Source organism: Loxodonta africana, chromosome 12 (genome assembly GCF_030014295.1).
Source record: "Loxodonta africana isolate mLoxAfr1 chromosome 12, mLoxAfr1.hap2, whole genome shotgun sequence".
In the NCBI taxonomy this organism is placed as follows: domain Eukaryota; kingdom Metazoa; phylum Chordata; class Mammalia; order Proboscidea; family Elephantidae; genus Loxodonta; species Loxodonta africana.
The window spans coordinates 59,982,729-60,054,817 of NC_087353.1; positions in this window are offsets into that span (position 1 = coordinate 59,982,729).

The window sequence follows — 72,089 nt, forward strand, 5'->3', positions numbered from 1 at the left end:
CACTACCTGACACAACACTGTTTGCTCTGAAGAGGTGACGGGACCTACCCGTCTCCTTCACTGGTGTGTCACGCTGCTTGAGCCCTGAATTCCAAAGAGTCTCTCATAAAACAAGACTATTCCTCTCCTATGTGACACTCCTGTCTCTGTATTTCTATAGCCCTAGATCCAGAGCGAAAAAGAGGACGTGCTGTCCTCTTTCTTGAGGATAAATATCCAAGTAAAAATATTTTTTCTCCAGTCTCTGCTCCTCCCATGCAAATAAATACCCTGGGTTGGAGATCCACCCACGTACCAGGAAATCCCCAAACCACCAGACTCCAAATCCTGTTTTAGGTTCAGCCAAGGACACTTCCTTTCCTGTACTTCCTCCCTACTTTGTAATCCAGCCTGGATCCATTCCCGTGTGGGATATATGTGGCGTGTTTGTGCGTGTGTGTGTGTGTGTGTGTGTGTGTGTTGGGAGTAGGTGCATCTAGGAGTAGCCACATTCCTATTACTGTAATTAAACAGGAATAGGGGCATCTTGGTTGGGTCTTTGGAATCCATATCCTTCCATCCTACCCTTGCTCCCTCACATTTCTTTTTAAACTAAGCCTCCTAACTAGCAGGAACTGATGGATGATATCCCATTCACCAATATCCCATTTGTGGTTGAAGTTTCAGGTATTTTAATTTTTATAGAGCCTGGCACGGGGTAGGTAATAGATAACTGTCTTTCGAGTGAGTAAGAGAGTAAGAAATTAATGAAAGAACCAGTGAGTCGGCCAAAAATCTCGCAGTGTGAGGAGGAGAAGCCCTAAAGGATGTTTGACAGGACGGCAAGCCCCCAAGTCCCTCAGGGAAGAAGCCAGACTGGAGAGGAGAGAACAAAGAGGAGGGAGTTCACCATGGTGGGCTGGAGGTCACAAGCAGGAGCCAGTCGATGATGGGCCTTGAAGGCTGTGTTAAGATTCTCTGTCATTATCCGGACAGCAGCGAGATTGTTGAAGGGTTTTAATCAGGGGAGGGGAGTGATGCATGACGGTAGTAAATACTCTTCATCATCATCCCAGTCAATACCACAGCAAATCATCGGAGTCATCACCACTATGAGCATTGCTACCAATTATTGAGCTCCTGCTGAGCCAGGCCTTGTGTTGTGTGGTTTCCATATCTGACTCAGTGCCCTTCCTGGTGATCTGTACCGTCATCATTTTGCAGATGGGGAAACTGAAGCTCAGAGAGGGGAATTGACTTACCCATATGGTGGAGCCTGGGTTTCACCCTAAGTCACACCCTGTGTTGTGGATTGAATTGTGTCTCCCAAAAATATGTGGGGTAAATTCTAAGCCCTATACCTGTGGTTATGGCCCTATTTGGGAATGGGTTTTCTTTGTTATATTAATGAGGCAGTATTACTTTGGGTGTGTCTTAAATCAATCTCTCTTGAGATATAAAAAGAGCAGATTAAGCAAGCAAGCAAGGAACCACAGATGGAGGAAGATAGATGCCATACCGCATGAGAGCTCCAAGGAACCGAGAAATAGAAGCTGAAAAGAGACAGGGATTTCCCCAGAGCCGACAAAGAAAGAAAGCCTTTCCCTAGAGCTGTTGCCTTGAATTGTGACTTCTAGCCTCCTAAATTGTGAGAAAACAAATATCTGTTTGTTAAAGCCACCCACTTGTGGTATTTCTGTTATAGCAGCACTAGATAACCAAGATACCCCACAAGGCTGTGTATTATATGGCTCTCAGATTCCACAAGTAAGTGGCCACTATAGGATGCTATTTCCTGCTCTTGTGGATCTGTAACCAAGGTTTACCTTCCTTGATTCAATCAACAAATCCGTGGAGCACCAACTGTGTGCCAGGCACTGTGTTAAGCACGTCTTCTGAAATCCTTCCTTTGCATTGGAGGTGGTAAAAATCCACCAGCAGGCATTTCTCGAACAACTTTCTACTCTGCTGGCTTTTGGGCAGGAGCAGAAAAATAAGACAGGACCTCTGTTTGCAAGGAGCTGTTGTATGGTTGGGAAGAAAATGAAGAATCTGTACCATGGAGGGCATTGTCAATGTAACTAGGAGTGTGGCTGGTGCTGCCACCCGCAGCTCAATCTTCCCCCTGAATGTTGGATCCCTGTACCCAACAACTCCAAGACATATCCCTTTTTATGTCCCTCATGCACCTCACACTCAACAGGGCTGCAGCTGAGATGACTCATCATTTCCCCAGTCTCAGTAAATGGCCCCACCACCCACTAAATGTGTTATTAGCTGCCATTGAGTTGGCCCCCAACTCAAGGCAACCCCATGCACAACAGAGCATGGACGATTGTGATCCATAGGGTTTTCATTGGTTGATTTTTTGAAGTAGATCACCAGGCCTTCTTCCTAGTCCATCTTAGTCTGGAAGCTCCACTGAAAACTGTTCAGCATCGTAGCCTCCACTGACATGCAAGCTTCTACTGACAGGTAAGTGGTGGCTCCACATGAGGTGTATTGGACAGGGATTGAACTCGGGTCTCCCTCGAGGAAGGCAAGAATTCTGCAACTGAACCACTGTACCCTCATCCACCAAATACACCCCATTTAACTCATCTTCCTCCCTCATCTCAACCATACCATGAGGAAGCTGAGCATTCCATCAATTCCGTGTCATATTTCACTCTTGAACCTCCACAAGATTCCCTGCCCCATCCTCTCCTTCTCTCCTCCTTTTCTTTCCTCTCCTATGCTTTTACGCCATCCATCCACCCATCCATCCACCCACCCATCCACCCACCCATCCATCATTCAACCATCTAACCATTTACCCACCCATCCATTCGTCCATCCATCCATCTGTCCACCCACCCGCCCGCCCACCCATCCCTCCACCCACTCCTCCACCCACCCACCCATCCACCCATCCACCTGTCTATCCATTCAGCCACCTAACCATTTATCCATCCATCTACCTGTCTGTCTGTCCATCCATCTGTCTATCCATCCACCCACCCTCCTTCCCTTGAAATTTAGCCATAGCTTCCGATCACGGTCTCTGCCTCTAGCCACACTCTGCCCCTACCCCAGCCCCAGGGTGGTCTGTCAAATAAACCATTTCTTTGGACCACTCCTCTGATGAAAAACCTACAGAGGTTCTGCTGTGCTTCTAGAAGCAGCGTGAACTCTACATATTGGAGAACAGGACTTTCTGTGGGCTGGATCCGGGAGATCTGCTGGCCTTATCTTCTGCCATCTACCCGTTGAGAACCTTAGGTTCCAGTAAGGCCGAACAACTTGACACTTCTTATCGGCGTGAAGCCTTTGCACATGCTGTTCCCTCTTCTCGTCTGCCATATCTACCTAGTGAACTACCACTCATCCTTTAGGATTTGGCTTCACTTTCTTCCAACAGATATCTGTTGGAAACTTCCTGTGTGCAAACCCTGGGTGTGCATGACTCAGGGTCTGGGGTGATAGGCCACCTTATACCCCCGTTTGTTTTGGAAAAGCCAGGGCACGTTCCCGGGGCCCTTTATGCTCTCCCCCGTGCAGGGGGAAGCAGTCTGGGGTGACTTCTGTCTGGTCGGCTGCTTTCTGGGGTGATTGACATGCAATTTCTCTCCTCCTGTCTGGCTGAGGTGTGAAGGGAAAATTGGATGTTGTTGAATAATTGAAAATGAAAATCCCTCCAAATTGATTCCTATGAAAACAAAATTGAGTTCCACAATTAGGCTCCCTGCCTTCGCAGGGTATCTGAGGCCTCCGTCTTCCCAGCCGTGAGCTCAGATGTGGCTTTTCACATGAGAGCCACATGTGTGGAGCCCAGTGTCTTCAGAAGTCTTAGAGCAGCAAGGCAGTTGCTAGAATCCAAACGAGACACTTGCTGAAGGAGCCCTGGGGGCCTGCCCTCCAGCCCTAGTTCCTGAGGTGGGTGGAAGATTTGGCCTTTCTCACACATGTAGAGGGAGGACCCCAAGAGCATAACCACACTCTCGACCTGCTTGTGTGCTTTGGGGGGCTCAGGAGTGGGCTCTGCCCCTCTGCTTCCCTCATGATACATGAGAGATCCCCATGCCCCCCACCGTGAGCATCAGCCCTTGGCCATCCCACTGCTGTGCTCCACCAGAATGAAAGAGGTCCCCCTGTGCCATGGTTTCTTTACAAGTTTTCCAATCTATGGCCGGGAATGTTTCTCTAGGAACTTAGATTCTTGGACTATCAAGGTTGGAGGAAAGCTTACAGATAATCTACCATGTTACTACCTGGGGTCCTTGAATGGAATCCAGAGAGCCCACGAATTTGGATGGGGGAAAAGTTACATCACTGTTTTAACTAACCTTTACCTGAAATTTAGTATGCCTGTCAGATGTGAGAGTAGAAACAAACCACAGTAGTGTTCGTAGCAGCTGTGACTCTGTCACCAACAGGAATCCTGGATAGTTGTGTACTGCATTGCAGTTACAGGTATCGTGTAAATCCTTCATGCCAGAAGTTGCCAAACTTTTTTTTGAAGGGCCAGTGTGTAAATATTTTTGGTGTATTGGGCCACAGGGTCTCTGTCTCAGCTACTCAACTCTGCCGTTGTAATGTAAACGTAGCCATAAACAATATGTAAACAAATTGGCATGTCTGTGTTCTGATAAAACTTTATTTTCAAAAACAGATTGTGGGCCGGATTTGCCTGAGAGTCATACTATGCTGACCCCTACTTTGAAGTTACTGTACTTATGTGACCTGCCACTGGATATTGTTATTTAATGTGTTAATTAAAAAGCGCATAATACTGCTTTATTACAGATTTTTTTTATACCTGTATTTTAACCTAAGGTCCCTTTCTAATTCTGTGCATATTATTTAGGTATTCACAAATGTTATTCTGAGAAGTGGCCTATAGGTTTTACCTGCCTTCCAAAGGGGTTCATGGCACAAACAAGTTAAGGAGCCCTGGATCCTTGACCAATCTCTAGGCAATGCTCTAATATCCTTGCAATGTTCCAGAAAGTGGTTTTCTAGCCTCTCCTTGCATACCTCCAATGACACAGTGCTCAGCACCCCACAGAGATGCTTGCTTCATCAGAACGAACAAGCTAGAAAGAGTGAGAGAGAGAGAGAGGAAAGGAGCAAGAGAGTGAGGAAAGGAAAGAGAGAGAGAGGAAAAGAGCAAAAGAGAGAGAGAGGAAAGGAGCAAGAGAGAGGAAAAGAGCAAGAGAGAGAAAGTCTTTCGTAAACCAAATCTTGGGAAGGACATGCCACCACCTTTGTTGTATTTATTCTGTTAATTAGAAGTAAGTCACAAGGTCTAGCAATTGACTTGAACGTGCTGGAGATTGTGAGGATGATGCAAGGCCTGGCAGAATTTTCATTCTATTGTACATAAGGTCGTCATGAGTCAGAGTCGATATGACAGCTATATGTCTGTCTGTCTATCTGTCTATCTAGCTGTCATCTATCATCCACCTATCATTTATCTACCGCTATCTAGCTATCATCTATCCATCCATCCATCCATCCGTCCGTCCGTCCGTCCATCCATCCATCCATATATCTATTTATCTTATCTATCACAAGGTCCAGCCCACACTCAAGAGGAGGGATTGACACAAACACATGGATGCTGAAAGAGGGGCTCATTGGGACCATCTTAGAAGCCCACCACCCTGCAGCATAGAAGGTGATGGGGACAGTGAGTCAGAGACTGAAACTGCAGAGACTTCCAGGTCATGGCCAGGCAGTCAGAAGTTATCCCCACAGCCATGGGAATCTATAGAAGAGTTTTGAGCAAAGCAGCCACATGATAAGATGCATGTTTTAGAAATATCATTTTGGCAGCTGTGTGGAGCATGGATAGAGAAGGACAAAGGGGAATAAGTAGGGAAGGGTACCAGAAGAGGCTGTCGAAGTCATCTGGGGAGGAAATAAGGGTGGCTTAGACAAGAACGGTGGCACAGGAGATGGAGGGAAGAGGACAGTGTCACTCATATTTTGGAGGCAGGGCCCAGAGCATGAGCAGGCGAGCTGCACCGAAGACTCAGTGGTCTTCTAGCTCCTATCCCTGCCGCGCACCCCCTACTCCTCTTCCTCCCTGCAGTTGCACTCCCTGCCCTGGCTCTCGCTCCCGTGGGCTGTTTGGACCAGCCATCCCTGAGCTGGACATTGACGCATGAGAACAAAGGCATTACTAATGCTGTAAATCCTGGATCCAATTGATTTGTTATTTCCACTCATTTGAAATGCACCTGTTACCCCAAAAGCCTTTGAATGCCATCAACAGCAACTACAAAATCAAAGTGAAATTGGAACCTTTCAGAAAAAAACCTCAGTTGTTCAAATGGGAAACAAACAGGGGAAAAAGAAGTTTTCTTTTTTTTCCTTATTGGCATAGAAAACTGGGCTCATGGAAGACCCCTAGGAACAACAATCCGAAGCTGTTTGGTTTTCCTCTGCTCTGACTTCCGTTCCTTCATTTGCTTGGTATATTCAAATGGCACTGACGTCTCCTTGTAGGATTTTAAAATCATCACACTGCCACTTTCCTTTAGGCTAAGACTGTCCGGCACCCATCTTCTGGGCTGCAAAATTCATTTGCCAATCATCTGCAATATGGTGGCGGCCCTCGGTCTGATATCGCCAGGCTAATCGAGTCTTGGGTTAGAGACCATTTGCCTAGCGCTTGGATGGAGTCAGTTAAACCTTCATTATCCACTTTGCATGTCCCGCCTTACTGTGCATTTTATGATGATATTGGGGATGGATGCCATTTCAGCCCAGTGGAGGCCATCCAGTTGTCTAACAGGCACTCAGGAGCAAAACAGGATCATTGAGTTTCCAATTATTTGTTCTTCCTTTTTTGTTTCCTTATAAAAATAATAGGACTCAATGAAAGTTCAGTGCCTCGCATAGATTGGCAGTCAATCGAGAGATAGTTATATATGGGGGCCAGGACTGGGAGGGGCTGACTAAGCTGTAAGCATGACCCTCAGGACGGGGTGACCAAGTCTCAGCAAAAAAAAAAAAAAAAACCTTGCCATCAAATTGACTCCAACTCATGGCGACCCCAGTGTGTCAGAGTAGAACTGTGCTCCACAGGGTTTTCAACAGTTGATTTTTCCTAAGTAGGTCACCAGGCCTTTCTCCTGGCCTCTGTGTGGATTTGAACTGCCAACATTTCGGTCAGTAGTCGAGTACAAACCATTTGTGCCACCCAGGGACTCCATAAGTCCCAGGAAGAGGGTGACTTTCAGCTCCATTTGTGTGGGTGTCTGGTCTGGGAGGGGAGATGAGCTGCCAGGGAAGATGAAATGCTGCATCTAGAATGGTCTTTTTGAACCCATTTCAAATCAAATCACGTTGCTGTCTTTTCTAAAGCTCTTCAGTGCATCCTCGCTGCCCTTAGAACAACATTCACACTTCTCACCATGGCTCCTTATAAATGCTAAGGATCAAATAGTGTCCCCCAAAAAGATAGGCTGAAGTCCTAACCTCTGCTACCTGTGAATGTGACCTTGTTTGGAAATAGTGTCTTTGAAAATGTTATTAAATAAGTTTAAGAGATATTGGAGTAGGATTTAAATTGTATCTCCCCAGTATATGTGTTGGAGTCCTGACCCCAATACCTGTGGCTGTAATTTGGTTTGGAAATAGGCTTTTATTTGTTACATTAGTTAGATCACACCCATGTAGGGTCATTATGAATGAGCAATGGGTTTTGCTGGAGCCCTGCTGGTGCAGTGGATAAGAGCTCAGCTGCTAAGCAAAAGGTCGGCAGTTCGAATCCATCAGCTGCTCCTTGAAAACCCTACAGGGCAGTTCTGTTGTGTCCTATAGGGTCACTACGAGTCGACAGCAACGGGTTTGGCTTTTTGTTTAAGTAGGATGGGTTCTAAATCTAATCATATCTGAGTTTTAAAAGGGGCAGATTAGACACACAGGTATACACACATATGGGGAAGACAGACACCATGTGAGAATCGTTTGCAAGACAAGAAACCAAGGAATGCCCAGAATACTGATAAGGAAGGAATCGACAAAGGTGTGAGACCTGATTTGGGCTTTCAGCCTCCAGAACTTTGAGGAAATAAACTTCTGTTCTTTAAAGCCACCCACTTGTGGTATTTGTGTTACACCAGCACTCGGTAACTAAGACAGGTGGGTCCTGATCCTGTAAGGTTGGTGTCCTTGTAAAGGAGGAGAACAGACAGATACCAGGTGATGCTGCAGCTGCAAGCCAAGGAATGCCTGGAGCCACCAGAAGCCAAGAGAGAGGCATGGAGCAGATTCTCCCTCAGAGCCTCAGAAGGAACCAACATGGCTGACATCCTGCTCTCTGATTCCCAGCCTCCAGAACTGTGAGACAATAAATGCCTCTTCTTATAAGCTACCCAGTTTGTAGTATTTTGTTACACCTGTCCAAGGAAGCTAATATGCCATACGATCCAGCAAGCACTCTCCTGGATATTTACTAAAATGAATTGAAAACTTACGTCCACGCAGACACCTGCTCATGAATGTTTATAGAAGCTTTACTCACAATTGCCAAAAATTGGAAGCAACCAAGATGTCCTTAAGTAGATGAGTAGATTTTTAAAAAACTGGTTGCTGTTGTTGTCGTTAGGTGTTATTGAGTTGATTTTGACTTATAGAGACCCCATGTGATAGAGTAGGACTATCCCATACGGTTATCTAGGCCATAATCTAAACCCCTGGTGGCATAGTGATTGAGAGGTCAGCAGTTCGAATCCACCAGGCGCTCCTTGGAAACCCTATAGGGCAGTTCTACTCTGTCCTATAGGGTCCCTTTGAGTCGGAATTGACTCAACAACAATGGGTTTGGTTTTTGGTTAATCTTTACGGGAGCAGATTTCCAGGTCTTTTCTCCCATGGAGCTGCTGAGTGAGTCTGAACTGCTAGCCTTTTGGTTAGCAGTGAAACACTTAACTGTTGCACCACCAGGACTCCTTAAACAGACTGGTACATCCATACAATGGAGTATTATTCAGCAGTAAAAAGAAATGAGCTGTCAAGTTATGAAAAGGCATGGAGGAACCTTAAGTGCATACTGCTAAGTGAAAGAAGGCAGTCTGAAAAGGCTACATACTGTACAACTACAACTATGACGTTCTGGAAAAGGCAAAACTATACGGACAGTAAGAAGTTCAATGGTTGCTGGGAGTTGGTGGTGGTGGGGTGAAAATGTGGAGCATAGTATTTTAAGGGCAGTGAAACTATTCGCGTGATAACTGTAATAGTGAACACGACATCACGCATTTGTCGAAGCCCATAGGACGGTACAACACTAAGAGTTGAGTCCAATGTAAACTATGAACTTTAATAACAATGTATCAATATTGGTTCGCCCCTTGTAACAAATGTACCACAAGAATGCAAGATGTTAGTAATAGGAGAGACAGTGCACAGGAGGAGAGGAAGCCTACAGGAACTCTCTGTACTTTCTGGGCAATTTTTCTATAAATAAGACTGCTTTAAAATATAAAGTCTATTAAATAATGGGTATCAACTGATTGAGCAACTGGGGAAGTGGAAGTGCCTTAATCCTAAGAGAATTTGGCTCAAAGAAGATGCCAGCCAGTACCATGAGATGGTCCATGATGCAGCAAGGGAGGAGGCAGGACCCTCTGAAGGATTATGGGAGAGGGCAGACAGAACTGGCTGGGCAGGAAGCCACATCACCTGGATCAGCGGTAAGCTGGGGGTCTAACAGGGAGGCTGAAGCTCAGTAGATAAGGGGGAGCTCAGATCCTGCCCTAGACCCTTCTAAAACTAATGCTAAGGCAGTGAAGCTAGCTCCTGACCCCATACTCCCTATTCTTGTTGGCTAATGGGCCGGAGTTGCCATGAGTTGGAATTGACTCAATGGCAACCAACAACAACAGGCTGGGAACAAGTGAATCCATAGATGCAAGGCCAAGGAGAGCATAGGCACACGATTCTGCCACTTGGTAGCTGTGTGACCTTGGGCTAGCTACTTGGCATCTCTGAGCCTCAATTTCTTCAATGCAAAATGGAGATTAGTAACAGTCCCCGCTTTGGGGGCTGCTGTGAGGATGAGATGCTTAGGCTACAGCCTGGCACATAGTCAGCATACAGTACACATTAGCTGTCACCGCTGTGTTTCTGATCCTACTGCCATTACATTTGATCGATAGGTCTTGCCCACGAGCTTGGAAGTGTAGGAGGGCAGGTGCATATTCATGGAGGATTTAGCCAAGCCTGTGAAATGTCCTGAGTCCTGGTTGTGCAAACAGCAGACAGGCTCCACTGCTAACTGAAAGGTTGGAGGTTCAAGTGCACCCAGAGGTGCCTTGGTTGACCCAAACCTCCTTCCAATGTACATTAAGCAGGGGCCATGCGAGACTGTGAGTGCTTCCCCACCAGAATCTCTGTCCCACCCAGGTCTCACTCTGGGGCGTGTTTGCTAGCTGGAGGTGTGGGTGAATCCTCTGTCTTGAGAAAGGAGATGGGATGGCTCAACCTGCCGCATCTGTGTCCTTACATGGGATAATGTGCAGAAGTCTAAGTGGGGAGCCTGACCAGCCTGGGACTTCCCAGAAGAGAGGGCAGCTGAGCTGAGGGCAGAGGATGAGGGCACCATAGCATAGCAACAGGACGCAGGAGAGACATTCCAGACAGGGCAGCTGTGCTGGGAGCTGCGTCAGGACAACCACACAGCTTTGAGGAACCCCTGACCGTATCAACCAGCATTGTGGAAAATGGCCCTACACTTCCTGTTCTGATTGGTTCTGATGAGGAGGATGGGGGAAGCTTAGTGGAGGTACAGGGACTCCAGTTCATCATCCCAGTACTGTCAGACTTTGTGGGTATTCTAAACCTGGCCTCCTTCTTTCAAAGGGTCTAGATTCCTGGGCCCCTCTTGGACCTACTGGGTCAACATCTTCAGGGGCCAGGGACCAGGAATCCACCCCAGGACTCTGAGGAGGTGGTCCCTGGACCACACTTTGGGAAACATTGGATCAGATGCTCTCCAAGGCCCCTTCTTCTCAAGGTCTTGTGAGGAGAAGATCCCCTCTGCCGCCCCCATAAAACTTGTTTCCTGTCTCTTCCTCTTTAGTTCTTGATTAAACTCAATTTGGCATGTCGTTATGTCTGATTACATATTCATCTTCTTCTCTAGTCTTTCTAGGGGGACAATTGATTACAACTGTCTCAAGGAGCCATGCCCGTGTGTCTCCGTTCCCCCTCACCCCAACAGAGCAGTCCCAGAAAGGTGACACTTGACCAGCCCTCTTATCCCCTTTGGGGGTGGGGACCCTTGGATCCTGGGGAAGGCGAAGGGACATTGAGAGGCTGCTGGAAGAAGGCCCTGGGCTTTCATCTGAGAATGGAGATTAGGCCCTGCCAAAAGTGAGAGTGTGAGCCAATTTAGCAAATTGTAGCTTGCAGCAGATGTTTAATTAGTTGTGAGGCTGTGCAGAGACTGAAGGCTGAGAACTGGGAGGGCAGCTCTGTCTGCTGCCACCACTGGCTACCGCCAGCAAAGGAACGTGGGCTCTGCAGCTGGGGAGCAAGGCTAGTCCCGTGAGCCTGGGCGATGGGACCCAGAGATGCTCAGCACGGGGCATGGGGAGCTGCTGAAGACTTTGTCCAGATACCTATGAGCTCTGGGGCAGGGCTTCCCTCTGAAAGTCCGAGGACTCAAACACAACATGCCTCAGTTGAGTTGCTTATCCTCAACCTCTTACTTGCTCCTCCTCCTCTGTGTTCCCCAGTTCAGTAAATGGAACCACCTTCCATCCTGTTACTTAAGAGTCATCCTTTGCTGTTGTTAGGTGCTGTCATAGCAACCCTATGTACCACAGAACGAAACACTGCCCCGTTCTGCGCCATGCTCACAATCTTTGTCATGCTTGAGCCCATTGTTGCAGCCACTGTATCAATCTGTCTCGTTGAGGATCTTCCTCTTTTTCTCTGACCTTCTACTTTACCAAGCATGATGTCCTTCTCCAGGGACTAGTCCCTCCTGATAACATGTCCAAAGTACGTGAGATGAAGTATCACCATCCTCACTTCTAAGAAGCATTCTGGCTTTACTTCCTCCAAAACAGATTTGTTCATTCTTCTATCAGTCCATGGCATATTTAATATTCTTCACCAACACCATAATTCAGATGCATCAATTCTTCTTCAGCCTTCCTTATTCATCGCCCAGTTTTCCCAGTGCAAATGAAGCAATTGAAAACACTATGGCTTGGACCAGGTGCACCTTAATCCTCAGAGTGACACCTTTGGTTCCTCCTTGCTCTTCACTCTTCACATCCAATCCATCATCACATCCTGTCAATTCTACCATCTGAACACAGCTCAAACCCGCTTCTCGATCTCTTCTCTAAACCAGACAGCCTCAACCTTGAACCAAGTTCCTTCGGCACTTTGGGCGGGGAGTTCTCTGTCGTGAGAGCTGTCCTGTGCATTGTAGGGTGTTTAGCAGCATGCCTGGCCTGGACGCACGAGATACCTGTAGCAATTTCGCCACCACTCCCCAGTTGTAATAACCAAAAATATCCCCAGACTTTGCTAAATATCCTCTGGGGAGCAAAGGTGTCATGGCTGAGAACCTCTACTCTAGCCCAGCCAGTTGCTGTTGAGTTGATTCCTACTCATGACAACTCCATGTGTGTCAGAGTAGAATTCTGCTCCATAGGGTTATCAGTGGTTGATTTTTTGGAAGTAGATCATTGGGCCTTTCTTCCAAGGTGCCTCTGGGTGGACTCAAACCTTCAACCTTTTGTTCAGCAGCCAATCGCATTAACTGTTTGTGCCACCCAGGGACCCAAAGGCCTGGGTAAGCCGTACTTAGCTCGTTGATCACTGTACCCCATGTTGCAAATGTGCCTGGCATGTTCCCAGTAAATACTGTTGGATTGACTGGAGTTGAAGATGGTGTGGAAGGACAGGTAAGGTACTCAGAGAAGAGTGGCTCAGATTTCTGCCTCAGAAAGAGGCAACACAGGTCCAGCATTTGAGATACCTGGACTCTGGTTCTGGTACTTGTTGCTTATTTATTATGTGACGTTGGCCAGGCCATGTTCACTCTCTGAACCTCTGTTTACTTATCTGTAAAATAGGAGCTTGGAATGATGAATGTCTAACACTTTTTTTTTTCAGGTCTAGCATTGGGGAGAGCCAAATCACAAGGCAACACAGTAAAACAAAAACAGCAACAGATGATAGTTAACATTTACTGAGCACTCTGCAGATTGCCTTAATGAACTCTCATTCCAGTCCTATGAAATAGTTCTCTTAATATTCCCATTTTATAGATGAGGAAAAGAAAGTCCAGAGGAGTTAGTTTCCTTACTCAGGATCACTTAGAACAATGTTTCTCAACTGGGGGCACTCCCCCCTCCCCTGCCCAGGGGACATTTGCCAATGTCTGGAAACATTTTGGTTCTCATACCCACTGGGGGAGCAGGTGCTGCTACTAGAATCTAGAGGATAGAAATGCTGCTAAACACCCCACAATGCACAAGACAACACTCACAGCAAAGAACTATGTTAACAGTTGTGAGTTTGCAAAACCCTGGCTTAGAGCTAGAATTTGACCCGGATCAGCTAACTTCAGAGTGTATGCTCTACACCACTACTTTTAGATGAGCTGAGACCCCAGATAAATTTCTTCATCTTCGGTTCTATACTTACCAGGGAGAAAAAGTCTTACAATCACAGGAAATCAGAACCACAAATCTGATTTTTCCACTACTCTCTAACTAGGAGGGAGGTAACACTGTTTTTTCAGAACCCACTTTCTGCCAAAAGCTGTTTTCTCAGTTTATGATCCTAATTCTTTTAGCCTAGCCCCAACCATTAAGGGTCCTGTTGGCATTATCTGGTTCTGATTCACCAGGTGAGGACTTCCCTGAAGCCCTGCCATTACAACTCAGGAAACATTTATCAAGTGCGACAACAACCCGGAGTGTTTTCAGCTGCAGACAACACACCTGGCCTACAGAGGCTTATACGTACAGGCACTATCTCCCTAAATAAGAAGACTGAAGTCAGGTGGATACAGGGCCAGTTCAACAGCTCAAACGCACCATCAAGGATCCAAACTTTGTTCCACAATTTTGACTCGCCACCCTCAGCACGGTCAGTTTCATCCTCATATTTATGGTCTCATGGTCTCAAAATGGCTGCCAGAGCTCCAAGCATCACAACCTCATGCTATGTTTCAAGGCAGGAAGTAGACATATGGAAGCTTTTTCTTCTTGAGACTCTTTTTACCTGCAAAATTGACTTTTGAGAAGATGCCCACTCACTGAGGACAAATGCCCTCCTCCTGAAATTCATTGTCTAGAATTAGTCATGTGGTAATCCCTGGTGCAATCAAGTCTGAAAAAGTTAAGGTAGAAAAGGGATAGATGGTTGAGGATGGCTATTGGGTAAAGAAGCAACAGCACCTTCCACAAGCACCTACTGTGTGCCAGACATTGTGCTGTTGTTGTTAGCTGCCATCTAGTTGATTCCAACTAATTGTGACCTCATGTGTGCAGAGTAGAACAGCGGCTTAGGGTTTTCCAGGCTGTGACCTTTTGGAAGCAGGTCTCCAGGCCTGTCTTCTGAGGTGCCTCTGGTGGGTTTGAACCTCCAACCTTTCAGCTGGTAGTCAAGCGCTTAACCATTTGCACCATCCAGGGACTCATTAGACTGTGCTAGACGCTGGTAATACAGTAGAGGCCAAGGCACTTACACTCCTTTGCTTACAGTCCATTTAACATCCAACTCAGTGCCACTTCCCCCGCCCTCAGTTCCCCCACATCCAAAGTCAGTAAAGAGTCATTAGGTGCCCACTGTGTTTTAGAAACCAGGCCTTCAAACTGGTTCATTTTTGTTCAATCCCCTACTGAGAATTTGCATTTCCACCCAGATATACTGAATCAGAATCCACATGTTAACAAGACCCCCAGCAGATTCTTAAGGATCCCCATGTATATATAAGACTCATTTTGGGGTCTTGTTAACATGTGGATTCTGATTCAGTATATCTGGGGTGGAAATACAAATCCTCAGCAGGGGGTTGTACCAAACCTGTTCAAAGCCCTGTTAGAGACTGACCAGGGCACTGTGACATGGACTGGGTGACAAATACAGGACAGTTCCTTGGTATCTCAGTCCTAGCCTCATCACTCCCGTCTCCCCCGCATTCCTGCAGCTCTGTCCTCGTGTGAACCAGAGGCAGCACATCTGCACAGCAGTGAATCAGACAGTGCTGCTAAAGCGTCTGGAAGAACAAAGACTCTCCCAGAGATGCCGCCCCTCTCCTGGCGCCATCTGACTGTGCCCAGGGCCAGGGTGCCCCATCAAGTACTGAGCTCTGCTGGGGAGAGAGTCATCCTGTACTGATGGCCTGGGGGTGACTTGGTTTGCACCCCCTCTCCTGGGCCTTCAGAATGCCTAGAACCCAGCTGCCCATATGTGATCATGGTTTTTACATAAACACTGAGCTCTAGAAGACAAAATATGGGTGGAGGAAGGAGCTGCTGGGATGAGAATGTGGGCCTCACACATATGAAGGGTCCAAGGAATGAGGAATTAGGTTAGCTAGGAGTGGTGCCAGTGAGTCAAGGGTGTTGGTGTTAACCCACCCCCGACTCAAGATGACCCCATGCACAGTGAAGCAAACCCTACCCAGTCTTGTGCCATCCCACTGTTGGTTGCAGATGGTACCATTGTGATCCATGGGGTTTTCATTGAATGATTTTTTAGAAGTAGATTGCCAGGCCTTTCTTCCTAGTGTGTCTTAGTCTGGAAGCTCCACTGAAACCTGTTTAGCATCCTAGCAACACAAAAGCCTCCACTGACAGGTGGGTGGTAGCTGCTCATGAAGTGCATTGGCTGGGAGTCGAGCCTGGGTCTCCTGCATGAAAGGTGGGAATTCTACCACTGAACCACCGCTGCCCTTTATTTGGAGCATACTTTTACTAAAAATATATATGTTTATCTGAAATTCAGATTTAAGTTGGTGTATTTTACCTGGTAACCCTACTCACACAGCCTCTGAGCCTCAGTGATTTGACCCTGGCCCAACTGAACAGGTCTGATGCAGCCAAGTGGCCATTTCAGCATCTAGGGCCTCCATTCTACCCACAGCCTAAACCAAGCAGAAAGAGATGTGTCTGCTTTGAAATATACATCTGCATTCCCTAGCCTGTCTCTGGAAACCCTGGTGGCATAGTGGTTAAGAGCTATGGCTGCTAACCAAAAGGCTGGCAGTTTGAATCCACCAGGTGCTCCTTGGAAACCCTGTGGTGCAGTTCTCTGTCCTTTAGGGTCGCTGTGAGTCGGAATCAACTCAACGACGGTGGTTTCATTGGTTTGGTTTTAAACTGTCTCTGCTAAAAGGCAAGAGTCTCAGGTCTGCCCTGGAATTAAACACAACCAGGGCTTTGCTCTGGGCGCACCTGAGTTGCCCCAGCTTTGCACCCAGGCCCACCCTCCTCTCAGTCGCCCCGTGCTGATACCACTAAGGCTTCTCCTGCCTGCAGGTAGATGGAGAACCTACCCCCTCAATCGTGACTTTTGGGCGTCAGGCTCCTGGAGAGAGCTCTCCAAAGTGACAAGGAAATGAAGCCACTGAAATCAAGTCCGGACTTGTTAGAGGGAATTGCGTTGAGAGTGGGCCCCAAACGTGTTAACTGCAGCTGTTCCCGGCACAGAAAGAATGGCGAAGATGATTTTCCTGGTGAGAAGCAGGGGATCATACTACAAGAGGCAGTTAAGCAATAATTTAACATTGTTGTTCGGCCATAAGCTGATGTGAGCTGTGTCTGGCAGGAGGGTTTGGGCAGTTTTGTTCTCTCTGTGGGAAATCACGAAACTCTTCCATTTGATTTTCGTGGAAGTCCCTGAATGTTTAGTTGTAGGTGTTCATTCATCTATTCATTCACTCATTCATTCCTGAGTTTATAAACATTTATTAAACACCTCGTACATGCCAGGAGCTGTTGAATTTCAGCTGCTAAGTGCTGTTTTGCTAGACAAGGATATCATGTTTTGTAAAGCCGAGGGTAAACAAGGGAAACCTTCCGTGAGATAGACTGACACAATAGTGTTAACAATGGACTCAAACACATGAGCGACTGTGAGGATTGGGCAGGACCGGGCAACATTTTGTACTGTCGTGCATAAGGTCACCACGAGGCAGAGCCGACGCCACAGCAACAAATAGTAAGTGTTGTTGTAGGTATTCATTTATTCATTCATTAATGTATTAAGCGAACATTTTTTAAGCCCACTGTTTGTCAGGAAACCCTGGTGGTGTAGTGGTTAAGAACTATGGCTGCTAACCAAAAGGTCAGCAGTTTGAATCCACCAGGCACGCCTTGGAAACCCTATGAGCAGTTCTACTTTGTCCTGTAGGATCACTATGAGTTGGAATCAACCCAGCGGCCACGAGTTTGGTTTTTTTGGTATGTCAGACCGAAGTTTGCAAGTGGTACAAATGGTTAACATGTTTGACTGCTAACCAGAATGTTAGAGGTTTGAGTCTACCCAGAGGTGCCTTGGAAGAAACACCTGGCAATCTACTTCTGAAAAATCAGCCATTAAAAACCCTATGGAGCACAGTCCTACTCTGACACACATGCGGGTCACTGTAAGTTGGAGTTGACTCAATGGCAACTGATTGGTCTGGCATGCCAGGCACTGTGATGGGCCCTGGGGATATTCAAATATAGGAAATGATGAGGTCTGTGACTCCTTCAAAGAGTCAATTGTCCAGTGAGGAAAGTGGACATCTCAGCAAATAATAAAAATAAAATGGGTTAGTCCTGTAGTAATAAGGTTGGCCTCTATGTATTGAGCACCTACTTCACACCAGTCCTTTTATTCACATTATTTTTTGCACATTATACACAAGCCAGTTCTTAAAGCAAGGTATGCATTATCACCCATGTTTGGTAGATGAGAAAATAGTGGTTCTAAGGGTGAAAGACCTTGCCCCAAGCCAGCAGCCAGTAAGTAACAGAGCCAAGATTCAAGCCAAGGTCTGTACTTCTCTAACTATCCCAAGTCTTCCACTTTACTGAGTTGCCCCCACCACAGACGAGAGGGCGAAATGCAATGGGATCAAATAGAAGTGAACACCAAGCTAGTAAGGCTGTTTGAGTTGGGTTCTGCAGGAGGAATTTCCAAGCTCTGCAGTCAGACCACCACTTGTCTATCAGTGTGTCACACTGTGGTGGCTTGCGTGTTGCTGTGATGCTGGAAGCTATGCCACCAGTATTTCAAATACCAGCAGGGTCACCCATGGTGGACAGGTTTCAATGGAGCTTCCAGACTAAGACAGACTAGGAAGAAAGGCCTGGCGATCTATGTCCAATAATTGGCCAATGAAAGCCCTATGGATCACAACAGAACATTGCCCAGTATAGTGTTGGAAGGTGAGCCCCCTGTCATCTTGGACTCGAACAATGGACTCAAACCTGCCAACGATCATGAAGATTGCACAGGACCCAGAAATCATTTGTTGTACATAAGTTCGCCAGGAATTGGAGCCGACTCAATGGCAGCTAACAAGAAGCAGCAGTCAGAGCGGAGTCTGAAGAACTTTCCTGGTTGGGAGAACACAATGTCTTGAAAGAGTGAGATGTTTGTGTGCTGAGGGTGGTGAGTGGGAAGATTTGAAAGGAGTAATACGAGAATCCAGTTATTGGGCTGTGTGGATGGCTTAGAGTTGTTTTCTTCTGCTAGAGCTAAGGGACAATAGTTTATGGCCCTTCCTAAGAGTAAAAAACTACTCTGACTCATGGTGACCCTAGAGTAGAACTGTGCTGCGTAGGGTTTTCAGTGGCTGATTTTTCAGAAATAGATCACCAGGCCTTTCTTGTAGGTGCCTCTGGGTGGACTTGACCCTTCAGACTTTCAGTTAGCCACAGACTTCAGCCACCATCTGCCCCTGAAACCTCATGTGTGTGCAAGGAACAGTTACTATCAGTGTTGTTTTTTCCCATCTACCTTACTTAGAAATCTCAAACTTGGAACTTCAGCCCACGGACCAGAGCAGAATTGCCAGCAAGAAATGATGTGTGCTGCATTTTAAAATCCGGTTGGTGTGGCTAATTATAGATGCCTCTCTAAAATGCCCTGGAATAAAGTTTCCCATCCCACAAGAGTAAAGGCTGGTCCCCAAAGTAATTGGCTTTACATTATTGATAAAGGTGGTGGGCAGCAAGAGAACAATAGCATCTGTCTTCCTCCTAGATGCCTGATAAGACCACGCAAAGCCCTCCTGGGCAGCAGCTCCTGTGTACATCTTGGGCATGCGTGCAGCTCCGGCTGCAAAGAAGATTCCTGCCTTAATCGGCAACTTGGAGATGGGCTGTGTGGAAGGGAAAAGAAAGGGGAAAATAAAATCAGCGCTGCGCCCATTTCTGAATATTGGTCTGGATCTAAAAAAAGTGGACTTCTGTTCTCTTGTCCTTTCTCTGCTGCCTTATAAATTGGATTAGTCGTTATTAAGCATTTTGAAGTGGAATAAAAAGAGGGACAAGATTCCAAGGGCACACTGCGACTTTGATCTTAACAGAGCCGTGATCGTCAGGAGCCGCACAAAGGCGGTTCGCATTACACATTGAGCTGCTGGTAATTAGGACCTTATAATGACCCATTCCAAAAAGGAACAGCTCTCTTCCGTCTTTGCCATTAAGAGCACCAAGAGTTTATTTGCAGAGAATTGGGTTTAATTCAATTAGCAGGCATTGTGAGACATTCACAACACAAGGTATATTAGCCTCACACTTTGTTTGTAATGAGACCCAGAAAGCATTTAGGGAAAGAAAAGCTAATTATCCGAGATTCTTTTTTTCAATAACATGGAGGGTTTAGTTCAAATTTCCGAGGCCTGTATTCCCCAAATCCCTTAATCTTTAATTAATGATTAGCAGAACGGCGGGACATAGACAGGGATGGGGGGCTTTGCCTTGGTATCCGAGCCAACGAGGATTATTCATACCCCCGCCCTTCACGGCACTTCACAGTTTATGAAGAATCTTTGCAGCCATTATCAGCCTTGAATATTCATTTCCTTCTCCTTCTGGGCCCATTCCCCAGCCCTGGGAGTATTTCTGCTCAGCCTGACTTGAATCTCAGATAGTACTTTGCTTGTTGGAGTAAGTCCTCAGCCTGCTGGCCGTTTGCCATAGCAGAGGTCTTGTCTCAGCTCTCACCTACACCTTTTGCAGACTTATGGCCTGAAGTGGCTGAAGTTCAAGCTTCAGTTTTTATCTTATTATGACACGGTGGGGCTCTCCAACCTGGTGGCCACTACTGCCCGTTGCCATGGAGTCTATTCCAACTCATAACGACCCTAAAGGACAGATTAGAACTGGCCCATATGGTTTCCAAGGCTGTCATCTTTAGGGAAGCAGACCACCACATCTTTTTCCCACAGAGTAGCTGGTGGGTTTGAAGCACTGACATTCAGTTAGCAGCCAGGTGCTTAACCACTGTACCACCAGTGCTCCTTGGCCACTACTACATGTGGTGTAGTAATTAATTTAAATGCAAACTAATTAAAATGAAATGAAATTAAAAATGCAGCTCTTCAGTCCCACTACTACCCTTCACTTGCTGAGTGACCACACAGGACTGGTGGATGCCATGCGTGTAGAATATGCCCATCGTCTCAGAACATTGCTGGGCAGTGCTGGTCTACGAAGCAGAAGGGTAATGGGGTGAGAATTTACTGAGAAGGTGTGTGGGAAGCATGTGACTCGTGATGGGTGCTCAGTAAGAGCATCAGTGATGAGGGAGAGAAAGAAGAGTAGGAGGAGGAAGAGGAAGATGAATCATTTCCTTCGCTTTCTGGGCCATTTCCCTGGTCTTGGAATATTTCACCCCAGGCAGAGGAGGAGAAGGGAGATGAAGAGGAGGAAGAGAGTAAGAGGAGGCAGAGTAGGAAGAGAAGAAGGAAGATGAGGAGGAGAGGGAGGAGGAAGAGGAGGAGAGAAAGGAGAAAGAAGAGGAAGAGAAAGAAGAAGAAGAGGAAGAGGAAGAGAAGAAGGAGGAGGGGGAGGAGGAGGAAGAGGGGGGAGGGGGGGAGGGGGAGGGGGAGGGGGGCTCCCCATCCTCACATCCCTTGGTACCTTCCCCCCACCTGCCATGATGAGGAAGAACAGTGGGGGAAAGAGATACAGAAAGGAAGGGAACTTTTATGGAGCGTGCCTTTTTGTGCTCTATCATCTCTGTAATTCAGCAAACGTTTACTCAGTGCCGACTGCCTGATTTACTGCCCACGACAGCCGAGTGAGGAGGACCCCACCCCCCCGCCGGTAGGTGAGACCTGAGGCTCGGGCAGGTGAAGAACTTCAGACCGTCCAGAGGTTGAACAGTAAGTCCCTGTTCTCACCTCCATCAGCACCGAGTTCCAGCTGGCTCTTACAAACATAAGGATTCGGCACGGGACACCACATGGCCAGCGAGGTCCCCTTCCCAGTCCCTGTACAGTGAGTGGATCAGAGGTCCCCAGAGGTTCCCGCAAGGGCCCCAGCAACCTCCTACATACTTCACAGGGACTAGGCCTTTTTTCAGAGCAGCTGTAGAAAATGAATACTTCCACAAACAGCCCAGCCATTTTTAGCTGATAAATCAATTGGGGTATGCAAAGGGGAGGGGGGTGGCCACACCAGGCAGGCTGGACAGATGGCAGTCAGTCTATCTCCATCCCTTAGCTGGCACCTGCAGACTCCAGAGAAGGGAGGCCATAGCCTCCAGGAGATCATTGAACCCAGGAACCCCCCTATTGCATGGAATAGGGAATCCCAAAATGTCTGGCCAAGGGCCAAATTGTTCTCTCAAAACCATTTGAGAAATGACATTGAACTTGATGACCGACTCAGGGAACCTTGTTGGAGTGAGAAGCACGTGGCTTTCAGGTAGGAGACTCATTAGTATTATCATGGTGAATGTGCAGCCATTGGGGCACGTAGGAGAGCTGTTAACTGGGTATCAGCAAGACCTGGGTTCCACTTTCAGCTTTGCAACCGATTCAGCCATCTTGGGCAAGCCTTTTGGGCCTCAATTTTCTTATTTGTACAAAGAAGAAAAAAAAGACACAGACTAGGTCTTGCGAGCCCCCAGGGTTATTGGAAGACCATCCATCAGCAAAGAGAAATGAACTTGTAGAATCTCCGCTGCATAGGTCAGAGCAAAGCAGGCCCATTTGTCTGTTCTGTGTTGGAAAGTGTATTCAATAGATGGCAATGATTTTGTGTGTGTGTTCGGTGCCATTCAGCTAGTTCTGACTTATAGCGACACTACGTATAACAGAACAAAACACTGCCTAGTTCCACACCATCCTCACAGTGGTTGCTATGTTTGAGCCCATTGTTGCAGCCACTGTGTCAATCCATTTCATTGGGGGTCTTCCTTCTTTTTGCTGACCCTCTACCAGCCATGATGTCCTTCCCCAGGGACTGGACCCTCCTGATAACATGTCCAAATTATGTGAGACGAAATCTCTCCATCCTTGCTTTTAAGGAGCATTCTGGCTGTATTTCTTTTTTCATTCTTCTGGCAGTCAATGGTATATTCGATATTTTTCACCAACGTTGTACTTCAAAGGCATCAATTCTTCTTCAGCCGTCCTTATTCATTGTCCAGCTTTCACATGCGTATGAGATGATTGAAAATACCATGGCTTGGGTCAGGTGCACCTTAGCCCTCAAAGTGGCATCTTTGCTGCTTTTTAACACTTTAAAGAGGTATTTTGCAGTAGATTTGCCCCGTGCAATATGCTCAACCATGTTTGTTCCTACTCCTAGTGACCCTATAGGACAGAGTAGAACTGCCTCATAGGGTTTCCAAGGAGTGGCTAGTGTATTTGAGTTGCCAACCTTTCGGTTAGCAGCCTGAGCTCTTAACCACTTCACCACCAGGGCCCCAAAACCATATTAGCTGTTAGTATTGCCAACAGTAGCCAGAATGGGCTCAAGGATACCAACAATCGTGAATATGGCATATGGGCACCCCTGTCTTAGCTCTCTAGTGCTGCAGTAACAGAAATACCAAAAGTGGATGGCTTTAAGGAACAGAAATTGGTTAGGACGCTAAAATTCTGAACTCAGGGCACTGGCTCTAGGGGAAGGCTTTCTCCCTGTGTAGGCTCTCGGGGAAGGTCCTTGTCCATTTTTAGCTTCTCTTCCTCAGTTCCTTGGCCATCTCCATGAGATGTGGCCTGTATCTCCCTCATCTCTGCTTTCTTGCTTCTATGCCTCATCCGCTCCTTTTATAGCTCAAAAGTGATTGGTTTAAAATACACCCTCATTAACATAACAAAGAAAACCCTAATCCCAAATGGGATTACATCCACAAGTATAGGGGTTAGGATTTACAACGCATATATTTTGGGGACATAATTCAGTCCGTAGCATTTCTGATATTACATAAGGGTTGACATGAGTCGGATTCAACTCTACGGCAACTAAGACCGAATTTGCTCAAGTCCCCTCCTCCAGGCCTCCAGCTTTTCCCGGGAACACACCCCACGTCTGTGTCCCAGGGCCCATCTCTGGGACCAGGACCCTTCTCTTTTCCATCTGACACAGTTCTTGCCTTGGTGCTTCTGGGCCCTGCAGCAGCCATCACCCATAATGGTCTGGATGGCAGATGTGGGGGACAGGCGGGAAACTCCAGCCCCCACTGCCTCAGGAGGCTCTTCTCGGGATGCACTCGCCTGTGATCATGTGCAAGTCCCTCCCCTCCCGCGTCTTTGGAACTTGGAGATGCACTGTCATTTGTTCCCAAGAAGCAAACACGGAGGCTTTTTGTTCCCCTCTGAGCGTTTCCCATATACCCAGCAGGTCCCTGTTCCAAGCTCAAACGGAATGCTAGGTGTCAGGTTTGTTTGCAGAACGTCTGCTCACAGATGCCTGTCCTTTGGCTTGTTTCTTTTTCTAATTAATTTTTGATTAAGTTTTGAAACACCTTCTGTCTCCACCAGTTCCCGCCACCCCAGGTAATCCTATTTACTCTGAACCTAGTGTGGGAATCTAGACTCTTGATGGCTCTGTGATCCCAGTGGTGAAGAGGACACAGGGGCTTTCAATTGTTTAGGTAGTCTTACACCCTTTATCCGGACAGGAGTGGAGAAAAGAGGATGAACCTGAGCTAGCTCTTGGAGGGAATGGGCGGATAGGAGGAAGGGGAAGAGTCAAGTGCTGGAAATTACCTGCCAGAAAGAAAATGGTTCCGATAGCATGATGCTTATTAAGAACATGTGTGCACACACAATTATACACACACAGTCATATATATACACAATCATACACACATAATCACACACACACACTCGCCCATAAAGCAAGATCAGTAACTCCATTCTTTGGAATCGTTTAGAGAAGAGTGCTGTAAGAAGAAATTAACAACAGAAATATCACTTGTATCTCGGGCACCCAGCGCTGTGCTGGATTCTTTTACAAAGCAGCCGTAGTAGTACTGGTAACGGTAGCAACAGTAATAGACATAATGACAGCAGGCAACTGTTAATGCGTGTTTGCTCTGCTCGAGAGCTGTTTTTCATGCTTTATGTGCATTATTGCATTTACTTCTTTTAAAAAAAGCAAAAACAAAACAGTTGCCATCAAGTTGATTCTAACTTGTGGTGACCCCACGTGTTAGCGTAGAACTGTGCTCCACAGGATTTTCTTGGCTGTAATCTTAACAGAAGCAGATTGCCAGGCCTTTCTTCCACGGTTTCACTGGATGGGTTCCAACCTGCAACCTTTAGGTCAGTGGTCGAGCACAAACTGTTTGTATCACCTTTACTCCTTAAAGAACCCTGTAAAAAACCAGTTCCCGTACAATTGACTCCAACTCACGTGTGTCAAAGTAGGGCTGTGTTCTCCACGGAGCTTTCAATGGCTGATTTTTTGGAAGTAGATCACCAGGCCTTTGTTTTGTGGCACCTCTGGGTGGACTTGAACTTCTCAACCTTTTGGTTAGCTGCTGAGTGTGTTCATCGTTTATACCACACAGGGACTTCCTATGGCCCCCATTTAACAGATGAGGAAACTGAGGCACAGAGAGATGGAACAACTTGCCTCAGATCACACAGATAGTATGTGACAGAGCGGTGATTGAATCCAAGTGGGTGACTCCAAAGCCTGGTATCTCTTCTCCTCCATGCATTGCCCTTACAAGGGTACCAGGCCCAGTGTGAGGAGCTCAGATGTGAGCCACCAGCTGGGAGGATGGGATTGGACAGGGCACAATGCTGTCCAGAGGCTCCTGTGATTTTCCGAGCTGAGCAGAGCTATGGCCACCTGGACACTCCCCTGTTGATGGATCCTTGCTTTCCCAGGCAGCATGCATCTTCCAAGCCCACTTCCCCAAACTTCCTGGTGGGCTCACTCTGTTTCTGGATTTATCCTCAGAAGTCAGCCCCAGAGCACAAACAGAAACCTGTCCACCAATGTTCACCGCAGCACTTTCACTGAGATGCCCGTCAACAGGTGAATGAATAAACAAAACGTGCTGCCTACATACAATGGAACACTAGTCAGCCATAGAGGGAAAGGAAGGCCCAATGCATGCCACAGCAGGCATGAACCCTGAAAACTTGCTGAGCGAAGTAAGTCATTTGCAAAAGGGCAAATACTGATGATCTCACTTATACGAAATAAGCAAATGTGTAGAACCCATTGCTGTTGAGTCAGTTCTGACTCATAGTGGCCCTATAGGACAGAGTAGAACTGCCCCATAGTGTTTCCTAGGCTGTAGTCTTTACGGGTGCAGATGGGCAGGTCTTTTCTCTCACGGAGTGGCTGTTGGGTTCGAACTGCCAACCTTGGGTTAGCAACCGAGCACTTAACTACTGTGCCACCAGGGCTCCTTAAGTATATGAAAACCAAGCTTGTTAGTGGCTACCAAGGGAGGGGGGAAGGGGAAGGGGAGTCATTGCTTAGGGCACGCTGAGTTTGTGTTAATGGGGGTGGAATGATCTGGAAGAGGAGAGCGGAGCGGTGCACAACTTGAAGAGTGTAATCACTGTCACCGAGTTGTATGTGTGGAGGCTGTTGAGATGGCACATGTTGGTCAGGTATATTTTCCCCACAATAAAATTAAAGGAAAAAAAAAAACAGCCCAACAGCCCTGGACTGCCGTGCCAGAATCTGTTATACTAATAAGTCTCCTGGTAGTCATCATAACGACCCTAACTTGTCTTCCACATGAGGAAGAGGATCTTGAGTGTCTGCTCCGATCAGGACTGTTGATCACGTCCTAACTGGAGACAAACCGCTCTCCCCGTGCTCTGTGGGGGCTTTGCACTTAACCTTCAAACGCCGACAGACAGACGGGTCTGTCCAGCAAGTTCAGTTCACCCTTCTTGTGCATTTGCCTTTGGACCTTTCTCTAACATAGCCTCTTCTCACCCCCTCCTGCTGAATTTTCCTCCGTGTGGTTTCAGAGGCGGGCTCCACTCTGCAGGCACGTCCTCAAACTTGCCAGCCCTGCCAAAGAAGATGAAATGCTCAAGGGTCACCAGGCAGGACGCAGTAATAAGAAAAGCAAGCAGTCAACAGCAGGCCCAGCCTAGCCGAAGCAATTACCAAGTTTCTCCTCAATTTAGAGATTGCGGCGGTGGCACATAAATTATGTCATCTCTGCTGTCCGAGATCCTGGGCGTTCCTCCCTGCTGTCCTTTCCCTCCTGGCTTCATAAATAAACTGTATCCTTTAAAAAGAGTCATTGAACATGTCCCCTGGAAAGTGGCAGGGGAACATATGGTTAGGGTTTCGTGTGCATGTGTTTTAGGGGAACAATCCATTGCTGGGACATAGGCGAGTAACGAGGTTGGATGTCTTGTTCAGGTGGAGAGTTTGTATACTTAGAGCATTGTGTCTGGAGATCAGGGGCACTCTGTAACCTGACACACCTGAATTCAAATCTCCACTTAACAGTCATACCATTTGGAGCTACTTACTTCAGTTCTCCACCACCCGTCTGGGTCATACTGTGCTGGCTTGCATGTTGCTGTGATGCTGGAAGCTATGCCACCAGTATTTCAAATACCAGCAGGGTCACCCATGGTAGGTAGGTTTCAGTGGAGCTTCCAGGCTAAGACTAGGAAAAAAGGCCTGGCAATCTGCATCTGAACATCAGTCAGTGAAAACCTTTTGGATCATAGCAGAACATTGTCTGACTCACTTGCTTTGGACGCATTGGTAGGAGGGATCAGTTGACTTCATGTTTGGTGAAGCAGAGGGCCAAGGAGGGCTGGGGAGATGGATTGGCCCCATAGTCACAATGACGGACTCAAACATGCTGTGATCGTGAGGATGATGCTGCACTGGGCTATGTTTCATTCTCTTGTACATAGGGTCCCCATGAGTCAGAGCTGAGGGTGGAAGTCGGCTCCCTGGGAAGATGGAGCCCCAGACTTCCCATTTCACCAAGACCCATTTTGCGTCTTGGAGTTGAACAGCTCCACATCTTCCAGCAAGGCATCTCCATCTTCAGGAGATAGCCAGTGAGGAGTTACGGAAAGTCAGGTGCCCAGTTAAATTTCCGGGGGTGGGGATGGGGAGGAAGCAAAATCTATTCATGTTCTAACATAATTTAGATTGCGTAGTATAAAAACCAAAAACCCATTGCCATTGAGAGTAGAACTCCCCCATAAGGTTTCCAAGGCCACAAATCTTTCCAGAACCAGACTGCCACATCTTTCTCTTGAAGAGCAGCTAGTGGGTTTGAACCACTGACCTTTTGGTTAGCAGCTGAGTGCTTTAACCACTGTGTTACCAAGGCTCCTCTTCATATAGTATACATCATTTATATATATATGTATATATATACATTTTTTTTTCTTAATAGATTAGCATTTTCAAGCATTTTTCCCACATAGTTTCAAACCTTGCTTGACCACCACACGAGCAGTCATATAATGGTCTGTGAAAAGGGGATGGCACAGCTTACAGAGCCAGTCCCCTATGGTTGAACATGTAGGTTGTTTCCAGTTTATTTAAAAGATGTTACAAAACAGCATTTGTACCAAAAGCATTTTGCTGTATTTCCAGTATATCTTTATGAGAGAGTCCTAGGGATGGAGTAACAGCGTCAGAGGGCTTTAAAGGATCTTTATGCAGATGTCTAGGTCCCTGGGTGGCACAAACGCTCCACTACCAGCCAAAAGGTTGGCGGTTTGAACTTGCCCAGAGGTGCCTCAGAAGACGGTCCTGGAAATCTGCTTCCAAAAGGTCACAGCCTTGAAAACTCTGTGGAGCACAGTTGTACTCTGCACACACGGGGACGCCATGAGTTGGAATCGACTCAACTAACAACACCACCTCCCAGATTTCCAGATTGCAAAGTCAATGTGAAAACACAACTTTTTTAGGAGTCTTTTGGACTTTGCAGCCTAGCCTCAACAAGTCACAAGGGGCTGGTTGGAGAGAAGTTTCGATAGTGTCCACTTTTCCCAAAGATTATGGGATGCAGTGGGAAAGGGTTCAGAAAGTCCCAGAACCCACTTCCCATTCCAAACTGGCCTCCTCTCATTAAGCCTCAGATAATGTTCACAATCTCCCAGTGTTTTCCAGCATGTGTCCGGGTGACTGATGGTCCCATCACCACAAGACACCCATCAACCCAACACTGTAACTACTTTAACCTTCCTTGATACACCAACATCAAGGGCAGACCAAGGGCAGGGGTTTGCCAGGCCCTGCCTGCTCAGCCTCCCCGGTGGCCCTCCTCTCCTCTCCTACCCCAGCAGGACCCTCTTGCTCCTTTCAGCATCATTAGCAGGCTAGGCCTAAGTCAGCTGCTCAGCTCTATAAGTAAAACTATTCTTAGGTTACAAGCTGCCGGAATGGCAAAGCAAATGTGTGTAAATATTTCATTTTTGACAGTGAGAGTTATTGAGAGAAACCCAGTGCGTTTTCAAGAAAAATGTTAAGAGATATTTATTCACTGGGCATGTCTAGGGCTTATGGATTTGGGGGGTGGTGGTGAATATCCTCTGTGAATGGTCTCTTCCCTTTTTGACACATTTTTTTTTAATATATGTTTTTTGGGTGCTGTTGAAAATAAACAGCAGAACACGCACCCATTCAAGCATTTCTACATGTGCAACTCAGTGACACTGATTACATTCTCCAAGCTGTGCAACCATCCTCACCCTCCTTCCAGTTTCCCCCGCCATTAACATAAACTCACTGCCCCCTAAGTTTCCTGTCTAATCTTTCGAGTTGGCTCTTGTCAATTTGATCCCATATAGCTAGTTCTTAAAAGAGTACAATGCTCAAAGCAGACATTCTTTACTAATTAAGCTAAAGTATTGTTTGGTTTAAAGAAGACTTCAGGGGATATTTTGGTTTACGGCTTAAAGACTATCTCAGGGCAGTAGTATTGGGTGTTCGTCCAGGCTCCATGGCTCCATAAAGTCTGGATTCCATAAGAATTTGAAATTCCGTTCTGCATTTTTCCCTTTTTGTTCAAGATTCTTCTGTAGAATCTTTGATCAAAATGTTCAGTCGTTAAAAAAAAAAAAAAAAAGGTCAGTCATCAGTCATGGTAGCCAGGTGCCATACATTTTAAAATCCAGTCTGAGTTCCTGCAGCTTGGAGGCTAGAACTACATCCTGGGCCAGGACATCACAGAGGGATGAGGGGGTTAGAGAAAGCTGCCTGCTTCCAGAAAAACCCAAGCTGTTCCATTCAGTGAAGCAGAACTCAAAATCTTGGGTATCATGACTGCTGCTTCTATTTCTGTTGTTATACCAAACAAACCAGAGTGCCAACTGTCCATTCTCAATGTCATGTTCTGGGCCAAGATTCTCCCTGACTGCACACAAAAAACAGCGAGGTGGATTATTGTGCCCGCTTTACAGATGAGGCAGCTAAGGCTCAGAGAGGTGAAGGAATGTTCCTACCACCGTGCAGGGCCCGGGTATTTTTGTCTCCAGAGCAGATACACACGCTCTTTGGGGGTCAAGTGGCCTCTGAAAATCATCACTTATAAAAAACCAAACCTGTTGCCTTTGAGTAGATTCTGACTCATAGCAACCCTATTGTAGATAAAAGTAGCCATGGTGGCACAACGGTTAAGTGCTCAGCTGCTAACCAGAAGGTTGGCAATTCAAACCTACTGTCTTAGTCATCTAGTGCTGCTGTAACAGGAATACCACAAGTGGATGGCTTTAACAAAGAGAAATTTATTCTTTCACTGTCTAGGAGCTAGAAGTCCAAATTCAGGGCATTGGCTCCAGGGGAAGATTTTCTGTCTCTGTTGGCCCTGGGGGAAGGTCATCAATCTTCCCTGGACAAGGAGCTTCTCAGCACAGAGACCCTGGGTCCAAAGGACATGCTATTCTCCTGGCTTTTGTTTTTTCATGGTATGTGGTTCCCCTCCTCTCTCCAGTCTCCCTGTTCAGTTCTTTTATATCTCGAAAGAGATTGACTCAAGACACAACCTAATCTTGTAGACTGAGTCCTGCCTCATTAACATAACTGCTGCTAATTGTGCCTCATTAACATCAAGAGGTAGAATTTACAACATGTAAGAAAATCCCATCAGATCACAAAATGGTGGACAATCACACAATACTGGGAATCATGGCCTAGCCAAATTGACGTATATTTTGGGGGGACACAATTCAATCTATGACATCTACCCAGCAGCTCGAGGGGAGAAAGACCTGGAGATCTGCTCGTGTAAAGATTACAGCCTAGGAAACCCTCTGGGGCAGTTCTACTCTGTCACATGGGGCTGCTATTAGTCAGAATCCACTTGATGGCATTTAACAAGAAAACTGTAAATAAAATTTGCTGCACAAAGAATAGCGCAGATGCTCATGGTTTTGTGAAAAGAAAGGTGACCCTCACTTGCGGCTTACTGTGTGCCATGCACTGTGCCAAGCACTTTGAATATATGAAAACAAAACAAAACAGAACATAATAGTTGTTGACTCTGAGTCATGGCGATACCATGAGTGTCAGTAGAACTGTGCTCCGTAGGGTTTCCAGTGCTTGATTTTTCAGACATAGATTGCCAGGACTTTCTTCCAAGGTGCTTCTGAGTGGGTTCAAATCTCCAACCTTTCAGTTGGGAGCCGAGTACGTTAACCATTTGTTAACCAGGGACTCCTTAAATATCTTACTGTACTTAATTCTTACAACCATCTTGTAAAACGATACCACCATTTCCATTTTACAAACATAAAATTATGGGTTTAGAGAGCCTATAAGTACCTTTTGTTCCGATTATCTATTGCTGTGTAAGCAACAAAGCACCCCAAAATGTAGTGGCTCAAAACAGCAGCTGTGTATTACAGCTCATGACCTTGTGGGTCAGGAATTTGGGCAAGGCTGGCTGGGCATGGGTTGACTGAGGTGATAAAAACAGTTATCTGCTTGGCTACTGTGGTGCCACGGATCACTTTTATATGGCCTTTCTTGCCATGGTCTTGTAATTCCCACCCACATGGTTGGGTGTGAGTATACAAATAGGGTAATTGTGGCCCACTGAAGGAGATTGGATAGCTTGCTAATAATGCAGATAAAGTTCATGGCACCTGTATGGGGTTGGGACCATGCAAATAAGGCCTATGGAACCCTAACAAAGGAATTGGTCCGTTTTGCCATCCTGCTAGGCTTACGATGAGCCATCCTAGAGGAGGGAGGAGCGGGTTTCACCACCGCCAAGAAAGAAAAGCCAGTAGTGGACCTGGGATCCTTGAGCTGAGAAGCTTCTGGAACCAGAAGCCTGAGAGAGAGAGAGAGACAGAGACAGAGAGACGGAGAGAGACAGAGAGACAGAGAGCTGTAACACTGAACAGGTTGAGAAATGGTGGCAGCAGAAACAGGAGACATAACAGTGGGCTGGGAGCGTGAAAACTAGTGCCTTTAGGCAGGAGCTTTGCAGGTGGAATAGGGTGTCTCCGGGCGCTTGATGGAGCTAGGTTTGCCGACCCATGGAGCCAGAGTTGAACACCTTTAGGCTGAGTGGAGTGGGGTGCCTCTGGGCATTTACTGGCAAAGCTAAAAGAGGCCAAGGGCCAGGGAGAGGCGTGGCTATGGGCACAGCTGAGAAGAGGATGTCCTGAGCGTTCCTGAGCCTGGTTTGTAAACTGTCACTTCTTCAACAAACCCCATTATGGTGAGTATTGTCTGTGAGTTCTGTGTGACCATTGCAATGAATTATTGAACTCAGCAGAAAATTAAGAGAGCGCAGTGGAGGGGAGAGTTGGTGTCAGAATTGGTAAAGATGGTGGAGAGAGGAGGCTTGTCTGAGCTCCTCTTCATAGGAATCAGCCTTGGGCTATTGATCTTGATTCTCCTTCCCCCTTATGAAGTTAGAGAAGATCAGATGCCTTGCCATGCCATTTTTACAGCTATTAACCAAAAGGTTGTCGGTTTGAATCCACCCAGAGGCCTGGTGATCTACTTCCGAAAGATTACAGCCATTGAAAACCCTGTGGAGCACAGATCTATTCTGACACACATGGAGTCACCTTGAGTTGGAATCAAACTGATGACAACTGGTTTGGTTTTATTTGGTTGGCATCTGTTAATTGGCAGGCAAGCCTGGGAAAGGAGTCCATGTCTCCATTGTGTGGGCAAAATCCATCATGGGTCTTGAAGGCAGCTTTGGAGTCCAACCTAGGCTGAGACCCTGCCTCTGCCCTTCCCTTGTGTAGCTTTGGGGGCATTACTTAATGTCCCTGAACCTCAGTTTCCCTGTCTGAAAAAAAAATGTGGCCTAAGAGCCAGCTCCTAAGATTAAGGTGAGGGTCAAAAGGGAATCACATGCATCAAGTTCCCAGCATAAGCAAGGAGGAAACCTTTACAGTTGGCCTTTAAGGCAGGGCTTCAAACCAGTTCATTAGAGTTTGAACACCTGCTGAGAATTTGCTCTTCCATTCTTACGTATACCTAAGAATCGCTTGGGCATCTATAAGAATCACTCGGGATCTTGTTAAAATGTAGATTCTGATTCAGTATATCTGGGATGGAAACACAAGTTTTCAGCAAGGGTTCAAATGGGAACTAACTTGTTTGAAGCCCTGTGTTGCAGTTTCAGACACGGGAGAAGAGGGAGAAAAATGATTAAAGGGATGAGGAATCGCTGGAAAGGAGCTTTAAGGAGTGTCTTGCTGGGTGTTTCCGGTGTTCCTCCTCTGCCTTGTACTGGTCCTTGGAATGGCCACCTACAACATGGCTCTAATTATATCAGCTCCCTGCTGGGCCTCTCTGAAGGCTCCTGCTGCTCCCAAGATGAAAGCTGAAAGCCTTAGCCTTGGGCATTTGCATTCCTTAAAGAGCCCTCCCTCATCCAGTTGGCCTCTGCCTTCCACCCAACTTGCCCAATGTGCTCTCCAGCTACAGTGAATTGGAGTCAAGCCCTGAGCTCTGTGGGGGCCACATTCCTGAACAAGCCCAGTGACATGAGCTACATGTGTTAGAAGTGAACCTCACATAATTATGACTATAAAATCCACCCTGAACGCAATATAGAGAAAATGTCAGTTACCTAAAGAGTCCTGGGTAAATTTTACCATTTTCCTTTCATATATTTATTCAATATATAGAATTAGAAGTCATAACTGACTTACGGTTTATCTCCAGTGGTCCACAAGCCCCACCACTCCCTATTGCCTTACCAAATGCCTCGCCTTTGACTCTGTGTCACCACTAATGAATGAGAGAGTTGCTGTTGGTCCTCTAGTCAGTGAGGAGAAAAAAAAAAAAAAAAACCCACCAGCATTACTATGAGCTCACATATTAATGTAAAGGCATTGGAGAGCCTTATTTTCATAAGTTATATTTTTAATTATATAATTTTTAATTTTATTTATATATATATATATATATAATACATGGTTATATTCTCAGTGTAAACAATTCCAACAAATCATAAAAAGAGATACTTCTGTGACTTTCTCCAGCCTATCAAGCCCCAGACAAGATCTAGTTTCTTCCTCAGAAGTAAACACTTTTGTCAGGCGGAAATCTGAGGAGGCAGCTGAAGGCTGTGTTGCCCTTGTGCCCAGTAAAGCAGTAAGATCTTTGTTGTTGTTAGCTGCTTTCGAGTTGGCCCCCATTCATGGTTGACCCCCTGCACAACGGGATCGGACTGTTGCGATCCATAGGGTTTTCACAGGCTGATATCCAGAAGTAGATCACCAGGCCTTTCCTCCTGGTCTGCCTTAGTCTGGAACCTTCACTGAAACCTGTACAGCATCCTAGCAACATACAAGCCTCCACTGGACAGACAGGCAGTGGCTACGTATGAGATGCACTAGCCAGGAATTAAAGCCAGTATCCTGCATGGAAGGCGAGAATTCTACCACTGAATCACCACTGCCTTCATAGTAAGACCTGCAGTTGTTGAATATCCTATTTGTGTCTCACACATTCTTGTTGTTTTTCAGCAAGGAAATGCTTACACACACACACACACACACAAGGTTGTGTAGCCAAGGGATTGTCTGTGTTGTGTCTTAGGATTGTGGCCTATTGCTGAGAAATGACTTCTCACCCAGCCATGACTCAAAAAGGCCTCAAGAGGAGAGAGAGAGAGGGAGGGAAGGTGCTGGCCTCTGACATTCAGCACACCTTGGAGTATTTCTCCAGTGCTGGCCCCTGTATTCACGGCTTGGCAAGCCTTGGGCCATGGAATCTCTTGGCGGAGGTCAGTCTGAAGGCTGGCCTCCCATTTAGGAGGCTAATGATGCATGAAAGCTGCCCAGTGGGGAGGAAACACTGCCTGAGCCACGGCTGGGGCTAATGGCTTAGGTGAGGGTTGGACTGGATCCTTGGGGCTGAGAGTGGGTGAGGCAGTGCTGAAAACTGGACTGATGTAAGCTACAGGGGCTGGCCAGCTAACTCAAGAAGCCGAGCATCCTAAACATTTGGTTGGATTCATAACTGCAAGCTGGTATTGGTCTGCTAGGAAAATATGGCCAAGGTTGGCCAAGTCAATGTCTTGTGTAAGGTAGAAAGTTGTAGGGCAGAAAGTTTCCTGAGTTATCAGAAAAGGTCTTACCCACCCCAAGATATGAGAACCCTTCTATATATGGATGGGCAATGGTTTATTATGTTGTTAGTTGCTATTCAGTCCACCCACAACTCATGGAGCTTCTGAGCAGAATGAAATAAAACACTGCCCAGTCCTGCACCAACCCCATGATCAGTTGCAGATTGGTTTATTGTCATCCATGGGATTTTCACTGGCTGATTTTTGGAAGTAGATTGCCAGGTCTTTCTTCCTAGTCCATCTTAGTCTGGAAGCGCCATTGAAACCTGTTCAACATCATAGCAACATACAAGCCTGCACTGACAGATGGGTGGTGGCTGAGCATGAGCTGCACTGGCTGAGAATCGAACCTGGGTCCCCTGCGTGGAAGGTGACAATTCTGCCACTGAACCACCAGTGTCTAAATGGAACTAGATAACATGGGCTGAGGGGTGCAAGCCTGAAATCTTTATGACTTCCCCTTGGGCTGAATCTAATTTCTTCTACTTAATAACTTTCTTGGCAAAGTTACCTGACTTTTCTAGGCCCCAATGTTCTCATCTGTGAAATGGGAATCGTGGAAGTTCTTGAGATTAAATAAGATAATATATGCAAAGCACTTGGCTCAATGCCTAGACTACTCTTATTTCATGATAGTGTGAGGTGTCCTGCAAACAGAAGGCTTGTTGTTATTGCATAGTTGTGGCTGTTACCCAGTGCTTCTCATAACATGGACTCAAAACTTTAAGGGGGGAAAAAAACTCAAAAATGTCTTCAATGCCTTTGGTTTTCCAGTGTTCATTTAATCATTATCGGTACACGGGCATTGCACACAGCCCTTCCCCTTTTTTTTTTCCTGGCAAGACTATTATAATGTGTTGAAAATATTAATTATGCTGTTCACCTTATAAAGAGGACTAGAAAAACAAATATTGTCGCTGTGCTGGTAGAAGAAAAAGTGCCTCTGTGTGTGTGTGTGTGTTGTGTATGTGTGTTTGTGTCCATTGTCCCTGAGGTCATAACAAATTATTGATGCCAGTTCCTTTAAAAGGACAATTAATCCAATTACCTTCTTGTTGAATCAATACTGACGTCTTTTTTCTTTAACTCACAGGTTTCAGCAAGCCTGGCTGCCAGCAAAGCTGAGGTAGGAAGCATGGTTTTTCACTTTTGTTTTTAAGGAGGACATTTTAAGATGGCTTTCTTTTGTAATGCAGTGAAATGAGTACTCTATTTGTAATCATGCTGTGGGAGATCTCAGTGGTTGTGGATGGTGTGTTGGCAGCTGGGTGTTTTCCATGGTGCTGAGTTTTAGTTTGACCAGGCCACTAACTACTCTTCATGGAGCGTGTACTGAGTAGCCTAGGATCTCCCGCTTGCTTCTGCCTTGGTGACTCCATAGTGCTCTCTCATTATAGACACGTTATGACTCTCACCCCATTGGGTGAAGCCCTGGCTTTGGCAGTGAGACCCTCATCTGTCTCTCTGAAAGGCCCTTCTTATCCTTTCCCTGCTCATCTCCTGGGGCATTCAGGAACTGTGGCTGATGCTGGCAAGATAGGAAAAGAGTAAAAAAGAAGGTGGCCGCAGCATTACTCACAATAGCCAAAAGGTGGAAACAATGTAAGTGTCTATCAGCAGATGAATGGGTAAACATATGTGGTATATCCATACAATAGAATATTGTTGTTGTTGTTGTTAGGTGCCGTTGAGTCGATTCCTATGCATAGGCACCCAGCAGAATATTATTTAGTCATAAAAAAGGAATAAGGTGGAGGCAGAGCCAAGATGGCAGAATAGACAGACACTTCCATCGAGCCCTCTTTACAACAAAGACCCGAAAAACCAAGTGAAACGAGTATATTTGTGACAAACTGGGAGCCCTGAGCATCAAAGGCAGGCTTAGAAAACAAACTGAGGGGCAGGGGAAGGAAGAGACAGTTCAGAAGCAGAGAGGAGTTACCGGACCTGAATCGTGGGGAGCCCTCAGGCACCATTCCCAGAGCGATGGCGGCAGCGGGCTGGTACTAGCGTTCTGCTGCAGTTTCCTCAGGGAGAAGCAGCCAGCCACACAGCCTACTCACACCTCCGGAACCTGAGGAGAAGGGCGCTCTCGGCAAAAGCTAAGTGCTTGCATATATTTTACGGCGCCCCCCCCAACCCCCAACCCAGCTTCAGCGACTGAATCCCTAGGCCTGAGATAGACCCTGGTGAGCACCTGGAGCCTTCCTCCTGGCCTTGGGGAAGGAAAAAATTTGCAACTGGGGGGAAAAGATAATTTGCTAGCTCCATTAACTGGGGGAGCTCAGGACAGAAGTGGCCCCTGTCCAGGCATAAACCGTCCGTGGACCTTGAGCACCTTTCCCTTCTGCATGGACCTGTGTGGGCCTATTTTGGGAGAATAGGCCCTTGCTGGCAAACTCCAACCATTTCAGTTGTGCAGTGGAGAGGTGGGTGTTTGATTTTGGCATTGCTTTGCCTATTAAACAAGGTCCTCGCCTACCGACAACAGGTGCCTAAGGACTGGTAACTCCACTCAGGTCACCCAGCCACCCACGACAGGGATCCAAAGATAACTGGTACCTTCCAGTCCTTAACAACCAAAAGCTTTGGGTGCCCATGGTCCCTCTGCAGAACCCAGCTATCAGCACGCTTTAGGGAACAGAGACGTGTTTTCCTCAGAGACATTTGGGGGTCGGTTCTCAGCCCCCTGTCTTGTTCAGAGCGTGACCCCCTGCTGTAATCAGATACGGGTATATACGCCAATCATCTCTGCCCCTCTAAGACTGTAGTTTAAACTGAGAAGAAAACATTCTTTTGTGGTTACGAGAGGGGAGAGGGAGGGAGTGGGGGAGAGGGGCATTCATTAATTAGATAGTAAATAAGAACTACTGTAGGTGAAGAGAAAGACAGCACACAATACAGGGGAGGTCAGCACCATTGGACTAAACCAAAAGCAGTTTCCTGAATAAACTGAATGCTTCGAAGGCCAGCGTAGCAGGGGCAGGGTCTGGGGACCATGGTTTCAGGGGCCATCTAAGTCAACTGGCGTAATAAAATCTATTATGAAAACAGTCTGCATCCCACTTTGAAAAGTGGTGTCTGGGGTCTTAAATGCTAGCAAGCAGCCATCTAAGATGCATCAATTGGCCTCAACCCACCTGGATCAAAGGAGAATGAAGAACACTAAGGACACAAGGTGATTACGAGCCCAAGAGACAGAGAGGGCCACAGGAACCAGAGACTACATCATCCTGAGACCAGAAGAATTAGATGGTGCCTGGCTACAACCGATGACTGCCCTGACAGGGAACACAACAGAGAACTCCTGAGGGAGCAGGAGAGCAGTGGGATGCAGACACCAAATTCTCGTAAAAAGACCAGACTTAATGGTCTGACTGAGACTGGAAGGATCCTGGTGGTCATGGCCCCCAGACCTTCCGTTGCCCCAGGACAGGAACCATTCCTGAAGCCAACTCTTCAGACATGGATTGGACTGGACAATGGGTTGGAGAGGGATGCTGGTGAAGAGTGAGCTTCTTGGACCAGGTGGACGCTTGAGATTATGTTGGCATCTCCTGCCTGGAGGGGAGACTAGAGGGTGGAGGGGGTTAGAAGCTGGCATAATGGACACGAAAAGAGAGAGTGGAGGGAGAGAGCAGGCTGTCTTATTAGGGGGAGAGCAATTGGGAGTGTGTAGCAAGGTGTATATGGGGTTTTGTGTGAGAGGCTGACTTGATTTGTGAACTTTCACTTAAAGGACAATAAAAATTATATAAAAAAAATAGAAAGTAAAAAAGAAAAGGAATAAGGTTCTGTACATGGATGAACCTTGAAAAAATCATCCTCGGTGAAATAAGCCAGGCACAAAATACCATGTATTGTATGATCTCACCTATGTGAAATATTTCTAATAGGCAAGCACATAGAGTCGGAGAGTTGATTAGTGGTTGCTGGGGCAGGGAGAAGAGAGAGTGGAGAGGCAGTGTTTAATGGGTACAGAGTTTCTGTTTGGGGTAATGAAAAATTTTGGAAACAGACAATGGTAATGATTGTACAACATGAAGAATGTAACTAATGTGACTGAAGTGTTCACTTAAAATGGTTAAAATGACAAATTTTATGTTATAAATATTTTATTACAAAAAGTCCGAGGTCACGAGAACGGTGATCATCTACTGGAAATTGTACATGGTGTGATTTAATGAGCACTTCCCAAACATACCCAATGCCATGGAGCCAGTCGCCCTCTCTCTCCCAAGTTACTGCATGGGAACATCCAAGAGCACTGATCTGGACTTTGGGAGCCTTTGTTGCTGTTGTTTAGCTGCCATTGAGTTGGCTCTGACTCTTGATGACCCCATGTACAGCAGAACAAAACGTTACCTGATCCTGCGCCATCTTCGTGATTGTTGGTATGCTTGAGTTCATTGTTGAGGCCGCTGTGTATTTTGAGTGCCTTAACCTAAGCAGCTCATCTTCCAGCACTCTGCTGAACAATATTCTGTTGGTTTTCACTGGTTAATTTTGAGAAGTAGATTTCTTGTCCTTTCTTCATACTGTCTTAGTCTGGAAGCTCTGCCAAAACCTGCCCACCTTGAGTGACCCTGCTGGTATTAAAAATACTGGTGGCATAGCTTCCAGCAACATGGAAGCCACCACAGAACAACACACGGACAGACAAGTGGTAGGAGCCTTTCTTCGTGTATTAAATAGGGAAAATCATACCTTCTTTTGCTCCATCACATGGTCAGTAGAGGGATAAAGCGCCATAACAGGTGTGGAAGCAGATTCTGGTAGAGTCCTGCAAAATGTAAAGGCTGACCACTGCCAAAGAGTGGGAACACCAGCTCAGATGTCTCCATCATTGGATGTAATAGCTTGCTGTTCAATATATTCCATGAACCATGATGCATTAACCACATAGATTATTATTTCAGATGCCTGGCGAGGTGGGTATTTGGGGATCAGATCCATGGTATGGGAAGGGGGCAGGAAGCAGAAGGTGCCACCAGCATCACCCACTTCCCAAAAATCTTCTGACCAATTACTTGAGCAAGTTGTTTTTTTATCCAAACTTTAGTTTCCGCATCTGAAGAATGGGAGTAACGGTACACATTACTTGAGGTTGTTGAGAACATTAAAACGGGAATTGCGATGTTTACTCTTGTGGGTTGCTGTAACAGAAATACCAGTTTCCATTTATTCAGCACTTATTAGGCATCATTTCCTATGTAAATGCTTTGCATGAATCATCACATGAAACCCTCACAAAAAATATTGTGATGTATCGGCTGTTACAATGCCCATTTTACAGAAGGAGAACTGAGGCTCAGGAAGGTTCAGAAACATTTCCTAAGTCCATTTAACTAATGAGTGAGAGAGCTGGGGTTCAGAACCATGTCTGGCAGGGGCCAAAGTGCTGGCTGTTAACTGCCAAATGTGCCAACCACCCTGATCATGGTCTGGTGCATAGCAGGTGTTCAGGATTGTTAGCCCTGCCCCTCCTTAGGTCAGCACCATGGACAGATGCCTGTTTCCTTTGATCTTCCCTCTTCCTTACTTTCCCCTAGAACCCTCTCTGTTTGAGTCCGCTTGGCAGTTTAAAACAAAGCACTAAACAAAACAATAAAACACCTTTACATACGTTACCCCCTTTTCAATTTCACAGCAATTGCTTATGGCAGGATATTCATTATCACCATTTTATAGATTAAAGAATGGAGGTTTGGGGAGTTGAGGTGCTTTAAACTTTGGTTAAATCATGTTTAATGATCCAGCAATTGTACTCTGAGTTGTGTGCCCAAAAGACATAAACAAGAATGCTCATAGAAACTTTTTTCATAGGAACCCAAAGCTGGAAACAGACCAAATGTCCATTAATAGGATAATAGAGTTTTTTGAAAAATTGTGGCAGAAGATAGGATATAACTTAGCAATGAAAAAGAATTATCTATAGATATATGAAACAACCCATATGAATCTCAGAGATATAATGCTGAGAGAAAAAAAGTCAGAACAAAAGAATACCTCTTGTATAATCCATCTGCACACGTATAACAGGAGACAACATTCCTCTCTGGTGCTAAAAGTAACAATAGTGGCTGCCTCTGGGAGGTGCTGGCTGGGAAGCGGGTAGGGAACTACTAGAGTGATGGAAATGTTCAGCACTGCAGTGCGATGGATCACTTTTGTGTGCCCTTTCTCACCATGGTCTTGTAACTCCCACCCAAATGATTGAGTGGGACTGTGCAAGTAGGGTAATCGTGGCCCACCGAGGGTATTAGTTAGTTTTGCCATCCCGCTGGGCTTGAAATGAGCCATCCCAGAGGCAGGAAGGTGAGGATCCCACCACCACCAAGGAAGGAGAGCCAAGAGAGGAATTTGTTCTTTGGATTGGGGATCTCTGTGCTGAGAAGCTTCTGGAACCAGGTGACAGTGACAGAGTGGGGTGCCTCTGGGCACTTATTGGCAGGGGCTAAAAGAGCTTTCTAACACTTGCCCAAGCAGGGAGGAGGCTGAGGGGCCAGAGAGAAGTGTGCCTGTGAACACAGCTGGGAAGAGGCTGTCCTGATAGAAGAACTGTATCCTGAGTGTTCCTGAGTCTGGATTGTAACTTGTTACTTCCCTAATAACCCCTATAATTGTGAGTATTGTCTGTGAGTTCTGTGTGGCCATTGCAGTGAGTTATTGAACCCAACAGAGAAGTAGACAATGCCGTGGGAGAGATGGTTGGTGTCAGAGTTGGTAAAGATGGCAGAGAGAGGAGGTATGTCTGCCTTCTACCTCACAGGAATCAGCCTTGCGCTATTGATCCTGATACTCCTTCCCTTTGTGAAGAGAGAGGAGGTCACCCGCCACCCCCATGCCATTTTTACAAACACCTTTCCATCCAGGTGTGGTTACGCAGGTAACCATCATGTCTATAATTTATCACACTCTACACTTAGATGGGTGTACTTTATAGTGTGCAACTTGTACAACAGTAAAAAAAAATGAAGATGCTTTGCAAAAAGAAAATAGAAGAAGACACAAACACAAGAAGTATAAACTAGGATTAAAAAAAAAGATCAAAGTGGAGAGAAACAGAATGAGGAAGTGGAGAGAAATAGAATGAGGGAATGTAGAGACATTCAGGCATGCAGACAAAACTGCAGGTAAAAAATATCCACATTTCGTTCCTCAAAAAGCTAAACATAGAATTACCATATGACCCAGCAGTCCCAGCCTTCCATATATGAACAAAAGAATTGAAAACAGGGATGCAAACAAACAAGTGTGTAGCCAATGTTCATTGCGGCAGTATTCACAACAGTCACAACTGGAAACAACCGAAGTGTCCATCAGCAGATGAATGGATAAACAAAAAGTGGTATATTCATACAATGGAGTATCATTCAGCCATAAGGGGAAATGAAGTCTTGATACATGCTACGACTTGGTGAACCTTGAAAACATTAAGCTGGGTGAAATTAATCAGACAAAAAAGGACAAATATTGTATGATCCCACTTACATGAACTATCTAGAACAGGCAAATGAATAGAAACCAAAGTTCATTAGTGATTACCAGGGGCTGTGAGGAGGGAAGAATGGTCATTTATTGTTTAAGGGGTACGGCGTTTCTGTGTAGGGGGATGAAAAATTTTTGGAAACAGATGGTTTGGGTGCACACCATTGTGACTGTAATTAATGCCACTGAACTGAACACTTAGAAGGAGCTAACATGGCAAATTTTATATGTATTTTACTGCAATAAAGGAGTCCCTGGGTGGTACAAGTGGTTAACATGGTCGGCTGCTAACCAAAAGGGTTGGAGGTTTGGGTTAACCCAGGGGCACCTCAGAAGAAAGGCCTGGTGATCTATTTCTAAAAAACCAGCCGTTGAAAGCCCTGCTCTGATGCCCCGGGGGTTGCTGTGAGTTGAAGTGGACTCGACAGCAACTGATTTAGTTTTGATTCTTACTACAATAAAACATAATTTAAAATATAGCCCAAATTCATTCATTTCTGCTCAAGACTTCCAATTTCCAGATGGAACAGGTTTAAAAAAAATAAAAAGAAAAACTTCTTCCTCCTAACCATTGTTTTTGAGGCTCAGTTGTAATTGCTGCAGCCGGATCATATTTTCTGCAGTACTGTAGGGAGGTAACCTTTTATTAATTGAATTTCTAATGGCAATTCATCAAAGCAAGCGATCACCGTTATTTAATATGTGATCCATATTCATGGCATGTTCCGTTAGGTAAATAATAGTGGCTCTGGGAAAGAGCTTCTGTGTGGTCCTTTTTCCTTCTCAAATGACATTTTTTCTCCCTAAGTACAGGCAAACAGTTATAATTTAGGCAGAACAAGCCCCACCTGTGGAGGAGACATTGGCTGAGGGGAGACAAGAGGAATTACAAAGCCACAGAATCCAGTGGGAATGAATGGCTTTGCCATTTCCCTTTCTTTTTGCAGACTGACGGTGAATATGTGAAGAGCTTGTGCTAAGTCTGGACTTTGAAAACATGACAGCAAGCTGTTTGTGCCAGTGATTTTTCATGGCATATGCCACCCCTCCCTGCACCAGACACAGTTTTAATAAGATGGCACAGAGGCTATTGAGAAATGCTTAAAAAGCAACCCTGCAGAGGGAAGAACTTTATCTACTGACCAAATTCTGCTCAGAAATGTTTATGACAGCTGAAGAATTTATCTTAAATTCCCTCTGCTAGCCGCAAAGCACATGGCCCTTTGTCCCCAAGCAGTCTGTAAGAGCCAAACTAAGATGTCACATACATAATATAACAGATAAATGGCCCAATTTCCATGTCCACATGATGAATGGAATGTAAGTTCAGCACATACATATTTGCACATTAATTGGCACTGCATGGTTCCATTTTGTTCCTAAGTTGCTACTTTATGTCTCCTGGACTCCTTCCCCTTCAGAATCATTAAGCCCGTTTTATCGCACAAATGCATACATATCCCCACCCCCCACCCCCCACCCCCACCCCCACCCCCGCCTTTTATCCTGGTGCAGCTTGCCCTGATGAGAGAGAACCAGGTTACCTAGGCACAGCCATTGGACTGCAAATACCTGCCCCTGCGTTCTCTCCACCGACACTTGCACATTAACACAAAGATCTGAGACCCAGCTCCACGTTGGCTCTGTTGACAGCCAAACAAAGCATGTTGCAGGCTAGGATGTCTGAAAGAAAATTATTTCTTTTCAGTTACCAGTCGGCTCCTTGCGTCACCTTAATGATTTCCTGTTGATAGCTTAATGGCAATATAAACCCAGTGGAGGGCCTCCATCTTGACAAATTGGCCCGTCTCTATTTTATGGCAAAGTAATGGAACTGACTTTGATTGATATTACAGTTTTGCTATCCCAAATAATTGTAGTGGTGAACTATGCAGGTGGTGAAGCTCAGTGGCCTTGAGGAGAACCCCTCTCCTTCCAATCCCTTTTTTCTTTCCAGCAGGAAACTTAATCCCAGGCCAAGGAATCACTTATTTTTCATTTCTTAATCTTTATTCTTGGAAAAGCAAATCTGTGCTTGCAAAGCCCACTAGGAGTGCTCTGGCCCATTTGAAGATGGACAAGTGTGTTTGAGAAGGGGCTGAGCATCTCCTGCTGTGGACAGAAGATTGATTCTGGCCATTCTAAGCCATTTGAGAGGCCAACCCATTTTATAAGGAACAGTTGAACTGTTGGTCTATGAGGGTGTACATGGAATGAACGTGTACTTTGACTGAGGTGTGATTCGACATGGCTCCCCATGTTTCCACACCTTACAACTTATGTGACTGTGGACAAGTTACTCACTGAACTGCTAGGCACGTTCCTTATCTGTGAAAATGGGCATAATAAAACCCACCTCCCAAGGTTGGTTTGAACTTTAAATGCCTAAGAGTGCCTGGCAAAAAGTAGGTGTTCAACATTTGTTTGGCATTCTTATACAATACCCTTTCTCTTGACTCTTGTGTTAAGTAAAATAAGAAATAATTAACCTAATCAGAAAATTAGTTTGAGACCTATGGGCTTTGAGAACTTGCAGTGATGAGCTTGCATAATTGGCTGAATCAGACCCTAACCAGGTGGAGATGGGAGATGTACTTGTTTGGTTTAATTCAAATTGGAGTTAATGGCCCTCTTCTTTCCACCCAAGGACATGATCCACTTGAAGATTAGCAGTATTTTCCAGTGAGCCTGCATTCTTGGCCTTGGCTAATTTTGCCCAATCACCCATGGATAGTCTTCTCTGTCAGCTCAAAAGGATATAAACCCAAATCAAACCCATTGCCATCGAGTGTCAATTTCAACTCATAGCCACCCTGTAAGGACAGAGTAGAACTGCTGCACAGGGTTTCTAAGGCAGTAAATCCTTATGGAAGCAGACTGCCACATGTTTCTCCCACTGAGTGGCTTGTGGGTTCAAACAGCCAACCTTTTGGTTAGCAGCCAAGTACTTTAACCACTGCACCACCAGGGCTCAAAAGAATATAGAACCCTAGAAAGTTCTTTGCTGCAAAAGACCTCTTTAAAGCTTTAAAAAGCAAAGATGTCACTTTGATGACTGAGGTATGCCTGACCCAAGCCCTTGTCTTTTCAATTGCCTCATTTGCATGCAAAAGCTGGACGATGAAAAAGGAAGACAGAAGAATGGATGCCTTCCAACTGCGGTGTTTTTGAAGGATATTGACTATACCTCGGACATCCAGAAGAAGGAAGAAATCAGTGTTAGAAGAAAAACAATCAGAATCCCCCTTAGAAGTGAGGATGGAGAGAGACTTTGTCTCATTTACGTTGGATACATCATCAGGAAAGACTGATTGCTAGAAAAGGACAATCAGGTCTGATAAAGTAGAGGGTTAGTGAAAACGAAGGAAACCTTCAAAAACATAGATTGACACAGTAGCCACAACAATGAACTCGAACATACCAGTGATCATAAAGATGGTGTGGGAGTGGACAACCTTCCATTCTGTTCTACATAAGGTTACCACGAGTTGGAACCTACTCGACAGCAACAACAGAAAGTCATCTGTGCTTAACTCAAGGGCCCACAATTCTCATTTGGAGATATGGTTGATGTTTGTAAATTTGATGGACATTTAATTAACAACTGTTATATTTTAAGCACATTAAAGCATACTGGGATTACAAATACAGCCTTAACACAATCATTCCCTCAAAAATCATATGGTACAATGGTGAGGAGAATGTTATATCATAAATGCTGTATTATCATTTGGTTCATGAGCACCAAGGTTCTCATAAGAGCACAACCCTCTCCATAAGACCCTTCCATATTTGGTGAGTTTTGGATTTGGGTTCAAACTAAGTGAGCCTCCAGAGGAGTGGGATTTCTAAAGAGACTTTCTAGCTCAAATCTGCAGAATGGGCCTTGAAGGGTAAGTAGGTTGTCATGAAGTAATGAAGACCCAGAGAATGATAAAAGGCACAGAGGCAAAAGAACTTGTATTTGCAGGGAATTAACATTTAAATGGGCTTTGGGGGCAGTGGAGGAGAATGGAAGTGGCTCAACTGAACTGGGAGAAACCAAGAGCAAGTTTCCTCTCGGAAACCAAAGAAGAAGAGAATTACAAGAAAGAGGTGAGGGTATTAGCAATTTAGTGGGGTCAAGGGAAATGAGAACTGAGTTAATGGCACTAGACTTGGCAAGTACACAGTCATTAATGTCCTCAACAGCAGTCTTGTCAATGTAGGTGGTGAAAACAGAAGTTAGACGTGGGTGACTTATGGCGTAAATGGAAGGATAGGACATACAGGTGACAATATAGATAAGGAGGCAAGCAGTTAAGGCAAGGGAATGTTGGTTGCCATGGATTGAATTGTGTACCCCCAAAATACTTGTCAAATTTGCTAGTCCATGACTTCCAGTGTTGTGTGATTGTCCACCATATTGTCATCTGACGTGATTTTTCTAAGTGTTGAAAATCCTACCCCTATGATGTTAATGAAGTGGGATTAGCAGCAGTTATGTTAATGAGGCAGAGCTCAATCTGCAAGATTAGATTAAGTTTTAAGCCAATCTCTTTTGAGATATAAAAGAGAGAAGCGAGCAGAGAGACATGGGGACCTCTTACTACCAAGAAACAAGAGACAGCAGAACAGCACATCCTTTGGACCTGGAGTCCGTGTGCTGAGAAGCTGTTTGACCAGGTAAGATGGATGACAAGGACCTTCCTCCAGAGCCAGCCTTACCCTGGAGCTGGCATCCTGAATTCAGACTTCTAGCCTCCTAGACTGTGAGAGAACAAATTTCTGTTTGTTAAAGCCATCCGCTTGTAGTATTTCTGTTATAGTAGCACTAGATAACTAAGACAATGGTCCCCTGGATTGAAGGAAACACAGGATTTCGGAAGGGATTTTGAAGATGTCAGAGACTTGGCTATGTTGTAGGCTTGGCAGATGGACCTCAGAGACCTTGACGGTGGGGATCAGAGCACAGAGCAGCATGTCGGTGGGAGTGCTGTGTTTCACTCACCATTGTATTGCCAGGATCTGGTACCGTGCCTGATAGTTTTGGCACTAATTGGACCACAAAAGGACAAATTTCCCTCCTTGATGACAAGAGAAAAGGGTGGATAGTAAATGTAAGGAAGAGATATTGAGAGAGGTTATATCTGAGAGCCTCCATTTTCCCAATGAGTAGCAGAGAGGAATGCTTGTGCTGAGCAGAGGGACAATTGAGGGTCAGAGGGGAAAAATAGGCAGAGAGCGAAGAGCTGATGCTGGCCACTGGTGCGCGGTTGATTAACAAGCAAGTCCTGCCCAGCAAACCTCCATCCAGAAGTACCAGGGCTGGGGGGTGAGCAAGAGCCTCGCAATACCACCCCCACCAACAAAACCAGGAGTAGTGATAATTGTGGCTTTCACCCTGGGTCTTCTGAGCGCCCAGCACTGTGTTATCTTCACAACGGTCCTTGAAATGAGTGTCACTCTCTATGTTTTACAGGTGAGGAAACAGATCAGAGAGGTGATGCAGTTCGATCAAGCTTACTTAAGAATTAAGCAGCAGGACTGATGTTTGAACCAGGAGTGTCTGACTGCAACACTAGTGCTGTCTCCACTACGCACAACATGGCAGCTGTGAGCACAGGTTGTGGAGTCAGATATTTGGGTTTGAATCCCAGCTCTGCAGTTTCCTAGCTCAAATCCCTACTAAGGAACCCTGGTGGCGCAATGGTTAAGCGCTTGGCTGCTAACCAAAAGGTCAGTGGTTTGAACCCACCACAGGAGCAAAGACCTGGAGATCTGCCTCCATAAAGATTACAGCCTAGGAAACCCTATGAGGCAGTTCTACTCTGTCGCCTGGGGTCACTATGACTTGGAATCGATTTGATGACACCTAACAACAACAACAATCCCTACTGGCAGTGAAAATCAAATTACTTAACCTTTGTATACCTCGTTGTGTCTTCCATTGTTGTTGTTGTCAGGCTGACTCAACTCATAGTGACCTTATGTGTAACAGAATGAAACGTTGCCCAGTCTTGCTCCACCTTCATGATCGTTGGTATGTCTGAGTCCACTGTTGTGGCTATTGTCTTAATTCACCCCATGGAGGGTGTCCCTCATTTTCACTGACCCTCTCCCATATAATGACGATAATTGAATAACGAGCCTCTTGGCTTTTTTGAGAAAGTGAGATGGCATGATATATTTTATGGAAGGCAGTTAGAACAATACCTGGTACATAAACAGCCATTAAAATAAGCTAATCATTATTATTATTTTTTTTTTAATCATTATAGTTGTTATTCTTACCACTGTTAACTCATTCTAAGCCACAACAGGAAACGGCAGAGGGGCCAGCAAGAGCCAACTCATGGCCTCTAAACCAAGTGGAGGCACCAGTTCTAGAGTCTTCCTGAACCACATCTTTGTTGTTGGGTGCTGCAGAGTTGATTCTGACTCATAGTGACCCCATGTGACAGAGTAGAACTGCCCCATAGGATTTTCTTGGCTGTACTCTTTTTTTTTTTTTAATTTTTATTGTGCTTTAAGTGAAAGTTTATAAATCAAGTCAGTCTCACACAAAAACTTATATACACTTATAATTACCTTGTGTCCTTGGTGTTCTTCATTCTCCTTTGATCCAGGTGGGTTGAGACCAGTTGATACATCTTAGATGGCCGCTTGCTAGCATTTAAGACCCCAGACACGCCACTCTTCAAAGTGGGATGCAGACTGTTTTCTTAATAGATTTTATTATGCCAATTGGCTTAGATGTCGCCTGAAACCATGGTCCCCAAAACCCTACCCCTGCTACTCTGGCCTTCGAAGCATTCAGTTTATTCAGGAACTTCTTTGCTTTTGGTTTAATCCAGTTGTGCTGACCTCTCCCATATTGTGTGTTGTCTTTCCCATTATCTAAAGTAGTTCTTATCTACTGTCTAATTAGTAAATACTCCTCTCCCACTCTCCCTCCCTCTCCCCTCTCGTAACCATCAAAAAATATTTTTTTCTCTGTTTAAACTATTTCTCGAGTTCTTGTAATAGTGGTCTTATACAATATTTGTCCTTTTGCAACTGCCTAATTTCGCTCAGCATAATGCCTTCCAGATTCCTCCATGTTACAAAATGTTTCACAGATTGCTCACTGTTCCTTATCGATACAGAATATTCCATTGTGTGAACATACCATAATTTATTTATCCATTCATTTGTTGATGGGCACCTTGGTTGCTTCCATCTTTTTGCTGTTGTAAACAGTGCTGCAATAGTTGTATGGTAGTTCTATTTTTGGCTTTTGAAGGAAGCGCCAAATCGACTTCTAAAGTGGTTGTACCATTTTACGTTCCCACCAGCAGTGTATAAGTGTTCCAGTCTATCCACAGCCTCTCCAACATTTATGGTTTCGTGGTTTTTGGATTAATGCCAGCCTTGTTGGAGTGAGATGAAATCTCATTGTAGTTTTGATTTGCATTTCTCTGATGGCTAATGATCGTGAGCATTTCCTCATGTATCTGTGAGCTACCTGAATGTCTTCTTTAGTGAAGTGTCTGTTCGTATCTTTTGCCCATTTTTTAACTGGGTTATTTGTCTTTTTGTAGTTGAGATTTTGCAGTATCATGTAGATTTTAGAGATAAGGCGCTGATCAGAAATGTCATAGCTAAAAACTTTTTCCCAGTCTGTAAGTAATCGTTTTACTCTTTTAGTGAAGGCTTTGGATGAGCGTAGATGTTTGATTTTTAGGAGCTCCCAGTTATCTAGCTTTTCTTCTGCATTGTTAGTAATGCTTTGTATACTGTTTATGCCAAGTATTAGGGCTCCTAATGTTGTCCCTATTTTTTCTTCCATGATCTTTATCATTTTAGATTTTATATTTAGGTCTTTGATCTATTCTGAGCTCGTTTTTGTGCATGGAGTGAGGCATGGGTCTTGTGTCATTTTTTTGCAGATGGATATCTAGTTCTGCCAGCACTATTTGTTAAAAAGACTGTCTTTTCCCCATTTAACTGTTTGGGACCTTTGTCAAATATCAACTGCTCATATGTGGATGGATTTATGTCTGGATTCTCAATTCTGTTCCATTGGCCTATATGCCTGTTGTTGTACCAGTGCCAGGCTGTTTTGACTACTGTGGCAGTATAATAGTTTCTAAAATCAGGTAGAGTAAGGCCTCCCACTTTGTTCTTCTTTTTCAGTAATGCTTTACATATCCGGGGCCTCTTTCCCTTCCATATGAAGTTGGTGATTTGTTTCTCCATCTTATTAAAAAATCTCATTGGAATTTGGATCAGAATTGCATTGAATCTATAGATCACTTTTGGTAGAATAGACATTTTTATAATGTTAAGTCTTCCTACCCATAAATGAGGTATGTTTTTCCACTTACGTAGGTCTCTTTTGGTTTCTTGCAGAAGTGTATTGTAGTTTTCTTTGTATAAGTCTGTTACATCTCTGGTAAGATTTATTCCTAAGTATTTTATCTTCTTGGGGGCTACTGTAAATTGTATTCATTTGGTGATTTTCCTCTTCGATGTTCTTTTTGTTGGTGTAGAGGAATCCAACTGATTTTTCTTTGTTTATCTTGTATCCCGATACTCTGCTGAACTCTTCTATTAGTTGCAGTAGTTTTTTTGAGGATTCCTTAGGGTTTTCTGTGTATAAGATCATGTCATCTGCAAATAGAGATACTTTTACTTCTTCCTTGCCAATCTGGATGCCCTATATTTCTTTATCTAGCCTAACTGCTCTGGCTAGGACTTCCAGCACAGTGTTGAATAAGAGTGGTGATAAAAGGCATCCTTGTCTGGTTCCCGATCTCAAGAGGAATGCTTTCAGGCTCTCTCCATTTCTGATGATGTTGGCTATTAGCCTTGTATAAATGCCCTTTATTATGTTGAGAAATTTTCCTTCTATTCCTATTTTGCTGAGAGTTTTTATCATGAATGGGTATTGAACTTTGTCAAATGCCTTTTCTGCATCAATTGACAAAATCATGTGATTCTCGTCTTTACTTTTATTTATATGATGGATTACGTTAATTTTTTTTTCTAATGTTGAACCATCCCTGCATGCCTGGTATGAATCCCACTTGGTCATGGTGAATTTTTTTTTTTGATATGTTGTTGAATTCTAATGGCTAGGATTTTGTTGAGGATTTTTGCATCTAAGTTCATGAAGGGTATAGGTCTGTAATTTTCTTTTTTTTGTGTGTCTTTATGTGGTTTTGGTATCAGGGATATGGTGACTTCAAAGAATGAGTTTGGGAGTATTCTGTCTTTTTCTATGCTCTGAAATACCTTTAGTAGTAGTGGTGTTAACTCTTCTCTGAAAGTTTGGTAGAACTCTGCAGTGAAGCTGTCCGGGCCAGGGCTATTTTTTTGTTGGGAGTTTCAATCTCTTTTGTTGTTTTCAATCTCTTTTGTTGGGTCTGTTTAGTTGTTCTACCTCTGTTTGCGTTAGTTTAGGTAGGTAGTGTGCTTCTAGGAATTCATTGATTTCTTCTAGGTTTTCAAATTTGTTAGAGTACAGTTTTTCAAAGTATCCTGATATGATTCTTTTAATTTCAGTTTGGTCTGTTGTAATATCACCCATCTCATTTCTTATTTGGGTTATTTGCTTTCTCTCCTATTTTTCTTTCGTCAGTTTGGCCAATGGCTTACCAATTTTGTTGATTTTTTCAAAGAACCAGTTTTTGGTCTTGTTAATTCTTTCAATTGTTTTTCTGTTCTGTATTTCATTTAGTTCAGCTCTAATTTTTATTACTTGTTTTCTTCTGGTTCCTGAGGGTTTCTTTTGTTGCTCTCTTTCTATTTGTTCAAGTTGTGGGGTTAATTCTTTGATTTTGCCTTTTCATCTTTTTGTATGTGTGCATTTATTGCTGTAAATTGACCTCTGAGCATTGCTTTTGCTGTGTCCCAAAAGTTTTGATAGGAAATGTTTTCATTCTCATTGGATTCTATGAATTTCTTTATTCCATCTTTAATGTCTCCTATAACCCATTCTTTTTTGAGCAGGGTGTTGTTCAGTTTCCAAGTGTTTGATTTCTTTTCCCTGCTTTTTCTGTTATTGATTTCCACTTTTATGGCCTTATGGTCAGAGAAGATACTTTGTAGTATTTCAAGGTTTTGGATTCTGCTAAGGCTTGCTTTATGAGCTAATATGTGGTCTATCTAGAGAATGTTCCATGTGCACTAGAAAAGAAAGTATACGTGGTTTTTTTTGGTGGAGTGTTCTGTATATGTCTATGAGGTCAAGTTGGTTGATTGTGGCATTTAGATCTTCCGTGTCCGTGTCTTTATTGAGCTTCTTTCTGCGTGTCCTGTACTTCACCAAAAGTGGCGTGTTGAAGTCTCCTACTATTGTTGTGGACCTGTCTATCTCACTTTTCAATGCCGATAGACTTTGTTTTATGTATCTTGCAGCTCTGTCATAGCATGCATAAATACTTAATACAGTTATATCTTCTTGGTATATTGTCCCTTTAATCATTATATAGTGTCCTTCCTTATCCTTTATGATGGATTTAAATTTAAAGTCTATTTTTTTAGAAATTAATATTGCCACTCCTGCTCTTTTTTGATTGTTGTTTGCTTGATATATTTTTTTCCACTCTTTGAGTTTTAGTTTGTTTGTGTCTTTAAGTCTAAGGTGTGTCTCTTGTAGGCAGCATATAGATGGATCGTGTTTTTGAATCCGTTCTGCCAGTCTTTCTCTTTATTGGTTCATTTAGTCCATTTATATTCAGTGTAATTATGGATTAGCATGAATTTAGTGCTATCATTTTGATGTCTTTTTCTGTGTGTTATTGACAGTTTCTTTTCCCCACTTAATTTTATTTGCTGAGTAGATTATCTTTATATATTGCCCGTTCCTCATATTCATTGTTGTTGATTTTGTTTCTGCTGAGTCTCTATTTTTTTCTTGTATTTCTTTTTGATGTGTAGGATAGTTTCTCTCCCTTATGGTTACCTTATTAGTTACTCCTATTTTTCTAAGTTTAAACCTAACTTTTATTTCTTTGTATCATCTTATCTTCCTCTCCATATGGAAGATCTATGACTATATTTCGTAGCCCCTTTTTATTGTTTTAATGTTGTCTTCTTTTACATAATAACATTGCTGTTACCCTGTTTTCAGCATTTTTGTTTTTTTTTGTCTTGATTTATTTTTGTGGTTTCTTTGTCTGGGCTGACTTCTGATTGCTCTGCCCAGTGTTCTAGTCTTGGGTCGATACCTGATATTATTGATTTTCTAACCAAAAAAGCCACTTTAGTATTTCTTGTAATTTTGGTTTGGTTTTTACAAATTCCCTAAAATTCTGCTTATCTGGAAATGTCCTAATTTCACCCTCACTTTTGAGAGACAGTTTTTGCTGGATATGCGATTCTTGGTTGGCAATTTTTTATATGTCATCCCATTGTCTTCTTGCCTGCATGGTTTCTGCCGAGTAGTCTGAGCTTATTCTTATTGGCTTTTCTTTGTAGGTGATTTTTCATTTATCCCTAACTGCTCTTAAAATTCTCTCTTTATCTTTGGTTTTGGCAAGCTTGATTATAATATGTCTTGGTGACTTTCTGTTAAAATCCGCCTTATATGGAGTGTTTGATGAGCATCTTGGATAAATACCTTCTCATCTTTCACGATATCAGGGAAGTTTTCTGCCCGCAAATCTTCAACAATTCTGTCTGTATTTTCTGTTATCCCTCCCTGTTCTGGTACTCCAATCGCTTGTAGTTTATTTCTCTTGATAGAGTCCCACATGATTCTTAAGTTTTCTTTAGTTTTTTCAATTCCTTTATCTGATTTTTCTTCGAATATATTAGTGCCGCATGCTTTATCTTCAAGTTCAGCAGTTCTGCCTTCCACTTGCTCAAATTTGCTTCTCTGGCTTTCTAGTGAGTTGTTTACTTTTTAAAATTTATTGTTAATCTTCTGAATTTCTGATTGCTGTCTATGGATTTTTCCAGCTTATTAAATTTTTCATTATGTTCCTGATTAATCTTTCTAATTTCTTCAGTTGCTTTATCTGTGTGTTCCTTGGCTTGTTCTGTGTATTGCCTCTTTTCCTTCCTGATGTCTTGAAGGGTTCTGTATATTAATCTTCTGCATCTTGCCTCTGGTAATTCCAGGAAGGCACTTTCATCTAGAAGACCCCTGGATTCTTTGTTTTGAGAGCTTGTTGAGGCGATCATGGTCTATTTCTTTATGTGACTTGATACTGACCTTTATCTATGAGCCATCTATGAGTTAGATAGCTTGATTATTTTTGCCTTTGGAGCTCTAACGCCCTGACCCCAGATGGCTAGAGCTGTTATCAGGTATATCAGTCTAGGAATCCATTCACTTTTCTTTTATGAACTCAGCTCAGTTGTCCAAGTAGCTGATCATGAAGTGTGTGTGGTACAGGCTCTGTCCTACGGTATTAGAAGGGTGGGGGCAATTGGTGTAGGTACTGGTATCTGGTTGCAGCAGGGCGTCGCTCTGAACAAGGCAGGGAGCTGAGACTCATCCCCCACGTGTCTCTGAAGAAAGCGTGTCCCTGTTTCCTAGAGCATACAGGTGGGTGGGTTCTGCAGATGGACCATGGGCACCCAAAGTTTTTGGTTGTAAGGACAGGGAGGTACCAGTTATCCTTCGACCCCTGTTGTGGGTGGCTGGGTGACCTGAGTGGAGCCACCAGTCCTTAGGCCCCTGATGTGGGTAGGTGAGGACCCTGTTTAATATGCAAAGCAATGTCAAATGTTAAACACCCACCTCTTCACCACACAGCTGAAGTGGTTGGAGTCTGCCAACAAGGGCCTACTCTCCTGAAATAGGTTCACACAGGTCCTTGGAGAGGGGAAAGGTACTCAAAGTCCATGGACCATTTATGCCTGGACAGGAGCTGCTTCTGTCCTGAGCTCCCTGGGTTCATGGAGCTGGCAAATTATCTTTTCCCCTGTCTTGAATTTATTCCTTCTCTTAGGCCAGGAGCATGGCTCAGGGCATTCAAATGGGCCTATCTCAGGCCCAGGGAAATCTACAACCACTGAAGCTGGCTTCAGGGGTGGGAAGGCACAGTAAAATATTCGCAAGTACTTAGCTTTTGCTGAGAGCGCCGTTCTTCTCTGGTTCCGGAGGTGTGAGTAGGCTGTGTGGCTGGCTGCTCCTCCCTGAGGAAACTGCTGTGGGATGCTAGTACCAGCCCACTGCCGCCACTTCAGGAATGGTGCCTGAGGGCTCCCCATGGTTCAGGTCCGGTAACTCCTCTCCACTTCTGAACCACCTCTTCCTCCCCCTGCTCCTCGGTTCATTTTCTAAACTTGCCTTTGATGCTCAGGGCTCCTATGTTGTCATAAATATACTTGTTTCACTTGGTTTTTTTGGTCTTTGTTGTAAAGAGGGCTTGCCGGAAGCATCTGTCTATTCCACCATCTTGGCTTCACCTTTGGCTGTACTCTTTATGGAAGTAGATTCCCAGATCTTTCTCCCGCAGAGCTGCTGGTAGATTTGAACCACCACCCTTTGGGTTAGCAGCTGAGCACTTAACTGTTGTGCTACCAGGATTCCTTTGAGGCACTTTACACCATGAAGATTAATTAATGGTCTCTGGAAAAAGTGGAGATATTAAAAGTTACTTTTCCACTGTGTCTACCATTAAAAAAAGGAAAAGGGTTCCCGTTACTGTGAGTTTTTGAGGAATAGCTAGAAGGATCCACCATTTGCATATAGCAATGGGGTGAACGAATAAAAGCAATAATAAAAAAATAAGAGCTAACTTGTGGTTAGCATCTGACTATATGCTAGGCCCTTTATAAATTATTTTATATAGTTTCTCTTATTTAATTTCATCCTCACACTAACCCTATGAATTAAGTGCTAGTACTTTTTCTATTTTACCGATGAGGAAACTGATGAGGAAACTGAGGCTGAGGTTATTAATTAAATGAGTTATGGAGGTAATAGGAGGGGGGTTATGAGTCACATCCAGTTCTGTCAGGCCACGAAGTCAGCTGGAATGTCCAGGAGGTGAAAACAGGGCTCACTTCTGCCTTCTCAGAGGCAAAAACTGGGTGTTTAAACCTCAGGACGGAGAACTCTCTTCTTCTAAGGCTTCCCTGATACAGCTCAAACAGTCTCATTGACTCTCTTTTTTAAGCTTTTATGAGTGTTCTGTGATCACAAAATCCATTCCCATACCATAAATTATTTCCTTCAGTTTTGACACCATTTATTTCCATAGCATTATACATTCCAGCCTTCTGACTGTTTAAGATCAAAAGATGTGCTCCTGGGCTCATATTTCGCTCCAGCTCTCAGACTCCGTGTACCAAATTAGACAGAACAGCGGAGGCTCCAGCCTGTCAGAGTCTGTAATATTTCGTAATTCTAAGAGTTCAGCATGTTTTATCAATGGCAAAGGAGAAATGGACTCACTGGTGGTGGTGGGGCTTGCACAGGGGAGATGGGACAAGCCTGGGAGACAGGACAAACTGAAGGGAAGTGTTGGGATGTTCAGAAGGTGTCTAGGGAGTGGGGAGTTAAATTGGTTGCTTGTGGAAATCCCAGGTCAAGGGCAAAGGTTTATAAAAGGCCAGGGAAGTAGGAGGAAGCCCAAGTAGTGTACTGGGTGCCCCTTGAGAGAATAATAGAAATATCGGTTCTAGCTAGGAGGATGGAAGAGAGATGGTGGCTGGTGTCCAGGCTGGGCTCAGGGGTTCTGGAATGGAGCAAAGTACATATTTATTAGTAGGTGGGCCTCTTTGGGTGAGCATGCATTGATTCAACAAACTTAATGAACATCTACTATTTGGCAGAGTTTCTGGGTGGTGTAATTGGTTAACATACTTGGCTGCCAACTGAAAGGTTGGAGGTTTGAGTTCAGCCAGAGGCACCTTGGAAGAAAGACCTGGTGATCTACTTCCAAAAAATCAGTCACTGAAAACCCTATGGAGCACGGTTCTACTTTGACACACACGGGGTCGCTATGAGTCAGAACTGGTATGATTTGATGGTCACACCTTCAACCCCAAGTACCTTGAAATGAATAAGACACCTTCCCGGTTCTCAAGGAGCCCTGCTCCAGTAAAATACAGATGGGTGAACAGATACTCTTAGCCAAGTGCTGGACGTGATTCCTAATCCTCTTCCTGTTACCTCTGTGGCTCGTTTTATTATTAAAGACCTTGAGCTTTAGTTTTCTCATCTATAAAACAGGAAAAACATGAATAGTTACTTCATAGGGTTAGTGTGAGGATAAAATTAAATAGCAGAAACTATATAAAATGAATTCAGTGGAGAGTAAACGCCTAGAAGAGGGTGTTCAAAGTCTCCCGAGCAGTCAGGGGAGGCTCTTAGATGAACCGAGTCTCCCTTTCTCATGTACCCAAGTGTCCTTGCTCTAAACCAGTAAGAGGCACTTGGGGCCGTATACTTGGATACTACACTCCATGGCATATTTTTATTATCTGGAAGCAAGTTTGGCTCAGCAAGGAGATTGCTTTGGCTTGACAGCACATAGGTAAGGGATGGAAGAAGAGAGGAGAGTTGGGGAATCAGCTTGACATGTGGGTTGGCACCTTATAATGAATAACATTGAAGGGTTGAAGATGACTCTTGGTGCTGATGATGACAATAATGATGATGTTGGTGGTGAGGATGGTGTTGGTGATGGTGGTGGGGCAGTATTGCTGGTGGTGGTGGTGGTAGTGATGGTGTTGGTGATGATGGTGGCAGTATTGATGGCGGTGGCAGTATTTGTGGTGGTGGTGATGGTGGTGGCAGTGGAAGCAGACAACATTTATTGAATATTCACTGTATGTCAGGCACTCTGCCAAGCATTTGATATGGATTGCCTCTTTTATTCTTTCCAACAAACTTGGGGGGATGAGTTCTAATATAACCTCTAGTTAATGGGTGAGGAGACCAAAGCTCACAAGAGTTTATGAGGCCACATGGCTAGTAGGCAAAGTTAGTATCTGATTCCAGGCAGCTTGATTTCTGAACCAATGGCCCAGTTAAGATGGGGAGGCAGAATTGAAAAACCCCTTGGGTTAAAGTCTCCATTGCTCAGCACAAACTGCTCATGACAAATGATGCTAACATACTTTGCAGAAACTTCGTGACTGCGCCTGATTCTCAACACTAATGTAGCTTGACTCGGGGCTGATCTCCCACTTATCTCACCAGAATGACAATTAGGGGAAAAAAGAGTTATTGCTATTCCGGCTTCCTCCATTGAGCTATGAATAAATGATGATAGCTGTGAAATAGCGTGGTGTTTAGATCTTTTCTGGTAAATTAAAAAAAAAAAAAAATTGAATAAAGCGGTAATCCACGCCACCATTTCAACAAGAGCAGTGGAACATTAGTAAACTCTTTTAATGTCTTCCTGGCCTTGTCATTCTAATGTAATTAGTTTGCAGAAATATTAATGAATACTTAAGCATCTGACATATTTTACATGTTGATTTGAAATGTGTTAATTACGTCTTAGACTCTGCCCTGGTATTGTCCTCTGTAGCGGCGCGGCCAGGAATTCTGGTCCTGTGTCCCCCTCCTCCCTACATACTGGCAGCCAAGTTGATATTGAGAGCTCCTTGCAGTGCTTGGAGCTACTTGTGCCTTTAGAGAGAAGGAGAAAGGATGGTCTATGGAAACAAAATGTTGGTGCTGTCAGCTAATGTGGATGCTGACTGCAGACACTGGGTCTCAGGAAGTCTTCCTGAGTTCCAAGCAGCAAATGCTATGCTGGGTCAGTAGGGTTTCCAGCTGGCAAACAGCATATGTAGTGAGTGACTGCTGAGCCTCTTCCCTTGGGCTGCCTCCAGTCTTTGGACTAGACTCTGCCCAGACTTTATAAAAGGGCATATCCTCATACCCTGGGGGAAGGTGCTGAACTCTGGGCATGTCTCATGGCAAATGTAGTTATTGTCCTTGTAGGGAGTGTTGTTTGCTTTGTCATGGTTTTCTTATTTAATGATCGTATCAGTCAGGAGAAGTTAGGCTATGTTGAAATAACAAATTCACCCTGAAATCTCAATGGCTTAACAGAGGGTTATCTTTTACTAATACTACATGTCCAGTAGAGTTGGGCAGTTCTCCTGGGCATCTCTCTCCATGTTGTTGTTAGCTGGCATTGAGTTGGTCCCTGTCTCATAATGGCTCCGTGCACAATGGAACAAAATGCTACCCTGTCCTGTGCCATCCCCATGATCAGTTACATATTTGACAATGTTCTGTTATGATCCACAGGGTTTACATTGGCTGATTTTTGGAATTATATGGCTAGGCCTTTTTTCTTCATTCTAGTCTGGAAGCTCCACTGCAAACTGTTCAGCATCCTAGCAACATGCAAGCCTCTATTGACGTACAGGTGGTTGTTACACATGAGGTACATTGGTTGGAAACCCAACCCGGGTCTCTTGCAGGGAAGGCGAGAGTTCTACCCCTGAACCACCACTGCCCACTTTTTATGTAGTGACCTAGAAATACAGGCTGCTTCTACCTATGTTTCCACTGTGTCTGCACACTCCTCAGCCATCAATGTGACAGTAGAAGGAAGAGAATGGAGAATCTCTCATGAGATTTGCGTTGTCTCATCTCTGAAGTGGTTCATTTTGCTTCCATTCACAGTCCATGGCTAGAACAAGTCCCATGGCACCTGCTATAAAGGGTTCGGGAAATGTGAGGAGCTCATGGACCTCCCATTATTAATTAAATGTCTGCCACAATGTGATGATGGTGACTATGGTGATGAGGATGATAATGATGGTGATGTTCTCTATCATCTTCTACTGCTTGGCTTCACTGAGACCCTACACTGTGATTGCCTACCAGGCACTCTCATATACACTTTGCACATTTTGTCTAATTTCACTGATGTACTTCCCATAGCATAGAAAAGGAGATGGAGGCCCAGAAGGGGTGGAACAGCTTGGCTAGGGCCACTGAGTTAGTAAGGACAGAGCCAGCAGTCAACCCCAAATCTGACTCCGGCACCTCCACTGACCTGCAGTTTCCATTGGTTGCATTCTGGGAGCAGCACTCAGGCAATATGTGTGAAGAAGCAGAGGCTAAGGGTCAGTTCAGCCTTTGAGGAATGATTCCATTCACGTCCGAAATTTGTGCAAAATTTATTAACTTCCAGCCATCAGGTCCTTATTCTACACCACACTTGACTCTTACAATATCCTATGGTGTATTTGAGAAGAGTGTTATTTTCCCCATGTTGGTGGTTCAGTGGTAGAATTCCTGCCTTCCATGCGGGAGACCCAGGTTTGATTCCCAGCCAATGCACCTCATGTGCAGCTACCACCCGTCTGTCTGTGGAGGCTTGTGTGTTGCTGTGATGCTGAACAGGTTTCAAAGAGCTTCCAGACTAAGATGGAGTAGGAACAAAGGCCTGGGGATCTACTTCTAAAAATCAGCCATTGAAAGCCCTATAGATCACAACAGTCTGATCTGCAACTGATCATGGGATGGTGCGGGAATGGGCAGCGTTTTATTCCATTGTGCATGGGGTCAACTTGACAGCAGCTAACAACAATGTGCAGTAGCAGAGGCTGTAGAAGGTTAAGAGACCTGTCAGAGAGCATCTAGATACTCACCAACTCCTGATTTATCCTATTTGTGTATGTGTGTGTGTGCACATGATCAAAGCTCCTCAAGAGACCCTAACTAGAGGTCCTTAACATTTTCTGTTCCATGGTCCTCTTTGGCATCTGGTAAGAATTATGGGCCATAGTTTTGTCTTTACCAAATAAGGTTTAAATATACATAAAATAAAATACTTAAGATCACAAAAGAAGCCATTTTTGTTGAAATACATAGATCAGAATACTAAAATGAAATGTGATGTAGTAATGTCTTTGCTCCTTTACTAACACATTACGTAACAAGGTGTAGCAGTAAGTAGTAATAGCAGTAATTCTGAAGTAGTGATAAAAAAAAGCGTAATGATATTTTGAGATATCTGGGACAATTATATGATGTGAAAAAAAAATCTGTGATTTCTATTGGTGACAAAGTCACAGGCCTACATTTATAATTAAAAGGGATGCTAAATTTCAGCTCAAGGCTAGTGGAAATACAGGTTGTTGTTTTTTCCTGTACAAATTCATGGACCCACTGAGTTCTATATTAGGACTTCTTAAGAGTCTATAGTCTCCAGGTAAGAACTGCATCCCTTGACCCTCCCTTAGGTCTGGATTACCTCCTGGTTCTAGTTGGGTCTTGGCCCGGAGCTGGATGAGCTTCCTGTCAAATTATGGGAGAGATAACACTGGTATTTGGTGAATTTCACCACTTGGCCTCCCTCCTTAGTAGCACCATCTATCCCTAGTTCCTCATCTTGACCATCCTACCCTCAGGCCCTTCTTTTCCACCAGAGCATACGTGGCACTTTATATGACCAGGGGTTATTAAAGACTAACTTTTTTTTACAGTACTAGGTACTGTAGTAAGACTTGATGCACATCATTTCATATAATACTGGCAGAATCTTTTTTCACACCTATTTTAAAGAAAGCAGTTAACGATAGTTAACATTTAGAATACTTACTATGGCACTCTTCTAAGCACATTTTATATACTAAAATAATAATAACAATAGTAGTAGTAGGGTGGTAGTAGTAGTGGTAATAGAAGTAGCAGTAGGAGTATTCATGGTGGTGGCCATGGTAGTAGTAGTAGTAGTAGTAACAGTGGTGATAATAGTGGTAGTAGTAATAGTTGTAGTAGTAATGGTGGTGGTAGCAGTAGTAGTAATAGTAGTGGTGGTGGTGATGGTGGTAGTGGTAATAGTAGTGGTGATAGTAATGGTGGTGGTAGTGTAGTAGTAATAATAGTGATGATGGTGGAAGTGATAGTGGTAGTAGTAGTAGTAATGGTGGTGGTGGTGGTAGTAATAACGGTACTAGTGGTGATGATGGTGGTGGTGGTAGTAGTAGTAAAGGTAGTAGTAATAATGGTGCTGGTGATAGTGGTAGTGATGGTAGTAATAGTAGTGGTGGTGGTGATGGTGGCAGTAGTAGTAATGGTAGTAGCAGTAATAGCAGTGGTGGCAATCGGGTGGTAGTGGTAATAGTAATGGTGATGGTAATGGTGGTAGCAGTGTAGTAGTAATAATAGTGATGATGGTGGAAGTGCTAATAGTGGTAGTAGTAGTAATAGTAGTGGTGGTGATGGTGGTGGTAGTAGCAGCAAAGAGAGTAGTAGTAATGGGGTGGTGGTGATGGTAGTGATGTAGTAGTAGTAGTAATAGTATAATAGTGGTCGTGGTAGTGGTAGTAGTAATAGTGGTGGTAGTGGTAGTAGTAATGGTGGTAGTGGTAGTAGTAACAGTGGTGGCAGTGGTAGTAGCAGTTATGGTGGTGGTAGCAATAGTGATAATAATAGTGGTAGTTGTGGTAGTAGTAATGGTGGTGGTGGTAGTGGTAGTAGTAATAGTGGTAGTTGTGGTAGTAGTAATGGTGGTGGTGGTAGTGGTAGTAGTAATAGTGGTAGTTGTGGTAGTAGTAATGGTGGTGGTGGTAGTGGTAGTAGTAATAGTAATAGTGGTGGTAGTGGTAGTAGTAATGGTGGTGGTAGTGGTAGTAGTAATAGTGGTGGTAGTGGTAGTAGTAATAGTGGTGGTAGTGGTAGTAGTAATAGTAATAGTGGTGGTAGTGGTAGTAGTAATGGTGGTGGTAGTGGTAGTAGTAATAGTGGTGGTAGTGGTAGTAGTAATAGTGGTGGTAGTGGTAGTAGTAATAGTAATAGTGGTGGTAGTGGTAGTAGTAATGGTGGTGGTAGTGGTAGTAGTAATAGTGGTGGTAGTGGTAGTAGTAATAGTGGTGGTAGTGGTAGTAGTAATAGTAATAGTGGTGGTAGTGGTAGTAGTAATGGTGGTGGTAGTGGTAGTAGTAATGGTGGTGGTGGTAGTGGTAGTAGTAATAGTAATAGTGGTGGTAGTGGTAGTAGTAATGGTGGTGGTAGTGGTAGTAGTAATGGTGGTGGTGGTAGTGGTAGTAGTAATAGTAATAGTGGTGGTAGTGGTAGTAGTAATGGTGGTGGTAGTGGTAGTAGTAATGGTGGTGGTAGTGGTAGTAGTAATAGTAATAGTGGTGGTAGTGGTAGTAGCAGTTATGGTGGCGGTAGCAGTAGTGATAATAACAGTGGTAATGGTGGTGGTAGTTGTGGTAGTAGTAATGGTGGTGGTGGTAGCAGTAGTAATAATACCAGTAGTAGTTGTAGTGGTGGCGGTGGTAGTGATAGTGGTAATGGTGATAGCAGTAATAACAACAACAGCAGTAGTGGTGGTGGTAGTGTAGTAGTAATAGTAGTGGTAGTAGTAATGGTGGTGTTAGTAGCAGTAGTAATAATAACAGCAATAGTAGTAGTAGTGGTGGTAGTGGTAGTAGTAATGGTGGTGGTGGTAGTAGTAGTAGTGGTGGTGGTGGTAGTGGTAGTAGTAATAGTAGTAGCTAGTAGCTAAGACTTATTTAGCACTCACTAGTCACTCTGTCCTATAGGGTCGCCATGGGTTGGAACCGACTTAATGGCAATGGGTTTTTTTTTAGGTACCAGGCTCATTATATTCTAAGCATTTCACAGACGTGTCTCCATTATTCTGCGGCCCATTCCTATGAGTTACATATAGTTATTCCCACTTTCCAGACAAGAAGACAGATGCAGAGAGGTTAACTGCTGAGCCACCTGACTATAAAACCAAGTTTTAAACTCAGGCATTCTGCTTCCGCAGACCATGAGATGAACTGCTGGGCTATACTGTCTTGTTCTTCACTTGGTTGACTTCCTTACAACAACTCCAGAGGTGCATGCTGTTTTTACCCCCATTTCCAGATCATTTCCACCCCTGGGTGGTAGCTGGACTCATACCTGTGCCCTCTGAGAGATACCAAGTGCCATTGCTGTTCTCTGTTTGCAGACTAATTTTGACACGCATACATTCCTCAAAATTAGAGAACATGAAAAATACCCTGCTGTGGGAATTTGGACTCTGGGTCTATTTTTATAAGGCATTGAGAGTCTACAAATGAAATATTATCAAGTAGAAAACAGATTAAAAGGTATATTAGTTTATTACTCTACATTTAAATGAATATTTAAAATGCAGTCCTGTTTTTTAAAGGAAAATGGCTATTGGGTACTTTAGTTTGCTTCGTATTTTTAATTTGGATGGTCCAGCCACTGCCCCTAGGGTTCTTTGCTTGAAGCCTCCCCAAGCAGCTTATTATCACATGGATTACGTCCACAGGGTGGAGGAGTGGGTACTTGAGTCATGCAGCATAAAATACTGTCTACTCCATTCCCTCTATTCTCAGATGTCGTGGGGTATAAATCCCAGTCTCTCTTTAATGATGCTTTTTGGAGGAAGGCAGTCAGAGAACAAAAGCAACACAACATGAAATGTACACGTTGCTTTAAAAACACATTCTGATTTCAGATATGTAAAAAAACATACATGCATGTTAAAATTGGCGAAATGCCCCCCACACCTCAAAAGAGAAAACAAGCCAATACTCAACAAAAACGACAACAACAAACACAACCCCGTCCCTGATAGTTCTTTTCCTCAGATTCTCCAAGCATGAAGCAAGGCTGCTTGATAGCTACCTGTAGCCACCCATCTTCTGCTTTGCATCTCTCCGTCTCGGTAAGGAAATGCCTCAGAGGAACATGCAGTCCTAGATATGCATGGCAAATTCCCACGGCCACAGGTTTGGACTCCATTAATTGTTCCATGTAAGGAATTTGCCCACACGAGTCTACACGTCCTTCTGAAGCTTGAGCCTGGAGCTTGTTTGCCTGAGGCTGAGAGTGTGCTGGTCAGTGTGGTTGGCTAAGCATGGTGACTTTGGCTATCCTCTTTCTTTCTCTGTCTCTCTCTCTCTCTGTTTCTTTCTTTCTCTGAATAAAACACTAGTCATGTAAGGCAGTTGGGTAAGAAAATCACTTTGATTAGTGACTTTCCTGTGGATATATTTCTTTTCTTTCATATTTCATGTTCCGAATATTTTATGAAAATATTTTTCCTTTCCAAGTGAGCTAACGTGGTTTAAATAATGTGACTAGAAGTAGGAACCCTGGTGTTTCTCCCTTGAGGAACAACACGTCATGTTGTTGATAGGGAGGAACAAGGGTAGAAGTGGAAAAGCCATTGGGCTAAGCACTGGAGCTCTGGGGCCAGGCCCACCGGGGTTTGATTTCCAATTGTCTCGTGACTCTGTGTGACCTCCTGGTGTTTCCAGCTTCTCATCCTCAAGATGGGGATAACCACGGTCACTACCTAGTAATGTCAGGGCGAAGATTACGTGAGACAGTGCAGTTACAGCATGGGACACACAGTGCCCGGCACATAGCAAGTGGTTAGGAAAAGGTGGTTGTTATTAGTTCAAGTCCAGGGGGCACTGGCTCTTGGTGACCCTATGTACAATAGAATGAAGCATTGCCTTGTGTACCATCTTCACGATCATGAGTACGTTTGGACTCATCTTCCAGCACTATATCGAACACTATTGTTTGTGATCCATAGAGTTTTCATTGACTACTTTTCAGAAGTAGATTGCCAGGCCTTTCTTCCTCCTCTGTCTTAGTCTGGAAGCTCCACTGAAACCCACCCCCATGGGTGACCCCGCTGATCTTTGGAATACCAGTGGCATAGTTTCCAGCATCACAGTGACATACAAACCACAGCAATAAGACAAACAGCCAGATAGTTGTGGCAGCAAGTGATAGCTCACTTCTCATTTTAAGTAGCATCGCAGGTGATTCCAGGGTGTCCCTGGAGATAACTTTCTTCCTCCACTGAGTATTGGCCACTGATATGTTTGAGAGCATTTACTGTAATTCAGGGGTGGGAAAGATTCGTGAATGAAAGATGACAGAGTGTGTTTCAAGTCTGGCTTCCCAGGCTAACTTAGTCCTAATGGTTAGATGAACGAGGAGCAGTTGTCCTAAGAGACATGGAAACACAAAGGGTAAGGTCGTGAAGGGACTTATAGGAGGCTGTGGGAGGTGACTTTGGGGGCCGAGAGGCAAAGTGTGGCATCGGACTGGGGAGAAAGCCTTCTGTCACCTTGCCGTGTTCTGGTGTACACAGAATCCCTTTGGACTCTTCTACAAATAGCTGGGGGTGCTCTAGGGGAATTAAGCATCCACTTAGGCCCAAAGGTGTGGCATTCACCCTAACCTCTGACTTATGGTGACTCCAAGTGTGCCAGAGTAGAACTGCTCCATAGGGTTTTCAATGGCTGATTTTTCAGAAGTAGATCTCCAGGCCTTTTTTCCAAGACACCTCTGGATAGATTAGAAGCACTGACCTTTCGATTAGCAGCCAAGTGCGTTCACTGTTTTCACCAGCCAGGGAACCATAGCCTTTAGACCCTGCATGAAAATGACACCCTCTTTTGTGAAGGCTGGTTGCTGATGACGGGTGGTCTTTTGATCCCTTGGGAATGAGCATTCTCCAAATGGAGAAACGACCAGCCCTCTTAACCTTTCCTACTTCTCCTAAATCAAGGGTGGCAGCCTCAGATTACCAGGCCAGATGTCCCTCCCAGTGATCTGCCACCATAAAGAGATTTTATATGTTATTAGGGGAGACATCACACGTTCCAACGTACTACTGTGTTTTTACCCAGAATGTCACATTAGGCTCCTAGAGGCTTTAAAAAAACAAAAACGAAAACAAAAAAAACTTCAAATATAAACACGTTTTTCCCTTAAATCATCCAGTCTGCCATCTGATGCTCCAAAAGGAAGCCTGCTGGTGAAATAGTAACTTGTAAGGTTAAGAAAAGCATCACACAAAATGCTGGCTAAAAACGTGAACTTTTGGAACCTGTGCTTGGGGAATGGAGTCTGGGGTGCACAGAGAGACACATCTCTGGGGAACCTGCCTTCTCAGAAGCTCCCTTCCCTCCTCAAAGCAATGAGCAGGATACTTGGGACGTGGGTAAAACAACCAAACAAATAAAAAAAAGGTCTGACTCACAGCAACCCTGTGTGTGTCAGAGTAGGTTTTCAGTGCTAATGTTTCAGGAGTAGATTGCCACGCCTTTCTTCCAAGGTGCCTCTGGGTGGACTTGAGCCTCCAACCTTTAGGTTAGCAGCTGAGCATGTTAACTGCGCCACCCGGGGACTCCTGGGAGGTGTGCAATGGCACCTAAAGGTGTGTAGCTTGATTTGAGTTCTCCACATATATTCTCTTTCAGAATGTTCCCCATGTGGATGTTTTCTGGGGAAATTTGCTTTGAAGCAAATAAAATAATGAGTGATACTTATTCATCAATTTTGGAGACAGGAAGTGATTTTCTTACTTATCCATTCATTTGACCAATATTCCTGGGAATCCGCTCGATACCAGAACTTATGCTCTGAACCAAGTGTGGTTCTTGATCTCACATCACTTGCTGAGGGGCAGAGGGTGGAACAGATCTAGAGAAAAGCACACTAATGCATGTGTGAGCAGCAGCTTCTGGGAGCCCACCAGCAGGGGGAGCAACCTGCTCAGCACCTTGAGGTGCAGTAGAAGGTGGTGGTCCAGCACCCAACCTCTAGGACCAGAGCCCTGGGTTCAGATCTTGATTCTTCCACTTACTAGCTGCGGTAAGCTGGGGCAAGCTGACTAACGTCCCTGACTCCCTCTTTCCTCACTTGTAAAATGGGGATGATGGGTGGTTGTGAAAAAGAAAAAAAAGTTGTGAGGATTACATTAATTAATATGCATGAAGGGCTAGCCCAGTACCTGGCCGAGTAAAGCATAAAAAGTATTGGTTATTATCAGTCAGGGGAGGAAGCTCGTTGGAAAGAGCCAGAAATCACCTTTGGCTGATGTATGCTCCTGGGGTTGTGGGGAGCTCTCTTTGTCTGTGGGGCACTCTTGCTTTCTCAGATACTCTCTTCTGATTAAAACAGTGGCTGTTTCATCCCACTTTGGAGAGTGGCATCTGGGGCCTTAAACGCTAGCAAGCAGCCATCTAACATGCATCATTTGGTCTCAACCCACTGGACCAAAGGAGAATGAAGAACACCAAAGACACAAGGTAATTTATGAGCCCAAGAGACAGAAAGGGCCACATAAACCAGAAACTACATCAGCCTGAGACCAGAACTGGGTGGTGCCCGGCTGCAGGGAACACAACAGAGAACCCCTGAGGGAGCAGGAGAGCAGTGGGGTGCAGACCCCAAATTCTCATAAAAAGGCCAGATTTAATGCTCTGACTGAGACTAGAAGGACCCCAGACCTTCTGTTAGCCCAGTAAAGGAACCATTCCCAAAGCCAGCTCTTTAGACAGGGATTAGACTGGACTATGGGATAGAAAATGATACTGGTGAAGAGTGAGCTTCTTGGATCAAGTAGACACATGAGACTATGTGGGCAGCTCCTGTCTGGAGAAAAGATGAGAGGGCAGAGGAGGACAGAAGGTGGCTGAATGGACACAAAAATGGAGAGTGGAGGGAAGGAGTGTCCTGTCTCATTTAGAGGGACAGCAACTAGGAGTATATAGCAAGGTGTAAGTAAACTTTTGTATGAGAGCCTGACTTGATTTGTAAACTTTCACTTAAAGCACAAAAAAAACAAAAACAAAAACAAAAAACAGTGGCTGTTTTAATCAAAACAACAGCAACTAATGTTTGGTTTCCCCATGCAGATGAAAAGGACTGGACTGTTAACAGGAAGGTGATGTATTGTTCAAATAATCCCTTCATTTCTTCATTTATTTGACCAACCATTTATTTAGACCAGGGTTTTTTCAACCTTGGCATTGTTGACATTTCGGGACAGATATTTAGTGATTGTGGAGTCTGTGCTGTGCATTATAGGATGTTAAGCAGCATCCACGGCCTTTACCCACTAGATGGTATTAGCACCCTCCCCCCCACAACTTGTGACAACCAGAAGTGTCTCCAGACATTGTCAAATGTCCCCTGAGTGGCAAAATCACAGCCTACTGAGAAAGAAATACTGGGTTATGGAATTCAACAAGTCATTTGTTTGTTCAATAGCTTGCATTATTCTGTGGCTGCTCCCTGAAAGTGCAATATCATGTCTATGTTCTTACCTACAACAATTAGCCCATCATTGGTAAATGTTTAATACACATCTGTTGATAATTTATTGTTTTAAAATGAATTAATAGATAACTAACTGAATGAATGAATGATTGCTCTTACATACACAACTCTGCCTAAAGACTGGAGTTGGTGGGTAGTTCCAACTTCCTATGTCTTCCTCACTAAGGGGAGGGTTCTTTCCCTTGGCCCTTTGCTTTGGGTGTCTCTTTGCTGGGAGTATTAACGGAGGCTCTGGATTGGTCAAGATTTGGATGGATAGTATGTTTCTTTTAAATATATATATTTTGGGTCGAAATATACATAATAAAACATAACCCCATTCAACAATTTTTATGCACAGTTCGTTGACAGTGGTTACATATGTCACGTTGTATCACCATTCTCCCTATCTCTGCCCATATTACTTCACCACCATTAACTTAGACTCTCTGCCCCTTAGAGTTCTCGTCTGTGTTTTACAATTACTAAACCCATTTAATCTCATATAGATTATTCTTTAAAAAGAGCACAATACTCAAGGCAAACATTCTTTATTAAATGAGCTAAATTGTTTAGTTTAAAGATGACATCATGGAGTGTTTTTTGTTCAAGGCTTAAAAATTATTCCCAGACAATAGATTCGGGAGTTCTCCTAGTCTCAATGTATCTGGTATGTCTGGTTTCTGATAAGAATTTGAAGTTCTGTTCCACATTTTTTTCTTCCTTTTGATCTAGATCCATCTATTCGGTCCTTGTGGATAATATGTTAATCATCACACACCCTTAAAAAAAAGACATAATGGATTCATTCATTCATTCATACCACACTTTTTGGTTAAGCACCTGCTATGTACCAGACTCCATTCTGGGCACTGGGGATACAGTGCAAACAGACTCCATGCTTGATTTCATACAGGGACAGGTGTGTGATGACAGCTTAGCCAAGTTACCGCAGGGAATCACCAGGGGCCAGGAACATGTCCTAGTGGATCGTGCCGACTTGGGGGTTAGGGGAGGCCTCTCAGAGGAATTAAGGTTTAAGCCGGGGTCTGAGAGACAAGCAACAGTTGGCTGGACAGAAGCTGATGAAGCTGCAGTTGTTAAAGCAGGAGAGCACATTTTCAAGAACTGAGCCCGCTCCAGTGTGGCTGGAAAGCAGGGATAAAGCCCTGAGCTCAGTGCCTGGCAGAGAACAAACACTCCACAAACAAAGGCCACCAATATAATCATTAAGAGTTTAAATACAGCTGCTCCTTTCCATTTCTGTCTTTCTGGAAGCAGCAAAGAAGTCTAAGACATGCGACCAGGGGGTTGCTGATGAGAGATTCTGGCTATCCCAGCCTCACCATGAACAGATGGTGAGATGTTGAGCCAACCACTTGGTTTTCTCAGTCACAGCATGGAGAGCATGAGCTTGGGTCTGAGATCTGGCTTTAGATCCCCACTGTGTGTCCTGGAACAAGTTACTGTACCTCTCTGAACCTCACTGACCTCACCTACAAGGAGAACCCATCACCCATCTGTCAGTTTGTCATACTGTGGTATGGCAATAGACCGAAATGTTGCTGCAATGCTGGAAGCTATGACACTGCTATTTCAAATATCAGCAGGGTCACCCATGGTGGACAGGTTTCAGCAGACATTCCAAACTAAGACAGACTAGGAAGAAAGGCTGGGCAATGTACTTCGGAAAATCAGCCAATAAAAATCTTATTGAACATTGTCAAACTCACTTGCTTTGGGCACATCATCCAGAGGGATCACTCACTAGAGGATGTCGTGTTTGGTGAAGTAGAGGGTCGGCGATGGTGAGGCAGACCCTTGGTGAGATGGATTGGCACAATAGCTGCAACATTGTACTCAAACATGCTGGTGGCTGTGAGGGTGGTGCAGGACTGGACAACATTTTGTTCTGTTGTAGATAAGGTTTCCGTGAGTCAGAGTCGACGTGATGGCAGCTAACAATAACAACGTAAGGAGAATTATCATTGTCAAACAATGAGTGTTAGTATTGCTTGCTGTGTATCGGGCATCAGGCCAGGTGACTGTCTTGGGTTATCTCATTTCATCCTCACAGCTGCTCAGTGAGGTCCATACCCAGTTTACAGCTGAGTAAACTGAGGTCCTGAGAGTTACCTCTCTTGAATTGAGGTCCTAAAGCTAATGACTGCAGGACAGGATTTCACCCCCACATCTGCCCAGCTCCAGAGCCTGAGCCCTTGCTCCTATGCCAGACTGCACCTGCCATTTAGGATTAGTAACAGGATTGAGAAGGAAAGCCCATTTGTCCAGCAGTTTGTCTCCCGTGACTTAAGGAATTATGATGTGGTCCAACAGAGGAGGGCTCTAATCCCCATTTGCTCTTTACTGGCTGTTTGACTCCATCAGCCACTTTATCCCTCTGGGCCTCACTTTCCCCATCTGTGAAATGGGAATGACCTCAGGCTCTGCCTCATCTGGTCAGGAGCATTTAATGAGATGATGGCTGCACATCTCTTATCACGGTGCCAGGGGAATAGTAAGAACTGTCCACCTTGCATTATTTGCAGGAAGATTGTAGGCACTACACAAATGTCAAAGAGCCCTGGTGGCACAGTGGTTAAGCGCTCAGCTGGTAACCAAG